Genomic DNA, 72,089 nt, shown 5'->3' with positions numbered 1-72,089 from the left:
GTTCTACAACCAGCTATTTGATGAACCAGCATCCGATTGAGCAGATTATTTGCTACAGTAAAACACTATTTGCTACAGTAACACTATTTGATGTCGACAAACTACCAAACAAAAACAGAAAAGGCGGCCATGCGATCGCATGGCAAAAACACTGAAAACTCATGCGATCGCATGAGCTACAGTAAACGGAAAAGTAATATAAATACGCCTGTTTTGCTCGACGAATTATCACATATTTTTTTCTTCAGTAATAAAAATTTATATTTAAATTATAATTATAATTTTAAATTTAAGTTTAATAATAATAAAGTATATTCGAGGGTGTTTTAATTCGGGTTTTAAACCACTTTAAGCTAAGGAAATATTGGGTATTGTTCGGGGTATTGTTCTTGAATCCAAGGCCAACCATACAGTCGTCTACCATCATTACGTCTACGCAATTTGCCTACAATATTGAGTCTCAATATTGAACTGTGAGTTTATAGTCTCCCTTTTTAAATACTTTAAATATTTTTGGGCTGAGAATATATGCAATTTATTTTAAACGTGATAAGACACAAGTACATACTAAATTCTACACTGAGTTAAACCGAAAATCCCTTAGCTTTGGTAACTAGTAGCTGCCAGTACATAGGATATGGACTGGTGGGCGCGAATAATTGTATATGGATCCATAGGGCTTGACATCCCCGTCCGAGCTAGAGCACTAGCCTTTTAACGGACGTATGTTATTTGAGTTTAAGACACGTTGGTTTGCGTGTATTAAAACGAATGGGGTAATTATCACTATAGCATTAAGTTTAGTTACCAGGGTGCTCTGTTACGTAGAATCTATTGATAAACTTTTGATGAAATCTTGTGGTCTATCTTTATATATGTTTATGACTCGAGCAATTAAACCTATAACTCACCAACATTCGTGTTGACTTTTTAGCATGTTTTATTCTCAGGTCCTTAGAATGCTTCCGCTGTGATGTGCTTGTTGCCTGCATGGAGTCTCTCATGCTTTGTACAAAGTTTATTGCATTCAAAATAAAACTGCGTTGTGTAATAAATAATTGGACTGTGATATCAACCTGTAAATTAAAGACTTATGTATTTCGGGATTTTGCTTATACCTAAGCACTCGCCCACATGTTTATAACTTTCTATGTTTAGAAAGTTACTTATTTTAATGAATGCAATATTTTATCAAAACGTATCATATAGAGGTCAAAACCTCACTGTGGAATCAATGATTAATGTGCCGCGTCAATAGCGATTTTGACGGGTCGTTACACACACACACACACACACACACACACACACACACACACATATATATATATATATATATATTTATTAGTTATATCCTTTATATATATATTTGTAGTTATTTAGGATTTATTCTAAATTTCATTAAAAACATATTCTTTATTTATGTAAATCATATCTTAAATTATATGTTATATATATTTATTTTATTTTTATATCATTACAATAATTAATATCTATACTTTTAGTTATCTTGATATCTATATATATTTATATACACATGTGTTTAGTATTATATTTAAAAATCGATATTGTATAAGTATTTTAAACGTTAGCCTATTTGATATATAGTTTTATGGAATATTATTTTAATTATAGTAAATGTAACAAGTATCTTTTATGAAATTAATATTTATTTGTTAAAAATGATAGTTTTGATAATAATAATAATAATAATAATAATAATAATAATAATAATAGTAACTTTATTAATAATGATAATACTAATAATAATAATAATAATAATAATAATAATAATAATAATAATAATAATAATAATAATAATAATAATAATAATAATAATAATAATAATAATAATAATAATAATAATAATAATAATAATAATAGCAATACTCTTAACTATAATCATAATGGTAATAATGATAACTAATGTTTAAATGTCAAAATTTATAATAATGAATACATTAATTATGTTAATAATAATAATAATGGTTATATTCTTATAATTATGTTTCTAGTGCTAATTATGATACTAATAATAATTATAATACTAGTTATACTAATAATAATAATAATAATAATAATAATAATATAATAATAATAATAATAATAATAATAATAATAATAATAATAATAATAATAACTATAATAATAACAATAATAATGATAATAATAATAATATTAAAAATGATAATAGTAATAATAATAATATAATGAAATGATAATAATCATAATAAGACTTATAATCATAATAATAACATTATTAAGTAATAATAATAATTATAACAATAATAACAATAATAATCATAATAATTAATATTTATAATGGTAATAGAATTAAAAGAAATGGTGTATACTCTTTCAACACTTTGTCTAAAAAGAATTGTCACAGGTGAGACTCGAACCCACAACCTCTCGTAAACCCAAACAAACACTTAACCATCCCTCTATTCTATCTTTTCTGGTTTATTCTACCCACAAACTAAATATAACCCGTACTTAGTTGCCTTTCTGTTTTCTTCTCCATCAATAACAAACGATCTAATCAATTCAGCAACCATCAATTCGATTTACCAGTTTAATTACGGTTTTTCAATAGAAACAAAAACATTTAAAACACGTTTAAATTATTTAGCAAACGAGAAAAGAAAGAAAAAAAATTCATAACAGCCTCTGCTGTTGTTAGTCGCAAGCCCCAAACAAAAAGAAAATTGATAGAGAGATTGAGAATGTTTTGATTAAAGGTTACAACACGAATTTCATTTAAAATCATCCCTAAAAACTACTGACATCGTCAATTTAATCCAAAACAAAGAAACGACTTGAATTTTGCTAGGATAAATCGTTTAACTTTTTGATATAAAATCTTTGACTTCGAAATTCGGATTTAATCGGATGAATTAAAGTCTGTAAATTTGCATATAGATTTAGTGAAGGATTCCTAACCTTCCTACATTAATAATTTTTGAAGAAAAGATCGAATTTAAGCTTTTGCTTAAAAGTTGCAGAGAGCAGAGGTATCGAGCTTCAAAAAAAAATCAGATAGTAGCAATCGGTTTGCAATGAATATTGATAATGGAATTTGAGTAGGTGTTTTACAATAATACAAACTGATCGATTTCTATACATTAAGTGGGTGTGTGTCGACACATCCTCAGGAGCATAACAGGGATTCTGAGAAAAAAAATAAAATAAAATAAGATCAGATAGATACTGATAATACGCGTGATAACCTATTATATATATATATATATATATATATATATATATATATATATATATAATTTAATATAAATAATTAATACTATATTAATGATAAAAAAATACTAATAATATAATAATAATAGAAATAATACTAATCTTAATGATAAAAATAATTAATAACATCAAATAATATTAATAATAATAATAATAATAATAATAATAATAATAATAATAATATTAATAATAATAAAGATAAAAGTAGAAATAATAATAATAATAAAAATAATAATTTTTAATAATAACAATAAATATAATTAATAATATTTAAGTCACAACTAAATTATAATTCCAATCATTCTTATAATAAAAAAATCTTATTTTGATAACTCCAAAATTATTAAAATTTTATTAATTATATTTATAACAGTAATAATAATAATAATATAAATAATACTAATATTGATATTAGTATCAATAATATTAATAATAATAATGAAAGTAATAATGACAATATAACAGCTATATTTTAACTTGCATTATATTTATTTAATTATGTACTATATATACTTATGTTTTAAATACAAACTCTATATATATATTAATTATATATATATTGGAGCAAATAAACCTAAAGTATAATATTATACATTTAATACATTGTTTAACATTGACATATCATGTTCGAAATCACTTATGTTCAACATACCCTAAATATTTAAAATAACAAGTTTTAGTTATTTTAAGTTATCTTAAATCCCATAATAGTTTATTAATATATTTAATTTATTGTTTCTAATTATTTACATATATAATTATCTATACATATATTTTCGTTTACAATTAGAGGTTCGTGAATCGTCGAAAATAATCAAAGGTTAAATGAATACATGAACATAGTTTTAAAATTATTGAGACTCAACATTACCGACTTTGCTTATCGTATCGAAATCATATTAAGATTTGGTTTAAATTTGGTAGGAAATTTTCGGGTCGTCACACCAATTAGCCATCATCAATTCTAGATGAATTGGGGATGGGTTCGTGGTCAACTTAATCAATGGAGGAAAGAAGAAGGCGATCCTTTCCACCAACCAAATTTACCTCTTAGCGAATAACCTGGTGAAAGGACCCGTTCATATACATTATAAACGATTCACAATAGTTGATTACATCGCGAGGTATTTGACCTCTATATGATACATTTTACAAACATTGCATTCGTTTCTAAAAGATAAACTTTCTTTACAACGAAAGTTGACGGCATGCATACCATATCATAATACATCCAACTATAATTGACTTAATAATAATCTTGATGAATTTCAACGACTCGAATGCAATGTCTTTCAAAATATGCCATGAATGACTCCAAGTAATATCTCTAAAATGAGCAAATGCACAGCGGAAGATTTCTTTAACACCTGAGAATAAACATGCTTTAAAGTGTTAACCAAAAGGTTGGTGAGTTCATTAGTTTATCATAATCATTCATTTCCATTATTTTAATAGACCACAAGAATTTCATTTCCAGTTCTCATAAATATACGTCCCATGCATAGAGACAAAAATCATTCATATGGTGAACACCTGGTAACCTACATTAACAAGATGCATATAAGAATATCCCCTATCATTCCAGGAAATCCTTCGGACATGATAAAAATGAATTCGAAGTACTAAAGCATCCGGTACTTTGGATGGGGTTCGTTAGGCCCAATAGATCTATCTTTAGGATTCGCGTCAATTAGTAGATCGGTTTACTAATTCTTAGGCTACCAAGCAAATGGGGCATATTCGGCTTCGATCATTCACCCATATAATGTAGTTTCAATTACTTGTGTCTATTTCGTAAAACATTTATAAAAATTGCGCATGTATTCTCAGCTAAAAAATATAAAGGGTAAAAAGGCAAATGAAACTCACCATACTGTATTTCGTAGTAAAAATACATATAACGTCATTGAACAAGTGCAGGGTTGGCCTCGGATTCATGAACCTAAATTAATTATATATAATAATATGTTGATCAATATTTGTCTAACAAATTAGGTCAAGTCATAGTGTATCACAACCCTAATGCTCAAGACTAATATGCAAAGGTCACAAAAATCAATTTGACTCAAAATGATTTCCAAAATTTATACATGATTATAATATAACTTGAATATCGTCGTTTATATATTTAATATTTTTAAAAGTCATTTGTTAATAAAATTTATATTTAAAATTTGTATATGATAAAAATATACTTTTATATATCTTAAGTAAATAAATTTATAAAGTTCATTTAATATCATAGAAATATAATAATAGGTATTATTTGTGTAATTATATTACGTGTAATAAAATATCTTTGTATTACATTTTTATTTGATAAAATAATATCGATAATAACAATAATAATTATAAGTTGTATTATTTTGTAATAATAGTTATTATTATTCTGCTAATAAAATATCTATATTTATATTTACTAAAAATGATATTAAAATGATAATTCTTATTAATAATAGTACTAAGCTGATAATAATAATAATGATATTTATAATAACAATGATATTTCTATTAAAATGATAATTTTAGTAAAAAAGATAGTTTTAATATTAATAATTCTTTTAATAATAAAAAAAATGATAAAAATAAATAGAACGATAATTTTATCTAATTCAATATCTTACAATATTTTAATTTCATCATGATACTCATACTCATTATTTCCTAATCAATTTGTAAAATATCTTTTAGTCGTCTTTTATATCACATTCATAATAATGATAATAATATTAGTCATAATAGTTAGATGATACTAATATCAATTTTTAATGATATTAATACTAATAATAATAATTATTATAATAACATTAATGATAATACTAATAATTATTTTAATGATGATAATAATAAAAATATTAATATTAATCATAATGATAATATTAATAATGAGAATAATATTAATAATAATAATAACAATAAAAATTCTTTTTCTAATTATACTTATATTAAAAATGATAATATTATTAATCATAATAATAATAATAATTAATAGATAAAAAATAGTAACGACGATAATAACGACGATAGTAATAATAATCATTTTAACAATAATACTAAAATTCAGTTGACTATAATTTCTAATCTGTTCATCGAAATCATTCGAGTTCTAAATGAAAAGTTCTTAATTTTTCGTTAGCTTTCCAGTGACATGCATATCTTATACCTTATCTCAACCGCATACGTAACTAATTCAGGATTCAACATATCCTATCTAATGGCAATATCAAAAGTACAAGCATGCATAATCCTATATTCTCGAGCACTAGTCAGGAATACACTAATAATATATAAAAGTTAAGGTATGAGTGCTCACGTATCAATATTGAGATTCAATATTGCAGGAAAGGTACGTAGACGCAACGGAGATGATAAACACTAGTTTGACTCACGAGCAATACTCCCGAACCATACCCATAACCTCCATAGCTATAACCCATAATTTCCTTAGCTCTATCCTGTTTGAAAAACAATTTCGAAATCACTCGGACAGCACTCCGTCGTAATATTTTATGTATACTAATAATATCTTGAAATAATACAGAGTAAATATGTATGTAAATCGATTGAGAGAGTTTAGAGAAAAATATTTTTAAGTTTCTATGAAATAATGAAACCTATTGAATTCTATTTATAATAAACTTTTGAATTATTAAAGTGAATTATTAAAGTATGAATTATTAAAGTGAATTATTAAAGTATGAATTATTAAAGTGAATTATTAAAGTATGAATTATTAAATTGAATTATTAAAGTATGAATTATTAAAGTGAATTATTAAAGTATGAATTATTAAAGTGAATTATTAAAGTTAAAGTAAAGTAAAAATAAAGTAAAGGTAAAGTTTAAGTATAGTAAAAGTAGAAAACTATGTACGTATAATACGCGTATAAATATATATAATATTAATTTAAATTGTTATATATATTTAATAAAATAAAATATAAATATCGTTATCTTTTATCATACTGGTTAAGTAATGAATTGTCAAAAGTGGTTCTAGATATTTATAAAAGTTATATACGTTTTAATAATAAAGTTATTTTTAAACTGAAAACGTTTTTGTACGTTTGAAACTAAATCAAATAAATATGATAATTTTGTTTTCCAAAACTAAATATATTTAAGAATCATTTTGTTTAAATGTTAAAATAATGGAAATCGTTATATCATAAAACGTTTTAGAAAAGTAGAATCATATATATTCATAATAGGTTTCAAGTTTTTTTAAATTACAGTCTGTTGGTGAAGTATGCGATAAAGTCCAAAGGTTAAATAAACGTATGAAATCATTTTAATGAAAAATGTCGAGTTACTTAACTTGTCGATATCCAACATCTAAGTTATTTACACTCCATGTTCTTACTTATAAATCACTTTACCATTTTCCGAATGTTGTCAAAAAGAATAGATTTCTTAAATCACAGTGGGCCTCATAACATGGACCCGTAATCATATCACAATGTATCTGATAAATCAATCATTTGATATTATCTTCTAACTCCATCGATAAACATATTGAAACAAATACATTCATGTAAAGTATTATACGTTTAAGACTTTATTAATATTCTCAAGTTATAATATATATATATATATATATATATATATATATATATATATATATATATATATATATATATATATATATATACATACATATTTATTTATATATAACGGTTCATGAATTGTCGGAATTTGGTCGAGGTTATAATGAATGTATGAACACAATTTAAAATTCTTGAGATTTAACTAAACAAACTTTGCTTATCGTGTCGGAATAATATAAAGATAAAGTTTAAATTTGGTTGGAAATTTCCGGGTTGTCACACCTGAAGCACTTACCGACAAACCAGTCCGAAACACCATTTTCACCCTCATTTCCAGGATATCTCGCAACGATTATATGATATCTAAAATTCTAAATTTTATTCACCTCCTCGTTCCAACCGCCAATCACCCAGAGTAATAGAAGAAGTCAACGAGCTCCGCGCTCAAGTAACAACTTTGGAGAATATTGTGCACAACTTACAAAACACCAGCAGCATCATCGGCATCAACACCAGTACCACCAACAACCCAAGTCTCAACAACATATGCCTCAACATCACATTCTATAACTCGAGCATAATATTCGTTCTACATATCGTTCTACATCGATTATCTTCGTTCTACATCTTGTTCTACATCAATTTTTTTTCCGTCCTACATCTTGTTCTACATCGATTATTTTCGTTCTACATATCGTTCTACATCATTATCTCTGTTCTTCATGGCGATTATGTAATCTCTAATGTTTTAGAGATTACGTATTCTAGTTTTAATGGTAAATCAAATGAGTTAAATATTATATTGACTCATTAAATCCATAATTACATCCGAAGAAAATATATATGTAGATACATTTTCATAAAGATTGTAATTAAAAGTTCTTTTGTACAAACTGTTAATGGTGAAAATATTTTAACGGGTAGGTAATACCCGAGGAATATTTAGATTTCAGATTAATAAGTTACATTGTACACTCTTCAGTTCTGATTCAGCGGTCATTAACAATACTGCCTAAATCCACACATATACGTATCCGTTCGCCAAAGAACAACTATTTTTATTCAAATTCAATTTCATATTCGGATTTTGACCGATCAGAATCCAAGTCAAGATTTGACAAGTGGCATAATGAAGAAAATAATGGACAAAATAAAAATTGATTAGTAACCAATTAATTAACTATGTAAAACTTTAAACCTATATTAACCTTGGACAATTAAAAAAAATATTAAAAGAGTAGAAAATATTAATTATAACACATATTGATTTAAAATATCGTTAATAAGTTACAACTACTACAGTTAAATATTTCCTCAAGTTTGCCACTTGATTTCATCTTAAACAATCATATATATATATATATATATATATATATATATATATATATATATATATATATATATATATATATATATATATATATATATATATATATATATATATATATATATATATATATATATATCCTGAAGATTACAATCTGCGTTCAAACCCTTCAGAATTCTTGAAAACACCTTGGATTGATAACCAATGATTCAGATATGAGAATACTGATGAAGCAGTATAAACGGCTGAATGTCTTAGAAGACAGAAGTTCGATAATAAAAGAATGGTACGTTAGAAAAGCTCGGAAAATGATCGAACCTTCTTTTCTCATTAGGAATATCTTCAGTATTTCCTTGATATCTTTATATCTTCCCTAGTTGCTAGTATCCTCAACATTCTGTAGATATCCTTATATCATTCATATTCGTAAATTATCTTCGCCTTCATTCAATCCTTAGTATATCATATCGGAAACTGCTTTGACTTCTAAATTCTAGTGAAACCCTAGAAGTTTTAAATCCTTGGATATTCTTGAGTAATATTGGAATGAAAGCATGAGTTAATGTAATATAATGACACTTGATCAACATGATTATATTACAGTAAGTCATGCGGATGTTCTAATGGAACGTGATGATGGTAATGCTTGATCAAACTTACCATCACCACGAACCGTGTTACTTGACTTATATTCATCATGAACCATGTTACGTGATTCGAATTCATCATGAAACCAAACTCGACCCAAGAAGGGCATTCATAAATCTATCTGCGTATCAATCTCGAAGAAATCGGTAATCTTATCATTTTCTTCTTCGATGAAACATTCTTAGACGATTCAAATCTTTCCTATTAAGAATCTAAGTTTAAATCTGGCACTAAAACATTTTCAATTTCAATTCCAACTGTCACCACTCAAATTTCGGGACGAAATTTCTTTAACGGGTAGGTACTGTGACGACCCGAAAAATTTCGACTAATTTTAAACCAAACTCTCGATACGATTTAATATTTTTGACACGATAAGAAAAGTCTGTTAGGTTGACTCTCGAAATTTTTGAACTGTTTTCTTGCATTCATTTAACTTCGACCATTTTCGACGATTCACGAACTGTTGTGTGTAAATAAATGTGTATATATGTAAGTGTATATATATATATATATATATATATATATATATATATATATATATATATGATGTCTATATAATTAATATTATATATATATATTGTAATATATATAAAATGTATGAATATTAAATATAATTAGTAAATGTTACATAATTAATAAATTGTAATATTAACATATGTAATTACAAATATAGTTATTACTTTCATTATTGTTATCAATATTAATATTAATATTAAAATCAGTATATATTTTTTATATATATTATTATTTTCAATATATAACATATTGATATGAAGTTGATATATAAACTGTTATAGTATTATTATTACTAATATTTTTATTATCATTAATAATATTAGTATTATTATAATTAATATTATATTATTAATATTAATAATATTATTTTTATAAATTCTATAGTTATTATTATCATATTCATTAATAATAATATTATTATGATTACTAGTATATTAATATAAATTTTTAAGTGTATTATTATTACAGTTATATTTATTAATTAATAAGATTAATCATAATATGTAAATACAAATATATACATATAGATATATAAATACAGATATATATACAGATATGTAAAATCAGATATATATATATATATATATATATATATATATATATATATATATATATATATATATATATATACAGATACAACATACAAATCAGTATTTTTGTGTTAATATTATAATTATTAAATTTAGATTGAATACGAATTAAAACACAGAATCAAATCTGTTTCACGTTCCTTTCATCTTTATCCAATTTTTGTTTCATGTCTTTGAAAGAGTTAAACAACCAAATCGATCGTACCATTCTGTTAGAAATCACAATCGACTTTTACAAAAATTTTTCATCTTCTGCTCATGATTTGTACTATATCTGATTCGTATCGATCTCCATTCGCAAATACAAAACAAGAATTTTGTTACATATCGTTATCAAACAATCAAATTTTATTCAACTTGTATATATATATTTTTTTATGTGTACCCGATTGATTCTTTTGTCGACCCAATCAAAGCTACAAGACAATTTGTAATCGAATCTTGTGTTGTATATATCGTACGAATCTGTTACACATCACTTTCTACATTCTATTTTTCTTCTTGAGTGATTCTTCTGGTCGATTGCTTCCAAGCTATATAACAAAATCTGTTAGAAATAAATATCTAATAAGCATACGAATCTGTTGCAAGTCTCATTCTACTTTTATTTTTCTTGTTTTCTTCTTCCTGGCTCGAATACTTCTGTCGACAACGATCACCACCTTTCTCCTTATATATAGATATTCATACACGTTACATTACAGGGAGGGAGAGAGAGAGAGAGATATATATATATATATATATATATATATATATATATATATATATATATATATATATATATATATATCATCACGGACTACTACAACTTCATCCATCACTACCATCTTCTTCACCACATTCACCACTAAAACACTTTCGAAAACTATTTCATGTTTCTGTTTACAAACCAACCGTAACCCAGATCACCTTGATTAATAACCACAGTAATTCGCGTATGTTTTCTTGTTTCCTGTCATATAACCCACCATGAACACCCTTGCTACAACCACCTTTTGTAGCCACCACCACATCGAACCCAAACAACCACAATCACATGCTCGATATATTTTTCTTCTTCCTGTTTCGATTCAACAAGAAACCCATCAGTTGCTACGGTTCACTGTAAACACCGTCTTGAAACCGTTGTGTTCCATCACCATTAAAACATCAAACCATCTTACCCTACATAACCACACCCTTGTTTTATTATAACTCACCACCACCTTTTAGTACTTTAATTCTTCCTGCTGCTGCACGCTGGCATTTTTTTTTTATTTGCTACTCAACAATCTGCTGATTTGATATATGTAGTGACCCGAACTTTTCCATGTTTATATACATTAAATGAAATTGATATTTACATGATTAAATGTTTCCAACATGTTAAGCAATCAAACTTGTTAAGACTTGATTATTTGAAATGAGCTTTATATAGACAATTGACCACCCAAGTTGACCGGCTATTCACGAACGTTAAAACTTGTAAAAACTATATGATGATATATATGGATATGTATATAGCTAACATAATATTATGAAAAGTAAGTATTTCACTAGGTATATTAACAATGAGTTATATACATAAAATGAGACTATTGACTTATGAAACTCGAAACGATATATATAACGATTATCGTTATAGCAACGTCTTACTAAATACATATGTATCATATTAAGATATTGTTATACTATATTGAACATGATAAAATGATAATTATATATATCATTAAGTGTGTTAACAATGAACTACATATGTAAAAACAAGATTACTAAATTAAGAATTTTGAAACGAGACATACATGTAACGATTATCGTTGTAACGACATTTTAATGTATATATATCGTATTAAGATATATTCATTGTTGGTAATTTGTGTCACCAATATGATTTAAGTGTAACGGGATTAATTTGTTAACCAAAATAACCTTGATAAATATCGAACAAGTATGGGAAAGTGTGGAGTGCACACTTGTTTGAACTTATCTTGATTATTACGGGGGTTCGGGGGCAGCGCCCCCGATAGCAGGGTCCAAGGGGTGGCAACCCCTGGCGGGGTCCAAGGGGCAGAGCCCCTGGCTGGGGTCGAGCTGCCAGGTCAGCTTGGAATCGTGTTAAAAATGTGTTAAAATTTGATTTAAAGCTTTCAACAACACTAAATGAGATCGTTAACTTAAAGCTTTCAAAAACAACACTTACATGTAACGACTAACGATGACTTAACGACTCAGTTAAAACGAATATACATGTAGTGTATTAAGATGTATTAGTACACTTTTGAAAGACTTCAAGACACATATCAAGGTACTTCTACTTAACAAAAATGCTTACAATTACGTTCTCATTCATTTTCATCAACAATTCTACTCGTATGCACCCGTATTCATACTCATATAATACACAGCTTCTAGGTGTACTTACTATTGATACATACACTCAATAATCTGATCTTAGCAGCCCTAAATTACTCATCATCCATTATAGAAATGTGTAGGGATTAACCTTTGTCATTTACCATGAATGGTTAAGCTAAATAACAAAACTAGAAAAGCCTTTGTTGACTAACTAAAAACAAACGTGGGATTAGCTTGGATATATACATCCATTTCATGCTAGATTACTACATCATATTACTCTCTAAACACACACACTTCCACCTCTTCTAACTCTCATCATATTCAGCAAGTTTTGTACTCATAATCAAAGCTTAGATCACCATAAAAAGAATCATTCAAGAACACATCAAGAACACTTCAAGAAACCTTTCAAGATTTCAAGATTACTTTCAATCTTTCTAATCCATTCAAAGTAATCATCTAAGATCAAGAAACCTTTGTTATTTGCAGTAGGTTAACTTTCTAAATCAAGGTAATACTCATATTCAAACTTTGATTCAATTTCTATAACTATAAACTATCTTAATTCGAGTAAAAATCTTACTTGAACTTGTTTTCGTGTCATGATTCTACTTCAAGAACTTTCAAGCCATCCAAGATCCTTTGAAGCTAGATCATTTCTTGTCACTTTTAGTAGGTTTACCTACTAAATTTGAGGTAGTACTGATGTTCATAACATCATTCGATTCATATATATATAACTATCTTATTCGAAGATCTAAACTTGTAATCACTAGAACATAGTTTAGTTAATTCTAAACTTGTTCGCAAACAAAGTTAATCTTTCTAACTTGACTTTTAAAATCAACTAAACACATGTTCTATATCTATATGATATACTAACTTAATGATTTAAAACTTGGAAACACGAAGAACACCGTAAAACCGGACATACGCCGTCGTAGTGAAACCGGGGGCTGTTTTGGGTTAGATAATTAAAAACTATGATAAACTTTGATTTAAAAGTTGTTCTTCTGGGGAAATAATTTTTCTTATGAACATGAAACTATATCCAAAAATTATGGTTAAACTCAAAGTGGAAGTATGTTTTTCAAAATGGTCATCAAGACGTCGTTCTTTCGACTGAAATGACTACTTTACAAAATTGACTTGTAACCTGTATTTCTGACTATAAACTTATACTTTTTCTGTTTAGTTTCATAAATTTCAGTTCATTATGAAACCATAGCAACTTGAATCACTCAAAACGGATTTAAAATGAAGAAGTTATGGGTAAAACAAAATTGGATATTTTTGCTTGTTGTAGCTACGTGAAATCTGTAACAAATCTATTCTAACCATAACTTAACTAACTTATATTGTATTATACATATACTCTAACATATTATGTAACCTTGATAGACCATAGACACGTATACAATATTTTGACATATCATATCGACGTCATCTATATATATTATTTGGAACAACCATAGACACTCTATATACTGTAATGCTAGAGTTCGCTATACAGGGTTGAGGTTGAATCCAAAAATATATATACTTTGAGTTGTGATCTAGCCTGAGACTTGTATACACTGGGTCATGGATTGATTCGAGATAATATATATTGATTTATTTCTGTACTATTAACTGTGGACAATTAGTTGTAGATTACTAACAATGGACTGCTAACTTAACAAACTTAAATCATTAAAATGTAATAAAAATGTTGTGAATATATTTCGATCATATTTTGATATATATGTATATATTTATAGGTTCGTGAATCGACCAGTGGCCAAGTATTATTTTTCGACGAAGAGATAATCTGTGAAAGTGAGTTATAGTCCCATTTTTGCTATAGAATATTTTTGGGATGAGAATACATGCAGTTTTATAAATGTTTTACAAAATAGACACAACTACTTGAAACTACATTCTATGGTTGGATTATTAAACCGAATATCACCCTTTTTAGTCTGGTAATCTAAGAATTAGGGAACAGAAACCCTAATTGACGCGAATCCTAAAGATAGATCTATTGGGCCTTGCAAACCCCATCCGAGTTACGAATGCTTTAGTACTTCGATTTTATCATGTTCGATGAGAGTCCCGGAATGATGGGGATATTCTAGATGCATTTTTGTTAATGTCGGTTACCGGGTGTTCTCCATATGAATGATTTTTAATTCGCGGGTTACGCGTATTATTTTGTACACGGGTTACGTGTGCGGTTATAATTGAAATCTTGTGGCCTATTATTATTATGATTTAAGATAAAGATTAAACCTATAACTCACCAACATTTTTGGTGACGTTTAAAGCATGTTTATTCTCAGGTGATTATTAAGAGCTTCCGCTGTTGCATGCTAAATAAAGACAGGATTGGAGTCTGCATGCTTATATAATATTGTTTAAAAACTGAATTCGAAGACTTATATTGTTGTGTAATATTATTGTAAACCATTATGTAATGGTCGTGTAAAAACGCTATATTTTAGATTATCATTATTTGATAATTTTCATAATATTTTAAACCTTTATCGACAAAATAAAGGTTATGATTTGTTTTAAAAATCGAATGCAGTCTTTGAAAAACATCTCATATAGAGGTCAAAACCTCGCAACAAAATCAATTAATATGAAACGTTTATAATCATTATGAACGAGACATTTCAATATATTTTCAATTGATGAGAAATTTAAACAAAATGAAGGGGACAGGATAGGCTCACGTTTATAAACGTCAAAATGGGGATAAAGTATATAATTAGTGCGTTATCAATTACTAGTGGAACAAAAACAACTTTACTTGATGGCCGACAAATTTTTTTTTTGCTGTTTGATTATTTCATCTTCGTGATGGGACAAAGGAAAACCCACTAAGTTTCTAATCAATTAAGTGCCGCATATTCTTTTCTATTTGTTCTTGCCGAGTTCTGGAGAGAACAAGACCGTCCACGAATCTTTTTAATTGGGTTTATGAAATTCCTAAATGGACTGAAGTATTATTGGTGCTCTTGTCTAGCTAGTTTGGTGTTGGTACTTGACCACACCTTCGGTTTTTTACTTTCTATTCGGTATTGTTAACAGGTTGTTCAATTGGGCCAGTTTAGGTGGGTTAGTACTTGTTGTTAGGCCGGATTAATATTAGATATCATAGGTGATGAATAGAGCTTATTAAGGTTTTCATCAAGTTTCCATCATCCATTCCATTCTACATCAAGGATTTGAAGATTGAATCAAGATCTAAAACTTGTTCTTCATCTTCTTCATCTAGTCACTTTTGTAATTTCATAAGTTTGATACAATTTACTCTTATTTATTGCTTAATCATGTTTAGATTAACTTTAATATCTTGTATTGATTTAGTTCTAGCCATGATTGGCTAGAATTTATTATGCCCACTTGTTTATGAAACTTGAATGCTATGGGTTGTTCATATTGATGATTATTGATTGTATTTAGATGAATTTGTAGTTGATGATTGTGATTTGTCATTAGAATTAGTCACAAGATCCTTTGTTATGATTGTTTTGGACTTGACTTTGATTATATAGGTTGTGTAGCATTCAAAGGGATTTGATTAGTGAATCAACTTATACTTCAACAAGTAGGTGATCTAGACAATCAAATTAGGACTTTCAAGGGATTGGGGTTCTAGTTTGGGTTGGTAATCTATTGGTCCTTAGTCAACATAGTGAAGTTGGTTTTATTAAGGGATTTTGATCACCAAGAGGTTTTAGGGGACTTTAACCTAGGCTAAGTACTTGTGATAATTTCATGATTCAATTAAGATCAATTGGTATAAGCTTATGGGAATTTGCAAGTATTAATTTGATCACAATAACATCTAGTAGGGATACTAGTCCAAAGTTTGAACACAATAAGACCTTAAGTGAACAAGGAACAAGTCAAATGCTTCAAGTGGATTAAACGAGTGTACATGCTTTTAATATTGATATTTACTCAATCACTTTAGTTCTTAGTTTAAATTGAATTAGTTATCTTAATATCTTAACCTCAAAACCCCCCAATCAACACAACTTAGGATGATTATGAGTTTACATAGATTCAACTAGCAACTGCCGCTCTCTTGGGACGAACTTTAAATGGAACACTTACTAATTACAACTACCAAGTCATAGTTTCTCGTTACTTTGTTTCATAGTCGAGTCAAAGTTTAATTCAATTGAAAATTTAAAGAGAGTAGAAGTATGTGCATGAAACGAAGCCCATCAGCGGCTCTCCGACGAATCATTCGTTGTGTTCAAGGCACTATTGATCTCGGATTACATTTGTATAGCTCATCCACCACCTCATTAGTTGCATATTCAGACGCCGATTGGGCTGGTTGCCCATCGACCCGACGATCCACTTCTGGTTACTGTGTATTTTTGAGTAATAATCTTCTCTCATGGTCCTCCAAGCGGCAACATACTCCATCACGTTCCAGTGTCGAGGCTGAGTATCGAGGCGTTGCCAATCGTGGCTGAAACATGTTGGATTCGTAATCTTCTTTGTGAACTCCATTGTCCGCTATCCTCGGGTACCCTCGTTTACTGCGACAATGTCAGCATAGTCTACATGTCCGGTAACCCTGTCCAGCACCAGCGCACCAAGCATATAGAGATAGACATTCACTTCGTTCGAGACCTTGTACTTAAAGGTCATGTTCGCGTTCTACATGTTCTATCTCGTTACCAGTTTGCTGATATCTTCACCAAAGGTCTACAGACTGCACTTTTCGACGAGTTTCAATCCAGTTTAAGCGTTCGCGCCACTCCCGCTCCAACTGTGGGGGGTGTTAGATGGACCCGACTTAGTTAGGCTGCAGGTATCATTATCCGCTATTGACCCGTGTTCTATAAGAGCCCATTTACTCATATTTAGCCCATTAGGTTTTGTAGGTGTTGCACTAATGCCTATTTATGTATCTAGATCACATAGCATTTATCGTTCAATAACAATAACACGTACTGAGCTGTATACCGATTAACAAGGATACCATAGAACAAACCTGCAATGATTATCACAACACCAAAATAAACTATCACAACACAACACCACTTGCTTTAACAAATCAAATTATTATTGTTAATTAGATTTGTAAGATTCTACTCAGAAAATCCATGAAGTATTAACAAATTAATTTTAATTAATTAATAATAATATTATACAAAATTAAATAAATAGTTCTTTCTTTACATTATTTATTTTATGTTTTTGTCTATATCTTCTTGGTCCTCTTTGTCTTCATCTACTTTAGAAATTGCTTCCCTCTTGGAATTTTCTTGTTGAATAATCAACGACTCTAATTTATCTTCAGCTTCTTCTACCTGAGCCACCATTCCGGCCAACATATATTTATATTAATTAATAATAATTAACTGCAAAAATATATATGTAATTATAGATTTAAAAAGAGAGAAAGAGGTTTAAGCTAACCTTAATGATGAAATCATCTGCAACATGAGCAGTTTTGGCAACTCCTTCGACTAATTCATCGGCACGTTCCAATGCTTTCTTGAGTTTGCTATCATTCGGAAGATCATCGGTTATGCTATCGATCACTTTATCAACTTTTTCCGCAACCTTTCCTATGGATTTCACTACCTCTTCAGTTGTCTCAATGTTTTTTTCGACTTTAGCTGCATAATTAATTGTTAGATCGACTCAAAGTTTATTAAGTACCTGATATATTCTAGGGTCATTTGAAATTCAAAATGTAGCATTCAATGTTACCAAATTATATTATGTTTGACAGATTAGCATATTTCTTATACCAGTGTTGAGTCTGAGAATATGTTTATGCTATATACGGAGTATGGAGTATACTTTTGGGTAAACATTCTATGCTGATAAAGTTAATATGGTATTTGTAATTATGTTTAAGTGTTTTGTGAGAAAATAAAATTTGAACTATCCAGACTTTCATTGTGTATGTGTTTTATAAACTTTTAATTTGTTGTTATATGTTGGTACTCTAATGACATTTGATACGATTATTACTAAGACTACAATAAATTTATTATCTGTGTTAAAATATGTGTAAACAAATGATAAATCTACTGTAGTGACATACGGAATACATAAGTTAGGGTACCATAAATTAGATATAAATAAATAAATAATAACAATATATTAATGTTTATCATATCACACAAGTTAGAATTACAAATACTATACATATATTTTTCAAAAAAAGGCTCCAAATAAAAGTTGTAAAGTTATGTCTCCACTAGAAATTTTCAAACTCCAATCACTAGGAACTAATTAATTCGATATACACATTTAGATGCATGCTAGTTTGATACATTCTCGTTAATTTATTAACCATTGTATTACTCAATTCATGTCTGTTTCACAAAAGTTGACTGATAAAAATTTTTAATAAAGATATTAGCATTGGTACGATATTTCTATTTGTTTTTCTTATCTTTCACTTGGCCTGTGATAGTCTACCACGATATGACACAAAATTATATAATATATATAATAAATATATAAATTTTGGTATTTAATATTATTGACATGCATTAGACAAATATTGATCAAAATATATACTAACAATAACTACTTTAACATATTATTTCCTTACTTTTAAGTAGAAGCAATGACCCCCATTTATGAGTGAAAAAAGGCAAAATGAATGTTAATGCTATTCCCACAATCCAATTTCTCCTGTAAAAAATTATAAATGAATCACAAGAAGAAGTTAGCCAATTAAACCTATTATTATAATATATATTACTAATTACTAATTACCACTTAATTACTTAATAGTATATAATATGTTTACGAAAAAAGGTTATATACTTACAAGGAACCAGAACCAGAAGGGGATCCAGATGGAATAGGAGGTTCAGGTGGCGGATTAACGCTGCTTTGTCTTACAAACGTCGTCGTTTGCAGATTCCAGCTTTTAGCATGAAATTTCCATAAAAAATTCTTCATTGAAATATGTGTTTTCGATATAGGATTGAAGAGGAGAACTTGTCCATTTGGTTTCAGATATAACGAAGGATCAGCTACGATGAATCTAGTGATCGTTGAAGACATGTCTAGCTAGTCTTGTTTTCGCTTTTTGTAGATTAGAAGGCTTTGAATATAATGTGTTTATTCGTGTGCTTAATTTAAGGATTGGATTATGGAAAGTTGTTAATGGAGTTGTTGAAGTTAATAGTTACGTAAGTGTGAGTTTGTTATGTTTTTTATATGCAAAATGAAGTGTTAGCTGGCTTTAATAGAAGAAGACTTTTCGTTATGTGTAAGATCAAAGTCAAACATTTGGAAACTTCATGTTAGGCGGATGATTAGCCTTGGTGCAAAAGTTTACTCCATAATTATAATAATTATTCTTTAAATTTGACACTAATAAAACCTTCTTAAAGTCATCAACTAGGGCTGTAAATTTCAAATTGTAATCCTTAATGCAAAAACATCAAGGTAACCATGCATGTCTAAAAGTTTCGACATTGTTACATATATCAAATACTTTAACCTTCGACTAATCGTGTTTGTTGATGCTTCAAAGTTTAGAAGTCCACTAAAATTCGTCAACATTGCTTACAAAAAGTGTCTATTATTTTTTTAATGAACGAGTTGCTTAATAAATATAAACTCGAAATAGATAAATATATGCAAGGACTAGGTAATCCTTGTACCTATAAGAAAAACAAAACAAAATATTACAATTAGAATTAGAATATATCTAATATTATATCGGTAATTGAATAATCCTAACGGACCCAGGTATACAATTGGACTTGGCGAACTATATTTCTATATCTATATTCTATATATTAATACAAAACACACACAAAATAAGATATGTTTTTAACTATTCTAAAGTAAAAAAGAAGGAAAGAAAGGCGAACAATTGATAACACAAAGTAGACTGGTTTAGGAAGAAGCTACTGATTGGGCCCTAAAACCCAAAACTACACAATGGGCTAATTATAATTTCTTAAGTTTAAGTCGGCTGATTTACTACCATGTATTACCATTTCTTTACAATGACCAAGGTTGTCAAACTCGCGACTTGAGGAGAACTCAGCAGGAGGTTTTTGAGGAGTTCTCGACGACTCGGGGAGAACTCGGATGTTGACTTTCGTTGACTTTTTTATATAAATATATATATATATTGATAATATATAAATAACATGGACTGTTATTGTCATTTTGTTAAAGGTTCAAGAGTGATTATCAAATTTGTTCTTGTTATTAAAGTTTGTTAAAAGTTGAGGGGTTGTTATTGTCATTTAATAAAAGAAAAAGAAAGTATTAATATATAAAAAATATACTCTTGTTATAATTCAGTAGTTTATAACTACATTTAGTGGCCTATTAACTACTTAAATATGTAACAATATATAAGAACAAAGAGAGAAGAAATATTGATATTTCAAGAGAAATGGTACACCATTAAATGGCTACCATACATTTCTATTTATAGTGTAAAATATTACTATGCAAGCTATACAAAGTTGACTATAAAATTTATCATCCATATCTCCATATGACTTTTTGTACGTTCATATTATAACACTACCCCTTGGATGATCAATTTTATTAGAGTGCAACTAGTACTGTCTCGTTAAAAACCTTGCTAAAGAAAAAACTCAGTGGGATAAAAACTTTAGTCAAGGAAAAAAGAGTGCAGTATAGAGTTGACTCCCCCTCAAGTAGACATCGCTGAGTCGTCACATCTTTTGAAGTTGCTTCATGCCAATATTGTGAACGTGTGTTCTGAAAACAGCGGTTGACAGTGCTTTGGTATAAAGATCAGCAGAGTTGTTGATTGAACGTATCTCATTTTAATCTAGTTGTCTTTTACGAGATCTTGAGTATATGAGAAGAATCTGAGGTTTTCATCTGAAACTGTATCATCTAGATCTTTTATGTACAAGTTTAGCCCCTGTGATTTGTCTACAGTCTCCTTCTTGGTTTGCTCAAACCCTTGTTTCAATTCCTATTCCCTTTTAGTCTTTTCTGAGCCTTACTAACATACCATTCTTTTCCATCAAACTTATGACCGTTAAGACCGTCTATGGCGTTGTCGCCTCGTCAACATTTATATTTGTTCTGTCACTTTTGATACTCTTCTTTCATTTGTATTATGCAAGCTGCATTATCTTCATATATAGTTGTTGGTGAAGATAGTTGTTGGTCTTTTATAGCGTTCTAGTCCACAAGAATCAATAATGATTTGTGTCATTGATCTCAACCAAACATATTTTCGAGTAGTTTCATATAATGCAATCACTTCATCATGATTTGATGATGTTGCAACAAGTGTTTGTTTTAAGAACGCCATGATTTTGTGGTGCCTCCATTTAGGAATACATATCGAGTTTGAGATTTATCTTTATGAGGATTTGATGAATGACCTGCATATACATAATCAACCAAATCTTGTTTTGAAGCGTTAGAATAAAATAATTTTAAATCAGCAGTTCCTCAAGGGTATCAAAAATCTGCTTGATCCTATTTCAATATCTTTTTGTAGGGGTTGAGCTGAACCTTGTCAACAAATTAACTGCAAAAGAAATGTCAGGTCTTGTACAATTTGTAAAATACATAATAACCCCAATTGCACTAAGATATGGAACTTCTGATCCGTAAAAATCTTCATGATCTTCACAGGGATGAAATGGATCAGTGTCAATATTGAGTGATATATCAACCAATGGTTTTGTCTTTAAAAATGTTTTTTAAATCTTTTCGGTATAGTTTGTTTGATGTACAAGTAAACCATTAGGCATATGCTCAATTTGCAATCCAAGGCAATACTTGTTTTTTTTTTTTTTCAATATCTTTCATTTAAAAATTTTTTAGAAGTTGAATGATTTCATGGATCTCTTTATTTGTTCATATGATGTTATGATCATTGACATAAAAAACTTACAATCACATATCTAAACATTGTTTTCTTAATGAAAACACATGGGTAAATAAGATTATTTGTATACCCTTTGGTTATCAAGTAATCACTTAATCGGGTATACCACATGCGACCCGATTGTTTCAACCGATACAAAAATATTTGTGATTCAATGGAATACATTTCTTTGGGTTTTGCATTAGATGTTTCTGATACCTTAAACCCTTCATGGATATTCATGTATATATCACTATCAAGTGATTCATTTAAATAAGTAGTAATAACATCCATGATATGCATTTCTAAATTTTTTAGAAACTGTTAGGCTGATTAAGTATCTAAAATTAATTGCATCCATAGGAGAATAAGTTTCATCAAAATCAAATCCCGGTCTTTGAGAAAAACCTTGAGCTACAAGTCTAGCTTTATACCTTGTAACTTCATTTTTCTCATTTCTTTTTCGCATAAAAATCCATCTATACCCCACAGGTTTCACATCCTTAGGTGTGAGAACGATAGATCCGAAAACTTTTCTTTTATTGAGCGATTCAAATTTAGCTCGTATTGCTCCTATCCACTGAGTCCAATCATGTCTATTTTGACATGCAATGACAGATTTTGGTTCCAGATCATCATCTTTATTCATGATGTCATTGTAAGATTATATGAAAAATTAATATTTGTCATTTTGTTTCAGTTCCATAATATTGCATAATTTATTGCAATTTATATATTTACATCGTCAATATCCTCTGCAGAAGGAATATTGATTTGTGGTTCTTCTTGAATACTCTTTTTTTTACCTCATTATCAGCTGATTTTCCTTTTCTAGGATTTTTATCTTTGGAATTAATTTGTCATCCATGTTTTAGACGTGACAAAAGACTCATGAGTGAAATTATTGCCAGCTTTTGGAATTTCAATTCGAGTTGGAGCATTTGCTGCTGGTATATATGATTTAGTCACTCTTTTTGTATCTGTAAATGCATCGGCAATTTATTCGCAAGTTATTGCATATGCATTATTTTTTTTTAACATCGATCTCGCATTCTTTTGTGCTAAGATCAAGATACATTAATTGAGGTTCACACCATGAACCATCATTTTCTTTATTTTTATTTCTCCCCCTAATCTAGAGAACAATGTTTCATTAATGTGACAATCAGCAAAACGTACTGTAAAAACATCACCCGTCATGGATTCAATATATCTTATGATTGAAGATGTTTCATATTCAACATATATTTTAATCCTTCTTTGAGGAACTATTTGTTGTGGTGGTGCAATTAAAAATACACTGCACAACCAAATGTTCTAAGATGAAAAATATTTGGCTCTCGACCAAAATTAAGTTGGTAATGGAGAATATTTATGACTTGCACTTGGTTTAATGCGAATTAATGTCGCATCATGTAAATTTACATGTCCCCATATAAATATTGAGAGTTTTGTACTCATTACCAATTGTCTAGTTATTAGCTGCAAGCGTTTATCTATTGATTCAGCTAAACCAATTTTGTGTATGCACATGAGCAACTGGATGTTCAACAACAATCCCTGTAGACATATAATAATCATTAAATGCTTGAGATGTTAACTCACCAGCATTATCAAGTCTCATCCTTTTAATGGTGTAACCAGAATAATGTGTTCTCAATTTAATAATTTGTGCAAGAAACTTTGCAAATGTCATATTACGGCTTGATAACACACAAACATGAGACCATCCGCTAGATGCGTCTATTAGAACCATGAAATATCAAAATGGTCCACATGATGGATGAATTGGTCCATATATATAACCTTAAATTTTTTCAAGAAATATTGGTGATTCTTTCTCAATATTCTTTTCATTAATCACCATATGTGCTTTTCATTAATCATCATATGTGCTTTTCTTTAATCACCATATGTGCTTTTTCATTAATCACCATATGCGCTTTTAATCATATGCGCAGAGCTTTTCATCATATGCGCTTTTCATCATATGCGCTTTTAATCATATGCGCTGCGCTTTTCATCATATGATCTTTTAATCATATGCGCTGCCCTTTTAATCATATGCGCTGCACTTTTCATCATATGCGCTTTTCATCATATGCGCTTTTTATCATATGTGCTTTTAATCATATGCGCTGCGCTTTTCATCATATGCGCTGCGCTTTTCATCATATGCGCTGCGCTTTTCATCATATGCGCTTTTCATCATATGCGCTTTTTATCATATGCGCTTTTAATCATATCCATTATGATATATATATTAGAGAAACTTAACAAATTTCTCTTTGATTTGGGAGAAAGCAAAGCATTGTTTATCAGAAAATCCGTACCATTTGGTAATATGAATTTTTTCCTTTTCCGTTCCTTATATCAAGTTTGCAAAACCTGCTATAGTATTTATAATTCCTTCATTTGGTTTAAATCAATGAAATATTTCTTAGATTTGATCATAGTGTGTATGTTACCACTATCTGTAATACATAGGTCTTTACCATTTAATTGATGTTGTATTTCAGCAGGATTCATACTAAAACTTTAAATAAGATAAGCAAATAATGAGTTATATTTCAGCAAGATAATCAAATTAAGTTACAATCTAAAGTACATAAAAGATAACACTTAATAAACATATGCGTTATGGTCTAAAACCATTTATTTATGAGTGATACATAACAAGCTAGGCATCTTAGAAAATTTAAACCATTCAAGTCTCAAGGTAGCTCAAGGTTTATTTAATCAAGATTTTTCAACAGATTCACTCTCGTTTTCTTTTCTTTTAGGACTTATTTGTAGTGATAAACAAGATGTTCATGTATTTAAAAAATACTAGACTGATGATCCACGTTACCAGATCATTAATAAGAATCTTCGGGATTCTTATAATAGCGTCTCCTAACATCTTCAATTTTATTCTTTCATGGATCACCGTTATATCATGATAATTAATATCGTATCTATATTTGAGTCTTTTCCATAATACACTTGGATCTTCGATCATATAATATGTAGATTCTAAGGACTCGTCAATATATTTGCTAAGAAAAATACTTGCTATTGCTTTCTCTTGTTCTGAACAATTGTTATTTTCATTCAGGGTTTCTAAAATACCGATTGATTCGAGATGTTTTTCTACATTCATAACCCATGTTAGTAGTTGTTCTCACTTGATTCTAAAGGAGCAAATTTAAGCCTTTTCAAATTCGACATTTTCTATTATCAAAAAGATGAACAACATAAATCATAATCATAATTAATTTCTAACAACATGAAATTAGAATCATTTTAAATTCATAAGTAGCAAATAACAGAATAATGGTATGATTACAAATAATAAAACCACAAGGGCAGGATAGAATATAGGTTCACCCGGTGGTATATTAGCAACAATGATGATAGTTAGTATGACCAATACAATAGAAAAAATCATCCTTGTGTGAATCATCTTTACAAAAACTTTTTGAGAGTGGTAATATGAGAAAATGAAGATTGATTTATGAAAATGTGAAAACGGAGATGTTTATTTATATTTGAAAAATATAGTCGTTGTAACGTCGTCAGTTGACGTTAACAACCGTTATATATATATGACCGTTGTAACATCGTTAGTTGACGTAACGACTGTTATGTACTCGTTGTATTAATAATAATTTTAATAAAAGAATTTTATTAGTATAAATACGATTACTATAAATACATTTAGTATAAATACATTTAGTATAAATACGAAGATTAAGAGAATAAACATATTATGCATAAATAATAAATTTAAGAATAAACATTAGTATGCATGAAATAAATAATGATTAATTGCATAAGTAATCATAAATGTTAGATAACATAAATATAAATGTTAGTGAAGTTAATAAGAGTTATATTACAGAAATATAATTCAGGCGGTATAATCGACCATATATAACTTAAATAACATAAATATAAATGTTAGTGAAGTTAATAAAAGTTAGATTACAGAAATATAATTCAGGCGGTATAACCGACCATATATAACTTAAATAACATAAATATAAATGTTAGTGAAGTTAATAAAAGTTAGATTACATAATTATAATTCAGGCGGTATAACCGACCATATATAACTTAAATAACATAAATATAAATGTTAGTGAAATTAATAAAGTTAGATTACAGAAATATAATTTTAATTATGATGATAATAATATTTACCTTACTAATAAATAATAGAAGATATCGTTAAAGAATTTCTTACCTTAATTAGTGACTTGTGCTTGCTTCGATAAACCTTGATTATACGGAGCACTTCGTACTGATAACGTGTTATAATTCAGTATTTATAACTACCTTTAGTGGCCTATTAACTACTTAAATATGTAACAATATATAAGAACAAAGAGAGAAGAAATATTGATATTGATATTTCAAGAGAAATGGTACACCATTAAATGGCTACCATACATGTCTATTTATAATGTAAAATATTACTATGCAAGCTATACAAAGTTGACTATAAAATTTATCATTCATATCTCCATATGACTTTTTGTACGTTCATATTATAACAACTCTTTTTTTTTTAAATACTCTTTATAAAGTCTGTACCAGACTACCAAATCTATATTCACGATAGCTATCCACCACAAACCCTAAAAGTTTCCAGCTGTAAATCTCGTATCTGTGCAACAAGCATTAGTTACAATTAAGCATGACATCGTTCTTGATGTGCGAAATCATACCTTGACAACATTATCAAGTCCTCTTGATACTACCAATCGACCATCGGGACTATATATGATGGTAGTAATTGCCCGTTTGTGTCCTTTATATGTATCAACGATAGGTTTCACTTGCTTCATTTCTTCTCTCCTCTTCTTTTTCTTTTTTCTTGTTCTCCTTCCTTCTCTTTAAATATTTCAGGCAAGATCTGAGTTTTCTGACGTCGTTGACCACCGTTGACCAGCGTTGGCCGAGTAATTGAGCGAGTTAGACACCGATTTTTCGTTTGAAATTTTTTCCGAGTTATCGTCGATAATTCGGCCGAGTCATCCGAGTTTTGCAACCATGACAATGACACAATGGTTTGACATTTTTATTGATATTTAACCATCTCACAACACATCTTTATTTATATACTGATCAATTTAATATAATATAATATAATATAATATAATATAATATAATATATATATATATGTGTGTGTGTGTGTGTGTGTGTGTGTGTGTGTGTGTGTGTGTGTGTTATGTTATAAAAATTATGTCTTATATACGGGTGTAAAATATGCTTGCGTGTTGTTGAGAAAAATGGCTTCAACTAGTTTTCTCACACTCAAATCAAAGAAAAAGAGTAAACAAATTATTAAACAAGATTTAATGTGGAAACTTTAAAACCGTAGAAAAATCAAATGCCTAAGAGAGAACTTCACCATATGAGAAATTATTATAATTACATTGACTACATAGACTATACTACACTATATTTTCTTCTAAACTTTCTCCTCACTTGCTCACTATATTTTTTTCACACTTTCTCTTAGTAATAGTGGCTAATATTTATAGCCCAACTCCAACTTAGTCACCAAATTCACATTAGTCTCTAAATTCACTTTGGTATCCAAGTTTACATTGGTCACTAAGTTCACCTTAACCACCAAATATAGTACATAGAAGACTTATGCAATTTAGTGAAATTAATATCCAACAAATCACCCATTAATTCAAATTTCTTAAATCCCAGTATTACCGAAGCACGTGTTTCCCCAACAGTAACTTCATGATCATCAACTCCATGTTGATGACATTATCTCTAACTTAGTACAAGAGATAATAATGTTTCTACGTCGGACATTGTCTGAACCGATAATCATTATCAAAACAAGCAATCATAATTCTAAACGAATTATCATATTCCACCATAAAGAGTATAACCACTTAGAATTATAACGACCCGTCCTAATCCATCTGGACGAATACATTACATTTGGTTACATCGCGAGGTACTTGACCTCTATTTGATACATTTTGCAAACATTACATTCGTTTTTAAAAGACAGACTTTCATTACATCGAAAGTTGACGGCATACATACCATTTCATAATATATCCAACTATAATTGACTTAATAATAATCTTGATGAACTCGACGACTCGAATGCAACGTCTTTTGAAATATGTCATGAATGACTCCAAGTAATATCTCTAATATGAGCAAATGCACAGCAGAAGATTTCTTTCAAACCTGATAATAAACATGCTTTCAAGTGTCAACCAAAAAGTTGGTGAGTTCATTAGTTTATCATAAACATTCGTTTCCATCTTTTTAATAGACCACAAGATTTCATATATTGTCACGCGTAAACCGCGAATTAAAATTCATTCATATGGTGAACACCTGGTAAACGACCTTAACAGATGCATATAGAATATCTCCATCATTCCGGGACTCACATCGGACATGATAAATTGAAGTACTAAAGCAGTTCAAATTCTCTTACTGGGGCTTGTTAGTGCCCATAGATCTATCTTTAGGATTCGCGTCAATTGGTGGCAATTATCATAAACACCAATTCTTAGGCTACCAAGCTAAAAAGGGGCATATTCGGTTTGATAATTCAACCATAGAATGTAGTTTCGATCACTTGTGTCTATTTCGTAAAGCATTTATAAAAGCAGCGCATTTATTCACAGTCCCAAAAATATATATTGCAAAAACATTTAAAAGGGGAGCAAATGAAACTCACAATACTGTATTTTGTAGAAAAAATACATATGACGACATAGAAAAATGCAGGGTTGGCCTCAAATTTCACGAACCTATATCATTTATATATATTAACACATATAATTGTAATCGAACAATATATATATTATTATTAGTGATATATTTTGTTATTTCAATGATTTATGTTTTCCATTGATAACTTAAATATATTTATTTTATATATCTTACTTATAAAAATAATAATAATAGAGTTAGGTTATAGGTATTAGATATATTTTTATGTAATTAATATTTATTTGGTTAAAATAATACTGATAAATGAAAAGTCGATATATCTTTATAATAATATCAGTAGTTATAATAATAATTATTATTATTATACTCATTTTAAAAATAATGATAATAATATTAATGATTCTATTAATGATAATAATAATAATAATAGTTTTAATAGTAAAGGTAATCTTATTAAAATTGATAATTTTAATACAAATGATAATTTTAATACTTTTAATAATAGAAATGATAATAATAATAATAATAATAATAATAATAATAGTAATAATAATAATAACTATAATATCTATAATAATAATACTTTTACTAATAGGTATAATAATAATGATATTAATATTAGTAATAATAATAATGATAATAATAATCCTACTTGTAATTATAATTTTGATAATAATACTAAAAGGGTAACTACTACTTTTATTATTAAAAATATTAATACTAATAACTAATATACTAGTAATAATAAAAATAGCTAATAATAACAATAACATTAACAATAATACTAATAATAATTAAAAATGATAATAATAATAATAACGAAAATGAACTACCTCATAGAGTTTTTTATTAAAAAAAAAAAAAAAAACAGCCCTTGCAGGGGCTCGAACCCGTGACCTCTCGCATACCCGCAACACCCATGACCATCCAGCTATTCTAGCTTTTCTGACTAAACTCTCACCCATTTTTAATAAACCTGTTTTTTGTTATCCTATTTCTACTTCATCTTCTCAAACCATTCGACGGAGATGTATCAATCATCAAAACAGAAATTTAAGTACTTCAACATAATACTAATTAATAAAAATCAATTGTTCATATTAATTGTAAACAAAAAAATAATATAAACAAAAGAAAACAGCATCGCTGTTGCTGTAGCTCACGGTTTAGGAAAAAAAAATTGATTGTGAGTTTGAGAATGTTTTAGCCAAAGCTTGCAACACCAAATAGGTTTCAAATCGTTCCTAAAATCTTCCTCAATCGACAATTTAACTGGAAACATCACCTTGAACTCAAATTTAATTGAAGAACGATGTTTGACTTTTTAAGATCAAAACTTTGACTCCAAAATTCTTACTTGATAGATAAAATTGGGTTTTGAACTTTTGCAGGTAGTTTGAATTGGAGATTTCAAGCACAATGGCATTTTTACATTTTAGAAATTTATTCAAAATCGAGTTTTGGCCGAAAAGTTAGAATAACAGAGGTTACGAGTCTGTTTGTTTAATTGATCATATAAAAATTTGATAGTAATGGTAATTAATAAAGTAAGGTCGAATGGTACCCTTTAGCACTGAATTGCATCATTTAACAAGCCTAGTTGGTCGACAGGAATTGTTCATCAAGGACAGAAATATAAAAAAAAATTAAAAGTGAAAGGGATGCTAAACTGTTTTTGGAATTACACTTGTGTTTAAACACAGATTCATACGTCCAATTAAACAAAGAAAACCAATCACCTACAGTCTAGAAAATGACTTGAAACAGAATACATATTTTTCTGTATTTAAATATATAATTACGGTTTTTATTTATTTATATATATGTATATGTATTTTTTTATATATATTTATATATCACTTATATTTTTATATATGTATATGAATTTTTATATATATCTGAATTTGTATAGTTATATATATTAAATATATGTATATATATACATATGTATATTTGTATATTAATTTATAAAGAAGCATAATTATATAACTATTAATATCTAATATTAACAAATATTAATAATACTAATAGAAATAATAATGGTAATAATATCAATAACTTTAATGATAAAGATAAATTGTATTAATTTCTAATAACTATAGTAATTATAATGATAATAGTTTATAAAAGTAATTCTTAATATTAATATCTAATAATAATACTAAAAATAATAATACTAATATTAATATTATTAGTAATAATAAAAGTACTAAAAACTTTATTATAATAACTATATTTTAACTTATAATTACATTTAATAAATTAATAAATTAATATTATTAATCATGTGATATTTAATTATAATGTATAATAACATATATTTAGTATTTAATATTTATACATTTTAATATAATACATTATACATATAATAATCAATTATGTACTGTAATCATATATATAATATTGTTTTAAATATTAAGTGTTGTTAGTTAGATAAATATGTTAATTATTTATTTTGAAACAAGTAATTCAAGGTATACATTTAATCGTTGACAAATCATATTCGGAATCATTTATAGTCAATATACTCTACATATTCAAATAACAAGTTTTGATTATTTTAAGTTATCATGTAATAGTTCAGTAATATATTTAATTTATTATCTATAATTATTTACTTGTATAATCATTTATATATACATTAAAGGTTCGTGAATCGTCGAGAATAATCAAAGGGTAAATGCACAATTGAAAACACTTCAAAATTTTTGAGATTCAACATTACAGACTTTGCTTATCATGTCGAAAACATATAAAGATTAAGTTTAAATTTGGTTAGAAATTTCCGGGTCGTCACAGTACCTACCCGTTAAAGAAATTTCGTCCCCGAAATTTGATCGAGATCATCATGGCTAACAATAAGAATGTTTTCCTGACGAATATGAGCTGATAAATAGAGTTTTATTACTGTTGAGTAATATGGATAATATAATTCGATTACTCGAAGTGCCGAGTGAAGTTATCACAAAAGAGTGAAATAAAGAAGTAAAGATTTGTCTTAGCTTTTGACGTAGTCAGGTTGAATTCCGGAATTCAAAGGATTTAGAGAAAATCTTCGTAATAAGATTTGATTCTTCGAAAATTAAAGAAATTAGGATCCTCTTTGGTTAAATGCGATAATCTGTTTCGATTGCTCTGTCGGATATTTCACTATAAATCCACCCTATTCATTTCCTTTATATTTTAGAGTTTCATCCTCTTGTTTTCTCTTCCCGACTTTAAGTCAAGCAATTAATGGTTCAGAATTTGTAAGTATGGAGTTTTGAATGAATATGAATAATGTTCTAAGAGAGAAAGAATGTAATTGCACGATTTGATTTGTCAAATTACCAGAATCACTGAGAAAAGATAGAACTATCAAGATATTATGTTCCTAATAGGTTTGGAGATTAGGTAGAATGTAAGAGTCGTGTAACATGGCACATGATGACGTTATAATCTGTGAATCATCACGTTCCATTAGAAAGTCTTACTATAATATACTCACGTTGATCAAGTGTCATTATATTATACTAACTCATGCATCAATTTCCAACACTACTTCAAAAACATTCATAATTTAAATTTGTATTTTTCAGAATTTAGAAATTACAATAGTTTCCTTTCTGATGTAACACCGATAGTGCGAAGAGATAAATGATTTCAGATAAGAATAGTTATGAAAATATCGAGGATATTTATAATGAAAGATACGATGTTATTTTAGAATTTCTAATATCGATGGATGATGATGAAGATTTGTCCATAGAAGTGTAGAGTCAGGAGCAAGGTATTCGTTAATGACTTCAGCAGATACTGAATCATTTGGATTCTTTGAAAGCAAGTTTAGAATTTCTGATTTGTCCACAGTCTCCTTCATAGTTTGCTCAATTCGTTTTTCATTTCCAACTTTTCTGAGCTTTACCAACATACTATTCTTTATCATCATTTTCGACTGTTAAGGTCATTTACAGCTTTTGTTGCTTCATTCAATTTTTTTTCAAAATTCAGAGTATTGATTCATAGACTGGGTGCTTTTCAGAATTTCAGAATGGAAGATCATAATTCTAAGAGATAAATGTTATATGTATACACATAACTGTTGATGTAGAAACGTTGCGAGATTTAAAATAATGATTGATGATCTCCGATAGTTGGTATGGAAATTATTGTTACAAGATGTAGATGACCACATGATAGGGTTTCGATAAAGATAATGACCTTTCGGAAGGTCAAGGATCAATGAAGTTGTTGGTAAGTTTACTGCTAATGTGGTGGGATATAAATGGTCATCCGGTAATGATGATGAAGGGCAAACTTATATAACAAGGTTATAATATGGTTTATTCGAATGAAAGTCGAAGTTGACTTATTGGAGCTGTGACAAAATTGGCTATTTTGAAAAGAAATTGCATTGTTATTTTCAGAAATAACAATATCAAAGGAGCTAGCACAGATACGTGTTAAACGTTTACTCAGGTTCCGAGTATTTTTATGTGCATAACTATATGCATCAATCTTTCCTTCCGTAGATGAAGTGTGGTTGGTTCATCCTCTCGATTGAGGTATTTTCAAGAATCATGAAAGGTTTGAACGCAGATTGGAATCGTCAAGATACAAATGAGGTTTAAGATGAAATTAAGTGGCAAACTTGAAGAATTGTTTAGTTTCATATGTTATAATCAATATTTTAATTCATTTTAATTGTCCAATGTTGACAGTCCACAGTTAGCAGTCCACAATTAGTAATTCAATAATTCATATATAGTTTAATATATAATATTCGAATTAATTAATACGTATCGTGACCCATTGTATACATGTCTCAGACTCGATCACAACTCAAAGTATATATATTATTATAGAATCAACCTCAACCCTGTATAGCTAACTCAAGCATTACTGCATATAGAGTGTCTATGGTTATTCCAAATAATATATATAGATGCGTCGATAGGATATGTCAAAACCTTGTATACGTGTCCCGATATTTAAAGTGCGTAAAATAAATAACAGAAATTAAATGACGATAAATAAAATTGCGAGAATATAAATTGCGATAATTAAATTGCGATAAATAAAATGTAATCTGTTAGCTAGGAACAGTTAGCTAGGAACAGTTAGCGTGGATTCTTAACAAAATTTCTCATAGTTAATTTGTTTGTTTCTAACAAATTTTATTTTGTCCAATGTTTTCTTCATTATGTCACTTGTTGGATTCTGGTAAATCAAAATCCAAATATGAAATTGGATGAAAATGGTTATTCTGAGGTGAACGGATACATATATCAGTGGTTGTAAGTAGGATAGTAATTGATTGTTGAATCAGATTCGAAGAATGTACAGTGTAACTTATTAATGTGAAATCTAAATATTCCTCAAGTATTACCTACCCGTTAAAATATTTTCACCGTTAACAGTTTGTACAAAAGAATTCTTAATTACAATCTTTATGAAAACATATATACATATATATTTTCTTCAGATGTAATCATAGATTTAATGAGTCAATAAGATATTAATCTTATTTGATTAACCGTTTGAACTAGAATACATAACCTCTAAAACATTAGAGATTACATAATCACCATGAAGAACGAAGATAATTGATGTAGAACGATACGTAGAACGATGATTATACTCGAGGTACAGAATGAGATGTTGAGGCATGTGTTGTTGATGGTACGGGTGCTGTTGCTGGTGCTTGTAACCTTTGGACCATATTCTCCAAAGCCACTACTCGAGTTCGGAGCTCGTTAACTTCTTCGATTACTCCAGGATAATTGTTGGTTCGGATGAGCGGATGAATAAGATCTAAAATTCGAGATAGTATATAATCATGACGGGATACTCTGGAAATGAGAGAGAAAATAGTATTACGAACAGGTTCGCAAGTAAGTGCTTCAGGTTCTTCGCCAAGAGTGCAGGTTGGTGGGTGAAGGAATCGCCTTCTTCTCGTCTCCATTGGTTAAGCAGACTATGAACCCATCAGATGAATTGGGGATGGCTGATTGATTGATTTATTCTGGTGACGCTGCTTCCGGAGTTTAGGTGAACATCCATGTTGGAGTAGCTGTCGAAATCCGAGGGACTTGAACTGGTGGCGAGTTCCATTTCGTACGATTGAGTAAAGGGTTTTTCAATATAAAATGATTTTCGGATATCAGATGATATTCTAATTACATAGAATACATATACATCGTACAAAAGATCTCGTAGATTACGGAGGGAATTACAGGAACGTGTCAGATAAAGTCTACAGTAACAGATACGCTAAGATATGGATTAGCAGATACGCTAAGATATGAATTTTTCTATACACTATTCATGCAATCAATGCAGTAAGATGTGTCTAGACTAAGAATGATAAGCAGATAATTTTCTAAGGATGATAAGCAGATGATTTCTGACTAGAAATGATAAGCAAAACTTTTGACATGCAGACACGGTCGAAGTCCAGACTCACTAATGCATCTAAGCAAATATCAGTTAGACACACTAATGCAAGACCTGGTTCGCTAAGACCACCGCTCTGATACCACCTATAACGACCCGTCCTAATCCATCTGTACGAATACATTACATTTGGTTACATCGCGAGGTACTTGTCCTCTATATGATACATTTTGCAAACATTGCATTCGTTTTTAAAAGACAGACTTTCATTACATCGAAAGTTGACAGCATGCATACCATTTCATAATATATCCAACTATAATTGACTTAATAATAATCTTGATGAACTCGACGACTCGAATGCAACGTCTTTTGAAATATGTCATGAATGACTCCAAGTAATATCTCTAATATGAGCAAATACACAGCGGAAGATTTCTTTCAAACCTGAGAATAAACATGCTTTCAAGTGTCAACCAAAAGGTTGGTGAGTTCATTAGTTTATCATAAACATTCGTTTCCATCATTTTAATAGACCACAAGATTTCATATATTGTCACGCGTAACCCGCGAATTAAAATTCATTCATATGGTGAACACCTGGTAACCGACTGTGATGACCCGAAAATTTCTGACTAAATTTTAACTTAATCTTTAACGTTTCCGACACGATAAGCAAAGTCTATGAAGTTGAATCCTAAAATTCTTGAACTATTCAAATACCCTTCGATTGTTCTCAACGATTCGCGAAAAAATATATGTAAATAGATACATATATATACTATAACTTGAAAATGTAACAAAGTGTTATGAAAACGATACTGTGCATTAACCTTATTGGTTTGATTATCTGATTGATATATTTAACTACGGAGTTAAAAGATTATGCCAAACGATTGAATTAAAAGATATTTATTGAGTCCCTTAAAGATTATAATATTATTACGAGTCTCTGTTGTGAGGTCCACGTTGATTTGGGAAATCGTTCATTTTTAACGATATTCGAAATAAATGGTAAAGTGTTTGTTTAAATAACTTAATTTGGAGACATACAATAATAAGGAATATTAACTGTTGGAATTAGATATATGAATAACTTGTGATATGTATTTTAAAACGTATATATTAATATTGAAAATATATAAAATATAATATTAAACTGGTCATAAAACGAATTGTTATTATATATATATTAACAAATAGCGAGACAATGATTTATAGAAGTAAATGACCAAAACACTCGAAAGTTTAATATATACTTTGAGTGGTATAGTTTAGGGATAATTTAAGGCTATATTTTGACAAATGTACGTGACACGAAACGTAAAATGCAAGTTTTCCAAACGTACGAAAATGCGTTCGAGAAACCGAAACCGGGGCATAAGTCGAGTGACAACGTACGAGACATCGGAACGAAAATTTCAAGTCAACTATGCACGAGAATATAATATAATATATAATTAATTAATATAAATTATATATATTATATATTAATAAATAAATATGTCAACAAACAAGAAAACAAAAGTTTGTGAGCTGGATCAGAGGGCCATGCGATCGCATGGCCTTGATGCCTAAAAACCATGCGATCGCATGGGGTGCTTTTTCAGGAAAAGTTCTATAAAGTGATCGAGTTCTGGCTTAATTCACACACACACACATATTTATCAATATTACTCCGTATTATATTTATTATTATTTATTATTATTATTATTATTATTAAGATTAATATTATTATTATTAATCTTATTATTAATATTATTAATTAGTATTATACATAAAATACTACGACGAGGTTGTGAGCGTGTCACTTTTAAAATGGTTTTCAAGCGAGATAGAGCTAAGGAAATTATAGGTTATTGCCAAGAAGGTTATGGATAATGCTCGGGGGTATATTTGTGAATCAAACCTAGTGTTTATCATCTCCGTTACATCTACGTACTTTCCTACAATATTGAATCTCAATACTGATACGTAAGCACTCATATTTTATATTTTATATATTAATTGTGTGTCCATGTCTAGTGCTCGAGTATATATATTTATACATGCTTGTATGCTAAATTTCGTAGCTAAACAGTTTATAATGAATCACGAATTAAATACATATATTACTGGTAAAAGGTATATGATATACATGTTTTTGGAAAGCTGGCGAAAAATCAATGACTTTTCATTTAGACATCGAATAGTTTCGATGAACGGATTAAAAGATATGATCAACTGAATTATAATTGACGTTAATTGGAATTGCGTATGAATTTGTAATTAAGATTTAAACAACTTGTTTACAAGATTGATAAAATGGATTTTTAAATATTATCAGCCGAGTAAATGAATCCTTATATAAGGTACGTCTCGTTTGTTGAACTATTGTCAAAATTGACTTTCTGAAATAACATTGGATAACTTTTGTATGTCGATATCGAGCATTAGGATTGTGATACACTATGACCTGACCTAGCTTGATAGACATTTATTGACCAACATATGTTCTCTAGGTTGAGATCTACGATTATTTGATATTCCGAGTTTCGGTCACATTACGATGAACAACTTTATGTGCTGCTAAGGTGAGTTTCATTTGTTCCCTTTTTAATTGCTTTTGCAATCTATATTTTTGGGCTGAGAATACATGCACTTTATTTTAAACGAAATGGATACAAGTACATACTAAATTCTACACCGAGTTTGAACCGAAAATCCCTTAGCTTTGGTAACTAGTAACTGCCGGTTATAAGAACTGGTGGGCGCGAGTAGTTATATATGGATCCATAGGGCTTGATATCCCCATCCGAGCTAGAGCACTAGCCTTTTAACGGACGTATGCTATTTGAGAAGTGTACACGTTGGTTTGCGTGTATTATTAAGATGATTATACAAAGGGTATAAATTATATATACGTTAAGTTTAGTTAACAGGGTGCTCAATCTTGTAGAATATTTTGATAAACGTTTCTGGATGAAACAACTGAAATCTTGTGATCCACCTTTATATACAGATTATATGAAACTATAAAACTATGAACTTACCAACCTTTGTGTTGACACTTGTTATCATGTTTATTCTCAGGTTTCCTAGAAGTCTTCCGCTGTTTGCTTATGTGTTAGACAAGCTATGTGCATGGAGTCTTACATGACATATTTTTCAAGGAAACGTTGCATTCACCAAATCATCACCATGTATCTTATTTTGACTGCATTGTCAACGGAAGTATTATTGTAAACTATTATTTACGGTGATTGTCTATATGTAGAAATCATCAGATGTCGAAAACCTTTGATTTAAATATTCATTTATGGTGTGCCTTTTTAAAAGAATGCAATGTTTACAAAACGTATCATATAGAGGTCAAATACCTTGCAATGAAATCGATGAATGACGTGTTCCTCCATATGGATTTGGAGCGATCGTCACACCGACCTTAACAGGATGCATATAGAATATCCCCATCATTCCGGGACTCACATCGGACATGATAAATCGAAGTACTAAAGCAGTTCAAATTCTATGACTGGGGCTTGTTGGTGCCCATAGATCTATCTTTAGGATTCGCTTCAATTGGTGGCAATTATCATAAACACCAATTCTTAGGCTACCAAGCTAAAAAGGGGCATATTCAGTTTGATAATTCAACCATAGAATGTTGTTTCGATCACTTGTGTCTATTTCATAAAGCATTTATAAAAGCAGCGCATGTATTCTCAGTCCCAAAAATATATATTGCAAAAGCATTTAAAAAGGGAACAAATAAAATTCATAGCATCTATACAGAATTTATAAATTTAGAGGTAATAATCAGGCCGGCGTAATATAAATTTCAGGCGAGACGCGTGGACGAATTCCGGCTGTCGAAAATTGATGAAAATTTCAGGGTTTGTTCGAAAAAGCTAGACGACTCTTGTGGATTTGCTGTTGTTACGTGATTTTTGGAAAAATTGAGAAGATCTGAAAAGTTAGAGGAGCATTGCTTGTTCCCATGGGGAAAAACTCGGGAGGGAATAGGAAAAATAAACTTCCGGTAATAGCAAGTAAGGTTCTGAGAAATTGAATGATATGCGGTGATGTCTCTGATAATGTTCACAACACGAATGACCAAGTACTCTCATCGATGGAGTCTGATGAGGATCAAACGTCAAAGATGAACGATCCTCCCATGAAAGAAGATCATGTAGCTGATTATAGCGAAATTCTTGGTCAATCTAATGCTCAAGAAACTAAGACGGTAGATGACCATGTTAGTGTTCATTCGGCTAATTTATCATCATCTGATGATGAAGATCACAACAGGTCGCTGGGATCTGGCAAAAAATTCAATGAAGAAAATAAGGATACACAAGGGCAACGTATTGGAGAATCAGATAATAAATCTTGTAGTAATGTTAAACCAATTCAGATGACTTATTTGGATGTTGCTGGTGGACAGAAGGCTACTCATAAGGTTAATTTTTGTACTATTGAGCAAACTAATTCTGATGCTGAATATGAAGTTATTTTGCCAATAGAATCTGTTAAAGAAGCCAATAGCAGGTACAAAAATACATTATATGGTTATTTTTTGGGTAGTCGAGTAGCTTATCCTGTGGTTCATCACTATGTATTTAATGTTTGGAAAAAGTATGGCATTGAAAAGGTGATGATGAATTCCAAAGGTTTAATTCAATTCGGGAGAAGGGCTCGTGTCAGTTCTAGAAAATGGACCATGGATGATTCGTAATGTGCTTATAATTTTGAATAAATGGTCGTCTGATGTGTCATTGACAAAGGAGGATTTGACGAAAGTTCCAGTTTGGGTTAAGTTCTATGACATCCCGTTATCTGGGTTCACTGAAGATGGGCTAAGTGTAATTGCGACTAAGTTTGGTAAACCAATGAGGTTGGATACGTATACTAGTACCATGTGTAAAGAGGCATGGGGTCGTCTGAACTTTGCCCGTGCTATGATTGAAGTGAACGCTGAATGTGATCTAAGGGAAACTTGGAAAGTGGCCACACCAAGTTTGGAAGGTACATGTAACGTTATTGATGTGGTCAAAGCCGAATTCGAATGGAAACCACCTAGATGTGCTACTTGTTATGTTTTTGGTCATTTGGAGTCTCAATGTCCAAAACAAAATAAGGTGGAGATTTCCAAGGAAAAAGTGAATGAAGATGGGTTCCAAACTATCATTAACCACAAAACCAAGGTGAATGCTACTAAAACATTTAATCAAGGAGGCGTGGTTATTGGGAAAAATAAATCAAAGTATGTATATAGGCCAAAACAGAATGTGGGGCAACCAAGTGTTTCTAAGAAATGGATTGGTGAACCTAGTAGGGTGTCAGGTCAGAAGGGGAATTCATTTTGAATTCTTAATGAATTAGATGATGATAATGATCAGGGGAATGCTTTCAAAATTCAGGATGAACCTAGTGATGTTGAAATCAATGACGATGAAACATCTAAATTTATGGCGGATGTGAATACAAATTCTGAGGGGGCAAGCACTCCCGTTCTTGACGATTTACAATGATTAGTCTTGCCTCTTGGAATATTCGGGGCCTTAACCTCACCCCTAAACAAAACGAGGTATTAGATGTTGTTAAAAGCAATCAGTTGTGCATATTTGCGGTTCTTGAATCTCATGTTGCATTCTCTAAACTTAATAATGTGGCTAACTCTGTATTTCCGAGTTGGGTGTGGTCCTCTAACATTGCGGCTTGTAAAACAGGTACAAGGATTCTTGTTGGTTGGGATCCGGGTATAGTGAACGTGATGATTCTTGCTATGTCTGATCAAGCTGTTCATTGTCAAGTCTCATCCGTTTTGGGTGATTGTCATTTTTTTGTCTCATTTATATATGCTGCTAATAAATATATTAAAAGGAGACCTCTTTGGCATGAGTTTTCTAAGCATAAAGTCTTTGTTGGTATTCGTCCTTGGGTGATAATGGGTGATTTTAATGCCTCTATTAACATTGATGAGTCCTCGACTGGTTCGTCAAAGACTACTATTGCCATGCGTGAATTCAAAGAGTGCGTTGATGCTCTATGTATGTCTGATATTAATCATTCGGGTCTTCAATATACCTGGAACCAACGTCCTCATTCTAATGATGGTATTTTGAAGAAAATTGACAGGGTTATGGCAAATGATGTCTTTATTGAACAATATACTAATGCTTTTGCAATATTCCAACCTTACCGTATCTCTAATCACTCTCCAGCTGTTTTAAAAATCCTGAGTACTATGGTTCGGAAGCATAATCCTTTCAGGTTTAGCAACTATATTACTAACCATAAGATGTTTTGTGACACTGTTACTAAAGGCTGGATGTATAATGTTGAGGGTCACGCAATGTTTAAAGTTGTAACGAAACTTCGTAGTCTTAAAAAGCCGTTGAGAAAACTAATGTGGATGAAAGGAAACTTACATGAGTGAGTTAAACTATGTCGTCAGGTGCTGGATCAGTCACAGATTGATCTTGATGCTGATCCATCTTCTTTCATAGCTCGAGAAAATGTTAAGAATGCGTTGATTGAGTTTAATGAAGCCGTTCTTGAAGAGGAAAGTTTTTTAAAACAAAAATCTAAAATAGAATGGCTTCGGGTACGTGATAATAACTCGAGTTACTTTCACAAAGTGGTTAAGGGGCGTACCAACAGGAGTAGAATTCAGTCGGTGTTTGATGCTAATGGCGGGTTCATTGAAGGGCAGGCGGTTCATAAATTATTCGTTGATCATTACCAAGAATTTCTTGGTAAACCTGTGGTTTGTGATGAAATTGATACACCGGCCAGCTTATTTTGCAGGACCGTGAGTACTCCTAAAGCAATTGCAATGACTCGTCCAGTGTCAGCTCAAGAGATTAAAGACGCCATTTTTGATATTGGAGACTCCAAGTCCCCGGGTCCAGATGGGTTCACTGCAGCTTTCTTTAAAACATCTTGGGAGATTATCGGGCCAGATGTGATTCATGGGGTTCAAGAATTTTTCGTGACCGGCCAAGTGTTAAAGGAAATAAATTGTACGATTATTTCTCTTCTTCTGAAAGTTCAGTTGCCTAGTAAGGTTACGGATTATAGGCCAATAGCTTGTTGTAATGTTCTGTACAAATGCATTAGCAAGGTGATAGTTTCCCGTATCAAATCGACTTTAGATGATCTCGTTAATATTAATCAATCGGCTTTTGTTTTGGGTCGAAAGATTGCGGATAATATCCTGCTTACTTAAGAATTAATGAGGAACTATCATCTTGAGAGAGGTACTCCTAGATGTGCGTTTAAAGTTGACATTCAGAAGGCATATGACACTGTTGACTGGGAGTTCCTTCATGTTATTCTTATTTGCTTTGGTTTTCCTGTAAAGATGGTGGATTGGATTATGAAGTGTGTCTCGACACCTTCGTATTCAATTAACATTAATGTAGAACTTCATGGTTTCTTTCAACTGAAACAGGGATTACGGCAAGGGGATCCTTTGTCTCCGTATTTATTCACTCTTATCATGGAATTTCTCACTTTGATGCTCCAAAGAAACGTTCGGCGGTCGAAGGGGTTCAGGTATAATCCAAAGTATGATAAACTTAAGATTATTAATCTTTGTTTTGCAGATGATCTATTCTTGTTCACACATGCTAATATTGCTTCGGTGTCGGTTATTCGTGATTCCTTGGAAGAGTTTAAGAGATGCTCTGGTTTAACCCCGAGTCTTCCAAAAAGTACAGCGTTTTTTGCTAATGTGTCTAATATGATGAAAGCGCATATTTTGGAAATTCTTCCATTTGAAGAGGGAAAATTACCGATAAGATATCTTGGTGTTCCGCTTGTCTCTTCGCGTCTTATGTATCGGGATTGTAAGGTTTTGGTTCAAAGAGTAAAGCACAAAGTGGAAGATTGGAAAAATAAATTTCTCTCATTTGCGGGTAGATTACAACTTATTATATTCGTCCTAACTTCCATGCAAATATATTGGTGTTCCGTGTTCATTCTTCCTGATGCGACTATAAAAGAGATTGAAAAGATTCTTAGGGGCTTTTTATGGTGCCAAGGCGAGATGAAAAGAGGCAAGGCTAAAGTTAAATGGGATGATCTTTGTAAACCAAAAGATGAAGGAGGGTTGGGGATAAAGAGATTAAAATATTGGAACATTGCTCTTATGACTTCGCATATATGGCGTATCCTTTCTCACAAACAAACTCTTTGGGTTAAATGGATTCACACGTATCGCTTAGCAAATCATCATTTTTGGGAAGTCCCTATTTCCGCTAATGCTAGTTGGAGTTGGAGAAAATTGTTGCGTATCCGTCCGGTTATAGAACAGTTTTTCGTTCATAATATTGGTAATGGAAATCTCACCTCGGCTTGGTTTGACTCATGGAGTGATTTGGGCAGGCTTCATATTTTTTTGTCTACTGATGATATTCACGAAATGGGTAAAAATAAGAGGGTCCATGATTTAGTGAATGGGTCAGCATGGTTGTGGCCTCCAGCTTGGCTAATTAAATATCCTCAATTGTTGCATCTGCAAGTGCCTATTTTTTCTATGCAGCCTGATGTTATTGGTTGGCATGGTTTTGACAATATTACTCATCAATTTTCGGTCCACTAGGTATGGGAGTCTATTCGCCCATGTTCTAACCCTGTTAATTGGTTTCGGACCGTGTGGTTTTCACAGTGTATCCCCAGACATGCTTTTCTTCTTTGGTTACTAATGGATGAAAGGTTAAAAACGCAAGATAAACTTAAAAGTTGGGAGATTCATAATGGTATGCAATTGATATGCCCGCTTTGTAAGTTTTGTTCCGATACTCATGATCATTTGTTCTTTGAGTGCATGTATTCAAGTCAAGTGTGGAGAAAGATAACCGCGTTAACATGGTTGCCCCAACTGTCGAATTGGAGGGCTGTTTGTAATTGTTTATCTACTGCAGCTTCTAGGAATACTTCGACTAGTGTGGTTGCCAAGCTAGTGTTTGGTGCTGCGGTTTACTTCATCTGGCAGGAGCGGAACAACAGGTTGTTTAAAAACTCTCACCGTTCGGAAGTGAAGTTGTTTGATGATATTTACAACACGGTTCGTCTAAAATTGATGTCCATCAGGTTCAAAAGCTCGGCTAAAGTGGAGAGAATGAAGACAACTTGGCAAATCCTCTGATTTTGCTTGGTCTCGGTTTTGTTCGCTATTAGTAGGTGTTTTTTTTTACTTGTAGCTGGTTGTTTAGTAGTTGCAGGGCTTTCCTGTGACTCCTGTTTTGGTTGACTCTATTTTTTATTTTTTATTTTTATTTTTATTATTTAATAAAATTTACCGGGGTAAACCCTTTACTCAAAAAAATGGAGCAAATGAAACTCACAATACTGTATTTTGTAGTAAAAATACATATGACGACATGGAAAAATGAAGGGTTGGCCTCGAATTTCACGAACCTATATCATTTATATATATATTAACAAATATAATTGTAATCGAACAATATATATATTATTATTAGTGATATATTTTGTTATTTCAATGATTTATGTTTTCCATTGATAACTTAAATATATTTATTTTATATATCTTACTTATAAAAATAATAATAATAGAGTTAGGTTATAGGTATTAGATATATTTTTATGTAATTAATATTTATTTGGTTAAAATAATACTGATAAATGAAAAGTCGATATATCTTTATAATAATATCAGTAGTTATAATAATAATAATAATAATTATACTCATTTTAAAAATAATGATAATAATATTAATGATTCTATTAATGATAATAATAATAATAGTTTTAATAGTAAAGGTAATCTTATTAAAATTGATAATTTTAATACAAATGATAATTTTAATACTTTAACAATAGAAATGATAATAATAGTAATAGTAATAATAATAACTATAATATCTATAATAATAACACTTTTACTAATATGTATAATAATAATGATATTAATATTAGTAATAATAATAATGATAACAATAATCCTACATGTAATTATAATTTTGATAATAATACTAAAAGGGTAACTACTACTTTTATTATTAAAAATATTAATACTAATAACTAATATACTAGTAATAATAACAATAGCTAATAATAACAATAACATTAACAATAATTCTAATAATAATTAAAAATGATAATAATAATAATGAAAATGAACTACCTCATAGAGTTTTTTAAAAAAAACAGCCCTTGCAGGGGCTCGAACCCGTGACCTCTCGCATACCCGCAACACCCATGACCATCCAGCTATTCTAGCTTTTCTGACTAAACTCTCACCCATTTTTAATAAACCTATTTTCTGTTATCCTATTTCTACTTCATCTTCTCAAACCATTCGACAGAGATGTATCAATCATCAAAACAGAAATTTAAGTACTTCAACATAATACTAATTAATAAAAATCAATTGTTCATATTAATTGTAAACAAAATAAAAATAAAAAAAATAAAACAGCATCGCTGTTGCTGTAGCTCACGGTTTAGGAAAAAAAAATTGATTGTGAGTTTGAGAATGTTTTAGCCAAAGCTTGCAACACCAAATAGGTTTCAAATCGTTCCTAAAATTTTCCTCAATCGACAATTTAACTGGAAACATCACCTTGAACTCAAATTTAATTGAAGAACGATGTTTGACTTTTTAAGATCAAAACTTTGACTCCAAAATTCTTACTTGATAGATAAAATTGGGTTTTGAACTTTTGCAGGTAGTTTGAATTGGAGATTTCAAGCACAATGGCATTTTTACATTTTAGAAGTTTATTCAAAATTGAGTTTTGGCCGAAAAGTTAGAATAACAGAGGTTACGAGTCTGTTCGTTTAATTGATCATATAAAAATTTGATAGTAATGGTAATTGATAAAGTAAGGTCGACTGGTACCCTTTAGCACTGAATTGCATCATTTAACAAGCCTAGTTGGTCGACAGGAATTGTTCATCAAGGACAGAAATATAAAAAAAAAGTGAAAGGGATGCTAAACTGTTTTTGGAATTACACTTGTGTTTAAACACAGGTTCGTACGTCCAATTAAACATAGAAAACCAATCACCTACAGTCTAGAAAACGACTTGAAACAGAATACAGATTTTTCTGTATTTAAATATATAAATACGATTTTTAATTTATTTATATATATGTATATGTATTTATTTATTTATATATATTTATATATCACTTATTTTTTATATATGTATATGAATTTGTATATATATCTGAATTTGTATAGTTATATATATTAAATATATGTATATATATACATATATATATATATATATATTTGTATATTAATATTTAAAGAAGCATAATTATATAACTATTAATATCTAATATTAACAAATATTAATAATACTAATAGAAATAATAATGGTAATAATATTAATAACTTTAATGATAATGATAAATTGTATTAATTTCTAATAACTATAGTAATTATAATGATAATAGTTTATAAAAGTAATTCTTAATATTAATATCTAATAATAATACTAAAAATAATAATACTAATATTAATATTATTAGTAATAATAAAAGTACTAAAAAATTTTATTATAATAACTATATTTTAACTTATAATTACATTTAATAAATTAATAAATTAATATTATTAATCATGTGATATTTAATTATAATGTATAATAACATATATTTAATATTTAATATTTATACATTTTAATATAATACATTATACATATAATCATCAATTATGTATTGTAATCATATATATAATATTGTTTTAAATATTAAGTGTTGTTACTTAGATAAATATGTTAATTATTTATTTTAAAACAAGTAATTCAAGGTATACATTTAATCGTTGATAAATCATATTCGAAATCATTTATAGTCAATATACTCTACATATTCAAATAACAAGTTTTGATTATTTTAAGTTATCATGTAATAGTTCAGTAATATATTTAATTTATTATCTATAATTATTTACCTGTATAATCATTTATATATACATTAAAGGTTCGTGAATCGTCGAGAATAATCAAAGGGTAAATGCACAATTGAAAACACTTCAAAATTTTTGAGATTCAACATTACAGACTTTGCTTATCATGTCGAAAACATATAAAGATTAAGTTTAAATTTGGTCGGAAATTTCCGGGTCGTCACAAGAATATCCCATTCTAGGAATTTCACCTCGAAAAATGTTGAAAAGTTGTTGAAATTTTATGGTGCAACTTTCCCTATATAGTTTTCTCGTTCGTCAACCATCAACATCATTTCCAACACACAACTTGAATTGAGGCAAACCAATATCCATGTGTAAAACCTGTTAAACCCGCTAATGAACAACCTTTTTCCAAAATTTTATAGGAATTCATCACTCTCCGTAACAACAGAGACATCATTAGCACTGTAAGAACCTTTTGCCGAATCCACTCCACCTGGACAATTTACCCTAACATGTGCTGACTTCCTGCACCTTCAACATATCAAATTCTTACCAAAGTATTTATTCTTCCAATATCCATACACTCGTACCAATTTTTCTAATGATTTGAACGATATCTAACTAGGAAGTATCATGTTCTCAGGTGAGAAACGGAAATAGACGACTTAGTAAAATTAGACCTCTGAGTTCTTGCTGGTAAGTGAGTAGGAATATCCTTATGGATATTATTATAGGGTAGCGAGTGTAGTTACTATCTGCTGGTATGACTTGTTATGAATTGGTGTTGAGACTATATGTACACCGTTCGTTGTACTAATCCATGCGGGGTGGGACGGAAGAGGTCAACCATGAGGGGTTGGGGTTGGCTCAATTGCTATTGTAATGGACTGTATAGAATCGAATGATGTATGTGTTGTGTCAGGAGGACTATATTGTGTGTCAATAGCAAGAGCTATCGGTACAGATCTAGTCCGATCTACTAGGGTTGTAGACCTCGAAGGGTCACCGATCCTCTTACGATAATTGGATTATTCGTTTATATGTTGGATTTAACTAGACTTGAACTGTATGGTATTATTTGTTGGGATTCTCACTTACTTAGTTTAGTTTTAATCTCCCACATCTTCTTTCCTGCAGGTTAGATTAATTGCATTATCCGATCAGGAGAAGTTTTGTCTTGAGATGGCTATGTTTGATACTCTGATAATGACGAGCATGATGTACTATTTTAAGTAACACTAGATATATTTTATAACTATACTTTGAATGTATAATATAATAATATAATATATAATATAGGATTACATTTATTTTAAATATATTAACGACTTATGCTGATATATATATATATATATATATATATATATATATATATATATATATATATATATATATATATATATATATATATATATAGTGAAAGGATCCCTAGAGAACTAGAGTATGTAGAGAACCCATAGAACTCATAGATTGAACTTCAATCTATGTGGAGATTGAGCTTCAATCTATGAAAAAAAAATACAATCTGGAAAAAAAAACTGCAAAAAAAAACAGCGAATCTGCACAGAAAAAAAGTGAATCTGCAAAAAAAAAAAAAAAAAAAAAAAAAAAAAAAAAAAAAAAAAAACTGCAAAAAAACGTCAATCTGCACACAAAAAAAAGTCAAATCTGCACAGAAAAAAGTCGATCTGCAAAAAAAAAAAAAACTGCAAAAAAAAAAACGCAGATTAACTCAATCTGCATAAAAAAAACTGAAAAAAAGTCGATCTGTAAAAAAAAAATCTGAAAAAAATCGTCAATCTGCACGCAGATTGACTGAATCTGCAAAAAAAAAAAAAAAAAAAAAAAAAAAATTATGTGAATCTGTACGCAGATTTAGTGAATCTGCACGAGTTCCATGAGTTCTCTACTATCATGAGTTCTCCATGGATCCTCACCCTATATATATATATATATATATATATATATATATATATATATATATATATATATATATATATATATATATATATATATATATATATATATATATATATATATGAATAATAAAAACTACTATATATAAACGGCAATAAATAAATCGAACTTAAGTTTGTATAATGTTAAAAATGTCGTGCCGAACTTGTATGATGTCAAATGAGCCATGCTTTGAATAAGTATATTATACTTGAAATGAGCCAAACTTAAGCTCGAATTAGCACTCAAACTCTTTGAATTTTAAACGAGTCAACAAAAGTCTAGTGTGATGGTGCATATCGTTATGTTTATTACCTTTATTATGTAATTTGACATTCGTATGTATATGGACATTGGTATTTTGTATTTGATTGACTTGGTGGTTTAATTTGTTTATTATAGTGTTAGTTGATCACACGTATGCTCGTAAATGTTTAAATTCAAAGTTCGTATTGATCCATACGGATGAGTATACCATACATACGGATCAGTCCAGGTTGAACGGATGAGTGACACATCCATATAGACCAGAAACTCGCCCGTACGGATGGAAGTCGAACCCTATAAATATAGAGGGTTTAATATTCCATTTAAGGGTTACTCACTTTTTGCAATCCCTAACCGTATTGTATGTGTTCTTTTCGTTCCCAATCGTCTAACAACTTTGTTCATCGATTGCAAACCTTAAAAGTTCATATTCATGTGCAAATCGATTAAGGTTTTAATGTGTTTTTGATAGAAAATTTAATATTGAGGATTCCACAGATCAATGATTGATATCATTCGTTAGATCGATCCTACAAATCCAGCTCGGATTTTACTTGCTCTTTTATAGCCCAAGTGATTGAACTCACCCCAAAAGTATTTTAACTTTCTCAGAATAATGCTTCAAGTGTAGTCACAATATTGAACTAAAGTTGCTTACTTATATGTCTACTTGAATCTTGAAATATTGACAATAATGACCCATCGACCCTTAATAGCAAACTATAACATGAGTAGACATGTATATTACCTTTGACATTATAAGTCTTACCAACACATGACAACGACTTAAATTTGTCAAAAGATACCAAAAACCCAACTAAACTGTTCTAAAAATGGACGGTTTTTAAACTTTAGCCTTTTATTTTTGTGGCCCAATGTTGCCTATTATAGAAGATATGCTTAACTAGTTCATAATATTTTCAAGTGTTGCTACTAACTTAGACACAAATTAAGAATCATAATGAAGTGACAATAACACATTATCTACAACAACACAAACTACAAATCCTATATGATTGATCCTTCTCACCAATTAACTCACCTAAAATTCTTCATTTTAATCCTTCCCAAAACCTACCATTTTCAACCACCACAAACTACATCACAATGACAATAATTAACCACCGGAAATTTAAACAAAATTCAACATGTTCCGATTGTGGTCCAACTTGTCCATACAAATGTAGCTACCCCGAATTCTATTGGCCGCCACAACCACCACCGTTACCACCACAAACCACCACCATCCACATATCACCTTATGTTGTAATCATTGTAGCTTTACTTGGTAGCGCTTTCCTTTTTATAAGCTACTACTTCATCATGGTAAAATGTTGTACGCGTTTTAGACGGTCCCACAATACACGAATCGAAAACCAAGATGAACAACTTTTCGATCAAGATCATTCGTTTGAAGTTGATCATCCCATTTGGTACATCACTACCATCGGTCTGCAACCATCCGTAATCAACTCGATTAACATTATCAAGTACAAAAAAGACGATTACTTGATAGATGGGACGGATTGTTCGGTTTGTTTAAGTGAGTTTCAAGATAATGAAATGTTACGATTGTTGCCGAAATGTAACCATGCGTTTCATATTCCGTGTATTGATACGTGGTTACGGTGTCATACAAATTGTCCCCTTTGTCGTGCGGGCATTTTATCAAACAGTTGGAGTGCAGTGATGAGTTCGGGTGATATGAGTTTTTCGCGAAGGATTGGATCAAATCGACGTTCACAGATCGAGAATTCGGAGAATGATAATGATGAGAATCGGGTAGCAGAGAGCGAAAATGCTGAAGATATTGAAGATTCAAAAACTGAGTATGAGTCAATTTCTATGGATTCGGTTGCAGTTGCAGAGATTATTGTTGGAGGATATGAACATGATGAATGATTACATAATACTATGGTGTAATATACTTTTGAATTCGCAAAGTTATATACTCTGTATATTACTTTTCTATTTCTATGTGAAAAACCTAGGAAATTATTATTATTTTGTGGTTCATAATAACCAAAGAATTTTTTTGGTTCATAATTATAAAAGACAAATAGGAACCATATAACTACGAGTACTTGCAATTTTGTTAAATTGATGTTACGGAGTACATTAAATATTAGGTGTTTTGTTATCCGAGGGTCGAAAATTTTGTATTTGTGCAAACAAACTATGCAAAGGTCATTGTTGGGGTTGGTACGTACACTCTTCCAAGTTTCGGGTTACCGGGGTTAAGAAGCTTGACTCGAAGGGTAATTTGAAGATGAAAGGTAAAGCTAAGGATAAGAGTGTAAAAGGTGGAGGTCTTTGTTTGCTTGGTTCTAGCGACGAAGATGATACTGGGGAGGCAAAAGGTGATCATACTTTCGTGAGTGTAAAGGGGAAGCGCATTGGAGCGGGAGCGGGAGAAAAGCTTGAGGGCGTTGGTTTCTTTGACGAATTTAGGAATGGAGGTTTCAATTCGGACAGGGTTAGAATCAAGGCTACCTTCACGTTCAAGGCAAATGTGGTAGATGGCACCAACAATTCTAACGTTGGCTCTTGATTAGGATATTGCTTGTTCTCTGTTTGGTTTAATTTATTTCTAGTTTCGTTTTTTGTTTGTGTTTTTCTTTGTATTGGTTAGGCCAAGACAAGTCTCGGTTTTAATTAAAGTTGTATCGGTTAGGTTTGTTTTTTGCCTTGTTTTTTGCCATCGTCTCTATGTTGTGGTGTTCCTTTTGTAACTCGGTTTTCTTGTCTCCTTTTTGGAGATTAAGATGTTTATAAAGTTATTGTTATTTTGCAAAAAAAATAAAAAAAAAAAAAAATATATATATATATATATATATATATATATATATATATATATATATATATATATATATATATATATATATATGGCAGGATCAATGGGGAAGTAACCAATCGGGGGGAAGCGGGGGGAAACAAAAAAAAAATTTCGTTTTTTTTTGAAATTTTTTTTCCCGGCATCAAGATCACACGAAAATATGAACATTTAGAAGAGACACTTCGTGATGAATGTTATTATTTAGGTGGGAAAACGATCGACAAAAATAACATTCAAGATAATATTGTTCGTGAAGAATATGAACGTTTTTTTTCCATGTTTTGTGAAGTAAAATTTAGCCCGATTTAGAGTTTAGGGTTTAGGGTTTTGGGTTTAGGGTTTGGTGTTTTGGGTTTATTCCATAAACCCAAAACACCAAACCCTAAACCCTAAACCCTAAACTCTAAACCGTTCGTGTTAAAAACTCAATCTAAATCCTAAATCTAAACCCTAAATCTAAACCCTAAATCCTAAATTTCTAAACCCTAATATCTAAACCCTATAAACCCTAATATCTAAACCCAATAGCTAAAACCTCAAAATATGCTCGAAAAACACGATAATTGTTATATATTACTTCTTCGAGCGTTTTTCCGCCAAAATAAAAACATTTATCACAAAGTGTCTCTACTAAATGTTCATATTTTCATCTCATCTATAATGTTCGTGAACAAAGTTTTTTCAAAAAACGAAAAAAAAAAAAAGTTTTTGCTTCCCCCCGCTTCCCCCCGAATAGTTACTTCCCTCTTGATCCTACCTATATATATATATATATATATATATATATATATATATATATATATATATATATATATATATATATATATAACTTAGCCGAGAAGTCATCTAAACCATAATTCACAATTATAAATATGAGGCCAAACATGCATCAAGTACACATCTCCAATGCATACACCGTCGAATTATCACTTTCCTCCATGATCGTCTCTACGATCGGAACACTAGGATTTTTACTTACAAATCTTGTAGTTTTCTCCCTTTCGCCGCCGATCGATTCCGTTCATTAGCCGATGGCAATTCGTTAACCACCCTCCCGAGATCATCATCTTGAGTACGGGTTATCACGGTAACCGGACTGGAGGTTAATGATGTTGACGCCTAAAATAACTCCTCTCATATTGTAGTTCGTGGATATGTTTTCTCTCGAAAAATATATGCATGCACAAATGGTGCTAGAGAACATGAAGTCTCGTACTCTCGCAATCACATGGGTATTGAAGGTTTTCTTTTTCTTATCGAGCTTTTTAATTCGTTATATGTGGTTTAAGTAAAAGTATCTTTCGCGCGAAGATGTTCGCACGCTTGCGAAACTGTTCGCGTGCTTTCTTGCCAGTTTTCTCACGCTTTACACACATTTGTTCGCGTGGTTATGGCTTGCAACTGTCTGCGATTTTACGCACACACTTCATGCGATTTTATGCGTGGTTGTTCGTGCGATTTCTACGCGCACCCTACATGCGGTTTTGCGCGCATCTGTCTGCGGGTTTGCGCAAAGTTGTTAGCACAGGCTCCTGTAAACTTGTTTTCCAGCATAATGAGAAGTTCGATACGATACTTGACAAAAATATCATACCGAACTTGGGGACTTGATGACGTAGGGTTTACCGAATCAGGGCCCATATGATTGACTTAGCCCACAAGTCATCTAAACCCTAATTCACATATATAAATACGTGGCCAAACCTACAACTACACATCCCCATTGCATACAACTTACGACAACACGCAAGGCTTCCATCGTCGAATTACCCCTTTCCTTCTTGATCGTCTCTACGATCGGAACACTAGGGTTTTTATATACGAATATCGTTGGGTTTCCTCCCTTTTGCTGCCAATCGATTCCGTTCATCGGTCGACGGGAAATTCGTTAACCACCCTCCCAAGATCATCATCTCAGGTACAAGTTATCATGATAATCGGACCGGAGATTAAAGACGTAGAGTCTAAAAAACCCTCTCATATTGTTGTTCGTGGATATGTGTTCTCTCGAAAAATATATGCGTGAACATCTATAATTAGAGAAAATTAATAATTAAAAGGTGTAAGGTTTTCTTTGTTCGGCTACCCGGAAGAGCGAGTAATCTAATCTCATACTCTAGTGTACTCAGCCCATCGGGAATACTCATTGGCTGTTTCCAATTTTTCTCAGACCACCCCAATATTCAAACCTGAGACCTCTTACAAGGATATCAGCGGTCCCAACTTAATATATATGTACAAGACAAGTATCTAATGCATACATGATATGATTGAACTTATTAAATCCATAAAAGAAAATAGTACTACCTATATATGTTTAATAATACGGTAAAAACCCTAGTAACTATTCTTGGCCGTAAGAGATTTATATTCATATTCCTTAGGTCATTCCTAATTGTAGCCTTTTTAGCTAAATTTCTCTCTATTACATCAGTGTCACACGTTAGGACAAACCTTTTAGCATTTGTTTCACTAACCCTTCACTAAATCCTCTCCATCTTTTACCAAATAATACCTACGAATACACCCCTAAAATATAAAATGTACAACTTATTATACATAACTTCAGATCCACTTTTTTAGTGTGTTTAACGTTTAGCCACTAACTAACGCAAAAGTTGACGGGCCAGTGCTAATCTACGTCAAGAGTTAGAGTTGTGTTACTCAGTTCATTGAGATAGTTTAAATTGTAAATATGTGTTGTATATTCTTGGGCTGCTTCACATACTGCATGTTTGACATAAAATATTGTATCAATTGTATATTTATAGTTTAATCAATAAAATATTTTTTTTTTTTAAGAAAAAAACTATAAACTTTTTTATATATAAGGTTTAATTTGGTTTAACCACAAAACCAATCCATGTAAACTGATTTCTTATTTGTTTTAATTAGTTTGTTTTTGTCTAATTTAAGTCGGTTTTGATTGTCAAAAATATTCTTAAAAATCGAATAAACTACGTAAGATCGTAAATCAACCGAACGAATACTCCTATATACGGAGGCATATGTTAATGCTTTTCTTTGAATGCCTTTTATGAAAATCACAAAATAATATTATTTGGAGCCTTTAGCTTAGAACAAAACAGATTCTTGTACACAGTGATATAGAACAGAACAACTAATTGAGGGAGATCCCAAGAATCTTGTGATGAAACAAAACAATATTCTAGGCTATTTTAACCAATCAAAATTCAAATTCTTGATATCCTAATCATAAACAACTAGTATGTAACTTAAACTTGAGTGGATAAAGTTTTTCTACTTAAGCTACTGGTAAACAACGACTGACTATTTATGTTCAAGTGTATGCGGTCTAACATCAAGTAATCAAGTGGACACGGTCTAATCTGATTATTATGTAACCTCTAAAGTCTAAACAACTATGTAACTTACCGTTTGAATATTCCTCGTGATATTATAAATTCCGTAATTAATAATAGAAAAAACTATTTATAAAAAAGAAAAAAATTGATTCTATGTTTAACATATGCACTAACCACACGAATTAGCTTTTCTCATCTATGTAAACGGCAATATTCCAAGCTTTTGTCCGATCTACTTCAATAACCGAGAATCATTGCAACCAATCATTATTGAGAGTTAATTTCTTCAAGCCGGATTTAAATATGACGGAAATAGTAAGAGATGAATTATTAATTATTAATTATTAATTGCTCGTATATATATTTATAAAAATAAAGTCATACACTTAAACATACACTTTAACTAGTGAAACCTGAAACTATATATGAAAAGGAGCGAAAATAAAAAAAGTACATATGTTAAAATATAAAAGTCTAAAGTTATTGTATTTATCTACGTTTTTTTTTTTTTTTTTTTTTTTTTTTTTTTTTTTTTTAACGGCCAAACAATCAATAATATAAATAAAACGATCCCTAGCAAGGCGCTAAGGGATAATTACAACGGCATAGATAACCATAAGTTCCAATTGGAAACTATATGGCTTCTATTATTAATCCAACGAAAAGACAATAAACGGATTACATCAAATAAGTTACTCCTACTACAAAAAGAATTATTAAAAACAACTCCGTTCCGAAACCGCCAAATGGCCCATAGAAGAGTAAGGATGACCGCAACGATCCGATCTTTGAAGATAGCTTGTATTTATCTATGTTATTTGTCTTATTTATTCTAAACTTTAATACAACAACAACAACAACAATAACGACAACAAAACTCAATATTACATAAGTGGTGGTCTCCTAAACTTTAATATACACGTTAATACTTCAATACTCAATTTTTAGGGGCAAAAATCTCTCACTTTGTTCCGCTTTAGACTACATCAGAAAGTAATCACGACCGAAATAAATACACGATTTAAACTAAGCATGAAATGAAATATATATCTGATTAGTAAATCCAAAACATCTATCTAGATTAGATTCATAATGAATATGTTTTCTCGTTAAAATCCAAGTATAAATGAAATTAATTAATATTAAATATTATTCGTCCGATTCTTTGTGTGGTAGTCGCCCTATTAAAAAAATGTAGAATCTCTTTTAACATTTAAGAATAAACATAAATAAAAAATAGTGCCTCAATCTTAGATACCCTATTAGAATCCTGTTTGTCAAAATCATTGATCATAAAATACTAAACAAAAGTTTAATCAAAGCTATGTTATAAATAACACATACCACACTTTCTCAATATATCGAACCAAATCCATTGAGTCGACGTACATTCAACTATTGAAATGACCAAATCTATCAATGAAATCAAATGGATGGTTGTAATTATTATGTTAAAAACAATCAGTTGTTCTGCCGCCAATGAAACCGCCAACGAACCATCGTCTGCTGCCGTGTCACTTGCCCGGAAAACAGGGATGAAGATGACCCTGCCGGTGACAATTGTGTTGTCCTGCATGTTAGTTGCCCTCTTATTTATATGCTTCTTTTACTTCTACTTTTGCCATTGTGTTGAACGTCAGCTCGCACTTGCGTCCAGGGTTCAACACAACTTCGGAATGGGCCACGGGAAGATAGCAACAACACGTGGGCTTGACCCTTCCATAATTGCCACATTCACAACTTTTACGTACTCAGCGGTGAAACATATAAAAATTGGTCAACAAGTGTTGGAATGTGCGGTTTGCCTAAATGAATTTCGCGATGATGAGGCCCTGAGACTACTACCGGAATGTAGCCACGTGTTTCATCGTGATTGTATAGATGAATGGTTGGATATCCACGTCACTTGCCCTGTTTGCCGGGCAAATCTTGTTCCAAAACCAGGTCAGCTCCCTCATGAGACAGGGTCATGTTTTGGCCTAAGAGGGTCAGTAGAATGTTGTGTTTCAATTCAAGATGAATTGAAACACGAAATTCATCCTGCAAGAAAAGTAATCCGCTCTTACTCAGTGGGAGATTCATTTGCAGGACGACAAAACATTGAAAAATATAAGTTAAGGTTACCAAAGGAAGTACACGACTATCTCAATGATTCTGTTGCCAATTCCTCCACAAACACCGATTCAAAACGAAGTCTTAAGAGTGCAAGTGCAAATTTCGTTAGTGGATCTAGTTATTTTGATTATCAGAGGTTTATTCACGAAAGACGATTGGGTGAATTGAACAAGGTGTTTGTGTAAGTGGGTCGTCTTATTCTGGTGATGATACAATGACGACCTCACAACGGTTTATGACCACTGTTAGATCGCCATTGAATCGTATGTTTGAAATATCAAATGACAATGATATTGAAATTATGAAAATGTTGGATCAATCTCTTTATTTTATTATTTTTATTTCTTTTTAAACTTTTTCCTACTTAAAGGTCGGAGGTCCTCTCGGAAGCAATCTCTTTATCCGTCGAATAGAGGGAGGGATGACTTTCTCTACTTTTGAGAGTGTTTCACTCTGGGTGAAGAAATGACTTGTCTTTATTCTCGGATAGGGGAAGGATTGTCTACATCTCACCTCACCCATACACCACTTATGTGGTATTGGGTTTTGTTGTTGTTGTTGTTGAAAATGTTGGATCATACTATAGTTTATATAGAGTGATAGCTAGCGAATATCATTATTTTTTTTTAGAGAATGTAATCTAATATCTAAACCTTGTAATGTAATGTAGTAATTAGTAACTCACATAAGATTTAAATTAATATATAAAAAATCTCTGTATTCATTTTGCAATAATGACTTTATCACACCATATTCATTGTTTATTTAAAATTTTATGTGAAAGCGAAGGAGCGGTTGCATATTCAGAGGAAGTAGTGGAAACCGATTGTAGCTATGATGAACGAAACAGATTTGTGACATTGCATTTTACGTGTACACTACATTCTACGTAAATACGATCTTGATTGCATGTCTCGTCTATCTCACCCGATAGAGCTGCCACCAGGGGCGATTTTATGAAGGGGCAAGCGGTGGCGACGCCCCCGGTGACTTTGCAATTTTCAGTGTAAAAATTTTGGAGTTTTCGACTTTGCTCTCGGTGGATTTTTTTTTGCCCCAAAAACTACAAATTTTGCCCCAAAACCTTCAAATTTTGCCCAAAAATCTCCAAATTTTACCTCAAAACCTTCAAATTTTGCTTTCAAACCTTCAAATTTTGACCCAAACCTCCATAATTTAGCTGAAAACCTCCATTTTTTTGTCCCAAAACCTCCATATTTTGCCCAAAAATTTTGATACGGTTTTAAATTATTTTTTTTCCCCGGTGAAAAAAAATCCTGATACCGCCACTGGCTGCCACTATTAAACCGTATATCCAGGGGCGAAACTAGCATGGGGCAGGGGGCAGATGCCCCCAGTGGATTTTTTTCTATATTTTTTCGAAAATTTTTTTTTTATGTATTTTTATGGATGACAATGGAGGAAGATGTACTAGCTTATAGTTTGGAGAAGATGTATCAGGTGGAAGATAAAACTGATGAAATAGAAATATATGTAATAAATGCCCACCTAATACTGTTATTTCTCATTTACCATATGGAGATCTATTATCATCATCAAAAAAATGTCTCAACCACCTGCTCCCCAAACTTTTCAACCTTCAAACCCTAATTTTAAACCTACCTTTCCTAATTCAATCCCACTAAAAATTCAATCCCATTCAGCTCACAATCATAACAATATTCATGTCTTCCCCCCAAAATCTACTCTGTTTTTGGGCGGGTTATCAAGATTCACCAATCAAGAAACCATTAACTATGTCTTTGGCAATTTTGGGCTAATTGAAGGTGTAGCTTGGAAACAGAATCGTAACTTTGCTTTTGTAAAGTTTCATTCTTTACTTCAAGCTAAAAGGGCTATGAATGAGATGAATAGCAAGTCTGTTAATGGCCGGGTTATGTTCATAGGGTATGCCAGAAAAGAACTCAACACTAAATTCTTTCCAAAAGCTGCTTTTAACCAACCTCCAAAGGTTGCTCAACAGCCTGCAATTCTGAAAACTCCCAAGCCGTCGTTTCCTGTGATCAATTTATCGGCCAATCAAGAAGTTACAGATCGACTTGACTTGACTGCGTTAATTGTGGATAAGGTTCCAATTAAGGTGTTAAAATTGTTCGAATGGTTAAAGAGTAGATCCATAGCTATTGTGTCGGTTTCAACTTGGGGTTCATACGGCTATATTGTATGTTGTGCTGATAAGGATAGTTTCAAAAGAATGACAAGAGGCCCTACTCCAAACAAATCTGAATTCGGTGAGGTGATTCCAATGATTAATTATAAAAATAAATTTTCTAGAATTGCAAAAATTGCTATCAAAGGGATCCCCTATAATTGTAGTTCGTCCAATTGTGCCATTGAAGCTGCAAGTGTTTTTGGTAGAGTCATTCACATCGATTCTATGTCTCATAACCTCCAACGGGCAGACATTCTGCAAGCTCTTATAGAGTGTGTTGATCCGAACCCCATTAATCAACTTTTACAGGCTAAAATCAATAACACTGATATTGGTAAAGTTTGGGTGGAGGAGGTACTTGAAGATGAGTTCATGGAATTGGTAAGTGATACTATTATCGCAGAGTATAATCAGGTGTTACAAGAAGATATTAAGGAGTCTACTGCTCAAAAGTTCGGGTTTAATAAGGTGGCTCCGGTGCCGGATGTAATGCCGGTTAGTGTTTATGGGCAGTTGGAAGAAGGTGAGATAGCCGTTACCGGTTTTAATTTGAATTTCCAATCTCCTCAAAAGTCAAGGGTCCCACATTGGGTAAACATGCCAAAGGGTATCCACAATTCTTTGGAAAAAGTGTTTAAAGCTGTGAATGTATAAAAGGAAAAGCTAGATGATATCAGAAAAGCGGAGGAGGAAATAAAGGGGTCCCTTTTCAAGTCAAAAAGGTATGGGCCTTCATAGTGAGAGGGTGGTCAAACCTGACAACTCATTTTCACTCCCCAATTCACCTTTACAGCGTGCCAATTTTAATCTCAATCTTAATGATTATCCTTCCCTTTCATCTATCTCCCCTAACAAGTCTGCCCCTTCCAATTCCCATGTTCTTATCTCGTCTGATAATGAACTTTCTTTTGCTTCTAAATTAAAAGTTTCCAGCCCAATTAGGAGTGATCAATGCAATAATCTTGGCTGTAAAGAGTCGTGTGAAATGATCAAGAAAAGATGTGTTGTAACGACCCTGGATTTTCCAACGTTTATTTATTAATAATTATTATTATTAATACTTGAGATTAAACGAATGTATGTTATTACATTTACATGTTGCCATGATTGCCCGTACTTGACTTTAATTGCCCGAAACGTCTTTGTGACACACAAAACTTTCACGAATAATATTTTTAGAATATTATTTACATTCATGATTAAGTTTATTAATCATTTTGATTAACTATGGTTACTAGTTAATTACTTGGGCTTTAATTGAATTTATTTGTTAAACTACTTGAACTTGGGCTTGATTAATATTATGGACTCTTGAACATGGGCTTATAAGCCCACCCTACCCATTTAATTGGATTAACTAGCCCACTAAGACATGTAAGTATTATTTAGATCATGAAACTAGTTAGTTAAGGCATTAGGAATCTAGTTTGCACATGATCCCCATGCATGACCATCAAATAACCACACTTGTTCAAGCTTTACATTCTAGTGACCATTGAACTTAACCCTCCCCCCCTGGAGAAGCAAAGCCGTCGGCTTTGGGGTAGTAATAGGGTGGTTTGGTTTCATTTTTTGGTATTACATTTTACTTGCATTTTGCTCTCTTTTTCTCACACACAAAACACTCTCATACTTGCAACTATTTTACTCTCTTTTTCTCTCTATACTTAGTAAGTAACTTGAGTTTTTCTCTTCTTCTTTTCTTGATTAAAACCGAACCATACATCTCATCTCATCATCATCTTTGTTTGATTGTTGTTTACTTCTTTGTTGTTACTTTGTTAATTGTATTTGTTAGTTGTTACATACTTGTACAAGAATCAAACTTTTTAGTTAGATTCTTCATAATATCTTGTAATTTCAAGAACATAAACTTACTAGTTTATGATTCTACATTTATTGTTTCAAAAGATTAGAGTTCATGTGTTGCAAATCATACTTGTAAGTCATGTTAGTAAACTTTAAAGTTTACTTTCTAAAGATCAAACTTTGGTTTGAATCTTTAAAGTATGAACAACCCATGAATTTGTTTCTTGTTCATTTAGTTTACTACTTCATTTACTTGCACTTTAATTTCATGTTTGTTGGTTGTTATTGGTCAAATGTTACTAGTTAACTTTGATCTCATTAATCTTGAACTAAAATTAACTTTAAAAGTTCAAGAACATGTAAGTAAGTTTCTTTAATTATAACTTGGTACACTTATGCTAGATCTAGACTTTTGAGTCTTGGATCTTCAAGATCAAACTAAAGAACTATGTTCTACAACTCAAGATTTTGATTTCATGAGTTTACTTTCAAGTTTGTAACTTATTATTAGTTTTAAAGTTCATGTATGTGTTAGATCTAAGACTTTGATGTAACTTTGGTTCATCAAACTTCATACAACTCTTAAGTGAGTTGTGTTACATGTCTTAGACCTACACTTGTGTCATAATAGTCAAAACTTGGTTAATATTACTTTTACATTTCATGTAGGTGTTGAATCTAAGTCTTTGATGTAACTTTGGTTCATCAAAACACTTGCAACCCTTAAGTGAGTTGTGCTTCATGTCTTAGACTTACACTTGGGTTATTATGGTCAAACCTTAGTGAAAATGATGCAAACACATCAACGAGTTGTACACTTGAAGCTATATGCATCAAGGATGAGAACCGTGATAAGCATCGAGCACCAAGACCACCGGAACCCACTATTTTTCTGTTTACTGTCTTCTGCCTACTGTTTTCTGGGTTCTGTAACAGAACATTACACCTAGGCTACTGTAACCATGATTTTCAGATAGATCTTTTCGAGTAGATAATTTTTCATATAGGACTCGTCTTAATCCGAGTTACGGTTTAGGATTTATGGCCCTCCGATCGTCACTATGTCCTTTTAACGTTGTGCAGAAATTTCTGACCTACTCGCACTTAGACCGTCGCCACAGTCAAACGAAGACGAGTTTGCTTCTGTAAATTTTACCATACTTAAAGGACTCATATACGGAGCCATGGCCACTGGTCTCACCTTAATTCAGTAAGGGTAGAGGCCGTGGTGACTGATCGAAGTCAGCCTTTGTTTTAAACTACTTTCATAAACGAAACTTACTTTACACCTTTTGTTTGATGATGAATGATGATGACCTTTAAGACCTTATTTACATACTTTTAAACCTTTTCGGACGATTTACTGACTTAGTACTATTTGACTTAGGTTGAGGACCCTTTTGGACAACCTTCATTACTTGCTTACTTTCCGAGTCATACTTTACCGCTACATTATCATTGTGAGTTATAGCATTCCCTTTTTACTTTAACTTATTTTGGGAACTGAGAATACATGCGCATTTTATGTTTTACATACTAGGCACGAGTACTTAAACTTTATATATGTGTGGGTTATACAACGGCATAAACATTCCCTTTAGCTCGGTAACGTTTAATCATTGGTTTTTGAACCGTGAACGCGAATCTTAGATATGGATCCATAGGGTTTAACATCCCCACTCGGGCTAGTAGCGCTATCATTTAATGAGTGTTTAATACTTTGTAGACATACGCACTTGCCAAGTGTACTTTCAGGGGGTATAAACATTAAGTTAGTTACCAAGTGCCCACGGTTAACATATACTTTATCATACTATTTTGAAACGCTCTTTGTAGCACTGAAATCTCGTGGCCTACCTTACATACTGTTATACTTAAACTATAGCTCACCAACCTTTGTGTTGACGTTTTTAAGCATGTTTTTCTCAGGTGCTTAAGGTTATTTGCTTCCGCTGTCGTGCTAGTCTTGCTGTAGACACCAGCTGCTCTAGTGTTATCACCGCATGAACTGTTTATCTTGCATTCAAACTTTAATACTTTTGAACTATGTTTTGTAACGACCTAAGGGTCACATACATTTATTCATGCTTGCTATTCGTAGAAGCATACTGTTGGTGTAAAACAATTGACGTCGGTTATGATGTCATCTTTTTATCGTGAATGCAACTTCTTTTATTACAGCATGTAGTACTTAACCTTGTAATGATCCTGTTGTTGATGAATCGTACATGATGGTTTTGTACGGGGCATTACATTTGGTATCAGAGCATTGGTTGTAGGGAATTAGGTTGCATTAGTGAGTCTAAGACCGACCCGAGTAGGATTCACTAATAGGACTAATCTACAACTTGCTAGTTTACTTGTTTCCGCTGAACTTACTGCATGTTGCTGCTTACTTTTACTGCTATATGCCGTATGCTACTACATGTTGTCACTACCGTATGATATTACTTGCTTTCGATTGCATGCTACTTCTGTACGATTCGTTATTATTGCCATGCTACTTATTGTTATACATGATTTAAACTGTTGGCCTAATACGTGCTTGCTTTATGACTTACTGACATGGAAAAATTTATTTTTCCTTGTTCAGATGTCGGATACTCCACCTGCTATAGTTTTGGGTAGTCCAGACTCGTCAGCCACCCCACCTGCTGCTGCTGCCGACACACCGATCCCGATACGCACCAGTGACCCCGGCGCTTCGTCTTCCGGAGCTAGTAGTAGTGCGTCGGCATCAGTGGCTACTATTAACGGACACGTGGACCCTACGGAGATTCCAGCTCCGTCTGCTCCCGGACCCTCGGAGCCACAGCCCCGCATCGGTGGTGTTGTGATTCCCGCGGAGTTCGGGGAAGGGCCATTCCGTAACCATATGCGCATGCCGTGCCGACGCGCTCCTAATGGACGTTTAGTGCCGATTCCGCCAGGCAGATACAGACAGATGATGGCCGCCCACGGACTGCCAGTTCAGCCACCAGTGCTACCACCACATGATTTGGATGACTCCTCATCCGCCGACTCTTCATCAGATGACTCTTCCTTAGACGACTCCAGTGATGATGAGGACCCTGCAGATGTACCTATCCAGCCACCCTCCACCCCGCCGAAGAAGCGGTATCGCTTCGACGGTACCATCATTCCGGGGATCAACGGAGGACGAGCCTTCACTGACGCATTTGGTCGGCGTCGTAGGGTTACTGCTCGTAAGCAGCTTATGCCGTACCCTGCCGACCCACAAGTGCGTAAGACACCCCGTTACGTACTGACTATTTCTGGAGCCGGAACGTCTGCACCCCATTTCGTGCGGTCTGCACCACCCGCACCACCGACACCACCCGCACCACCTGCACCGCCTGCCCTACCATCTCCCTCTAACGAGGAACTGAGGAGGGAGGTGAGAATCCTCCGAGCTCGGGTTACTGAGCTCGAGGAGCAGTTGGCTCAGGTTTTAGACATCCTACACCCACCTTCACCGTAGGACCTTTTGTATTAGATTTCATGATGTAATCTAGTTGTAGTTTCATATTTCACTTATGTATTGTACGAATCTATCATGATGTATGAAACTTATTATTAATGAATGGAAACTTTGTGATGTTACTTTTTGCACAAGTGTTCTATTCACGTTACTGTATGGTGTTTTGCGGTACTTGTATCAACTTGCGTTACTTAATTAACATGTGTTGTGCTGTTTACATGTTGGTTGTTATATACTATATTATCATATATTGAATGCCGGATTTTGACTTGAGTCAAAATGTTTGTATAGAACACCATGGCTAACGGTCGATCCACACCTACTGCTGCTCAAATTGAAGAGATGATCCAAGAACGTGTAGCCGTAGCCATTGCGGAAATGCAACCCAAGCTCCACCGCCACTACCACCACCACCGGTTATTCAACCCGTTCGAAATGGGTGTACTTACAAGGAATTTCAGAGCTGTAAACCACATAACTTCAGCAGCACTGAGGGACCGGTTGGTCTCACAAGATGGTTCGAGAAACTTGAATCAGTATTCCGAGTTAGCAACTGTTCGGAGGATAACAAAACCAAATTTGCTTCTTGCACGCTGACTGACGGCGCGCTCACGTGGTGGAACACAATGGCACAGGTACAAGGCATTGATGAGGCGTATGCTACGCCATAGGAGGAATTTAAGTGTGCCATGATTGAGGAGTATTGTCCGAGAACCGAAATCTAAAAGATGGAAATGGAATTCATGCAGTTAAAGGCCGTTGGGAACGATCTTGATGGTTACAACAGGAGATTTTTGGAACTAGCCCAGATGTGTCCGACAATGGTCACCCCAGAATTCAAACGAATGGAGAGGTACTTCTGGGGACTTCCTAAGAGCATTAAGGGAAATGTTACCTCGTCCAAACCACCAAATGTTCCCGAAGCGATGCGCATGACGCATACTTTAATGAATCAAATAACCATCGATGAACCGGAGAAAACTAAATCTGAAGTGGGTACTAGTGAGAAGCGCAAATGGGATAACCACAACAACAACAACAACAAAAGGGGAAGGAACTATGATCAAAACCCGGCGAAACGACATGAGGGTTTCAGAGGAAACAACAACGGTGGAAACCCTAACAACAAAACCAACTCCAACCCGAACTACAAGGGAACCCTACCTCAATGCAAGAGGTGTTACAAACACCACACTGGGTATTGTAATGTTGTCTGCGAGAAGTGCCAACGGTCTGGGCATGTTGGAAAGGACTGCAAGGTCACCACTTTGAATGGGAAGTCGAACCCCACAGGGCCAAGGAAGTGTTACGAATGCGGGCAGACAGGCCATTTCAGAAATGCGTGTCCAAATAAGCGAAAAGATGGCGGACCACCGTGCGCTAGAGCTTTCAATGTTAATGCAAGGGACGCACGCAAAAACCCCGACTTGGTGACAGGTATATTCAAAATCAACAATCTTTTAGCTTCTATCTTGTTTGATACTGGCGCGGATAGAAGTTATGTATGTAGACATTTTTGCGATAAGATTAATTGGTCATTAGTCCCGTTAAAAGAGAGTATGTTTGTCGAGGTTGCCAATGGAAAACTTGAGAAAGTTGACCATATTAGTCGAGGAGCTATTATCAACATAGCTGGTACAGATTTCGAAATTGATTTGATACCTATCAAATTGGGAAGTTTTGACGTGATCGTCGGTATGGATTGGTTGAGTAAGATAAGGGCCGATATTATCTGTGGAGATAAAGCACTTCGCATACCACAAGGAGATGGCGAACCACTAGTTATCTATGGAGAGAGATGTACCTTGAAGTTGAACCTCATTAGTTGCGTGAAAGCGCAAAAGATCATGAAGAAGGGACGTTTTGCTATCCTAGCACATGTGAAAGCGGTAGAAACTGAGGTGAAGAGCGTGAACGACGTTCGAATTGTGAACGAATTTTCCGATGTCTTCCCAGAGGAATTGCCTGGATTGCCGCCGCAGAAAGCAGTAGAGTTTCAGATTGATTTAGTGCCAGGAGCTGCACCTGTAGCTCGCGCACCTTATAGACTCGCACCTTCCGAGATGCAAGAATTACAGAGCCAACTACAAGTGCTGTTAGACCGTGGATTTATCCAACCAAGTTTCTCACCTTGGGGCACACCTGTGTTGTTTGTGAAGAAGAAGGATGAATCCTTCTGTATGTGTATCGACTACCGTGAACTCAACAAATTGACTATCAAGAATCGGTATCCTCTTCCACGAATTGATGATCTTTTTGATCAACTACAAGGATCGAGCGTTTACTCAAAGATCGATTTACGATCCGGTTATCACCAGTTGAGGGTGAAGGAAAGTGACGTGATGAAAACTGCATTTAGAACTCGTTATGGTAATTATGAGTTTCTCGTGATGCCATTCGGATTAACCAATGCACCTGCCGTGTTCATGGATCTCATGAATCGTGTCTGCAAGCCGTACTTGGATAAGTTTGTTATCGTCTTCATAGATGATATCCTCATCTACTCTAAGAGTGAAGAAGAGCATGAACAACACCTCCGACTAGTACTTGAACTCTTGAGATAAGAGCAACTTTACGTCAAATTCTCCAAGTGTGAATTTTGGTTGAAGGAAGTCCAGTTTCTGGGTCATGTTGTGAGCGACCAGGGTATCAAAGTTGATCCCGCCAAGATTGAAGCTATCAGCAAGTGGGAGACCCCCGCTACTCCGACGCATATTCGCCAATTTTTAGGTCTCGCCGGTTACTACCGAAGGTTCATTGAAGGATTTTCTCTAATTGCGCGTCCTTTGACCGCGCTGACTCACAAGGGCAAGAAGTACATTTGGGAACCCGCGCATGAATCAGCATTTCAGACTTTGAAGAAGAAGTTAACCACCGCACCTATCCTATCGCTTCCTGAGGGCAGTGACGACTTTGTTGTTTATTGTGATGCATCGAAGAGTGGTTTTGGTTGTGTACTGATGCAACGATCAAAGGTCATCGCTTACGCCTCCCGTCAATTGAAGATACACGAGCGGAACTACACTACCCACGATCTTGAACTTGGAGCCGTTGTCTTTGCGCTTAAATTGTGGAGACATTATTTGTATGGAACTAAGAGCACTATCTTCACCGATCACAAGAGTCTCCAGTACATCTTTGATCAGAAGCAAATGAATATGAGATGTAGTGACCCGAACTTTACCATGTTTATATATATATTAAATGAAATTGTTATTTACATGATTAAGTGTTTCCAACATGTTAAGCAATCAAACTTGTTAAGACTTGATTAATTGAAATAGGTTTCATATAGACAATTGACCACCCAAGTTGACCGGTGATTCACGAACATTAAAAAATTGTAAACACTATACGATGACATATATATGGTTATATATATAGTTAACATGATTTTATTATAAGTATGTATCTCATTAGGTATTTTAACAATGAGTTATATACATAAAAATGAGACTATTAATTTAAGAAACTCGAAAACGATATATATAACGATTATCGTTATAACAACGTCTTACTAGGTACATATGAATCATATTAAGATATTGATACACTTGGTTAATTATGTTAAATTATAAGTAAATATATTATTAAGTGTATTAACAATGAAATACATATGTAAAAATAAGACTACTAACTTAATGATTTCGAAACGAGACATATATGTAACGATTATCGTTGTAACGACATTTAACTGTATATATATCATACTAAGATATATTATATATCATAATATCATGATAATATAACAATTTAACATCTCATTTATTATAATAAATAATGGGTTAACAACATTCAACAAGATCGTTAACCTAAAGGTTTCAAAACAACATTTACATGTAACGACTAACGAAGACTTAACGACTCAGTTAAAATGTATATACATGTAGCGTTTTAATATGTATTCATACACTTTTGAAAGACTTCAAGACACTTATCAAAATACTCCTACTTAACAAAAATGCTTACAATTACATCCTCGTTCAGTTTCATCAACAATTCTACTCGTATGCACCCGTATTCGTACTCGTACAATACACAGCTTTTAGATGTATGTACTATTGGTATATACACTCCAATGATCAGCTCTTAGCAGCCCATGTGATTCACCTAACACATGTGGGAACCATCATTTGGCAACTAGCATAAAATATCTTATAAAATTACAAAAATATGAGTAATCATTCATGACTTATTTACATGAAAACAAAATTACATATCCTTTATATCTAATCCATACACCAACGACCAAAAACACCTACAAACACTTTCATTCTTCAATTTTCTTCATCTAATTGATCTCTCTCAAGTTCTATCTTCAAGTTCTAAGTGTTCTTCATAAATTCCAAAAGTTCTAGTTTCATAAAATCAAGAATACTTCCAAGATTGCAAGTTTACTTCCAAGTTTTCTAAATCCATTCCAAGTAATCATCCAAGATCAAGAAACCTTTGTTACTTACAGTAGGTTATCTTTCTAATACAAGGTAATAATCATATTCAAACTTTAATTCAATTTCTATAACTATAACAATCTTATTTCGAGTGGAAATCTTACTTGAAATTGTTTTCGTGTCATGATTCTGCTTCAAGAACTTTCAAGCCATCCAAGGATCCTTTGAAGCTAGATCTATTTTTCTCATTTCCAGTAGGTTTATCCAAGGAACTTGAGGTAGTAATGATGTTCATAACATCATTCTATTCATACATATAAAGCTATCTTATTCGAAGGTTTAAACTTGTAATCACTAGAACATAGTTTAGTTAATTCTAAACTTGTTCGCAAATAAAAGTTAATCCTTCTAACTTGACTTTTAAAATCAACTAAACACATGTTCTATATCTATATGATATGCTAACTTAATGATTTAAAACCTGGAAACACGAAAAACACCGTAAAACCGGATTTACGCCGTCGTAGTAACACCGCGGGCTGTTTTGGGTTAGTTAATTAAAAACTATGATAAACTTTGATTTAAAAATTGTTATTCTGGGAAAATTATTTTTATTATGAATATGAAACTATATCCAAAAATTATGGTTAAACTCAAAGTGGAAGTATGTTTTCTAAAATGGTCATCTAGACGTCGTTCTTTCGACTGAAATGACTACCTTTACAAAAACGACTTGTAACTTATTTTTCCGACTATAAACCTATACTTTTTCTGTTTAGATTCATAAAATAGAGTTCAATATGAAACCATAGCAATTTGATTCACTCAAAACGGATTTAAAATGAAGAAGTTATGGGTAAAACAAGATTGGATAATTTTTCTCATTTTAGCTACGTGAAAATTGGTAACAAATCTATTTCAACCATAACTTAATCAACTTGTATTGTATATTATGTAATCTTGAGATACCATAGACACGTATACAATGTTTCGACCTATCATGTCGACACATCTATATATATTTCGGAACAACCATAGACACTCTATATGTGAATGTTGGAGTTAGCTATACGGGGTTGAGGTTGATTCCAAAATATATATAGTTTGAGTTGTGATCAATACTGAGATACGTATACACTGGGTCGTGGATTGATTCAAGATAATATTTATCGATTTATTTCTGTACATCTAACTGTGGACAACTAGTTGTAGGTTACTAACGAGGACAGCTGATTTAATAAACTTAAAACATCAAAATATATTAAAAGTATTGTAAATATATTTTGAACATACTTTGATATATATGTATATATTGTTATGGGTTCGTGAATCAACCAGTGGCCAAGTCTTACTTCCCGACGAAGCAAAAATCTGTGAAAGTGAGTTATAGTCCCACTTTTAAAATCTAATATTTTTGGGATGAGAATACATGCAGGTTTTATAAATGATTTACAAAATTGACACAAGTACGTAAAACTACATTCTATGGTTGAATTATCGAAAACGAATATGCCCCTTTTTATTAAGTCTGGTAATCTAAGAATTAGGGAACAGACACCCTAATTGACGCGAATCCTAAAGATAGATCTATTGGGCCTAACAAACCCCATCCAAAGTACCGGATGCTTTAGTACTTCGAAATTTATATCATATCTGAAGGGTGTCCCGGAATGATGGGGATATTCT

The 72,089-nt window shown here is 31.7% G+C and overlaps 2 protein-coding genes and 1 pseudogene across 2 annotated transcripts; 2 read left to right on the top strand and 1 right to left on the bottom strand.

The window, feature by feature from the left end:
- Nucleotides 1-18,403: 18,403 nt before the first annotated feature.
- On the bottom strand, nt 18,404-20,375 carry LOC139870208 (uncharacterized). The gene is made up of 4 exons (XM_071858045.1): nt 20,026-20,375; nt 19,804-19,886; nt 18,651-18,853; nt 18,404-18,541 (listed from the first exon to the last, which is right to left on the bottom strand). The coding sequence occupies exons 1-4, from the start codon at nt 20,262-20,264 to the stop codon at nt 18,416-18,418; spliced, it is 651 nt and encodes a 216-aa protein (XP_071714146.1). The 5' UTR covers nt 20,265-20,375; the 3' UTR covers nt 18,404-18,415.
- Nucleotides 20,376-44,862: 24,487 nt separating this feature from the next.
- On the top strand, nt 44,863-45,306 carry LOC139870310 (uncharacterized). Its single transcript, XM_071858139.1, has one exon. It carries the CDS (start codon nt 44,863-44,865, stop codon nt 45,304-45,306), a length of 444 nt encoding a protein of 147 aa, XP_071714240.1.
- Nucleotides 45,307-51,284: 5,978 nt separating this feature from the next.
- LOC139870309 (putative RING-H2 finger protein ATL53) lies at nt 51,285-52,174 on the top strand (annotated as a pseudogene).
- The last annotated feature ends 19,915 nt before the right edge of the window (nt 52,175-72,089 follow it).

Source organism: Rutidosis leptorrhynchoides, chromosome 10, assembly GCF_046630445.1.
Source record: "Rutidosis leptorrhynchoides isolate AG116_Rl617_1_P2 chromosome 10, CSIRO_AGI_Rlap_v1, whole genome shotgun sequence".
In the NCBI taxonomy this organism is placed as follows: Eukaryota; Viridiplantae; Streptophyta; class Magnoliopsida; order Asterales; family Asteraceae; genus Rutidosis; species Rutidosis leptorrhynchoides.
This window is presented reverse-complemented; position numbering and strand designations above follow the sequence as displayed.

What these genes read in the sequence shown, in the direction of transcription:
- LOC139870208 (XM_071858045.1), bottom strand. Translation starts at nt 20,264, where the DNA reads ATGTCTTCAACGATCACTAGATTCATCGTAGCTGATCCTTCGTTATAT. An exon ending in CCTTCTGGTTCTGGTTCCTT is followed by an intron (nt 19,887 to 20,025) that starts GTAAGTATATAA and finishes AATTTTTTACAG; the next exon opens with GAGAAATTGGATTGTGGGAA. An exon ending in CAGATGATTTCATCATTAAG is followed by an intron (nt 18,542 to 18,650) that starts GTTAGCTTAAAC and finishes ATGGTGGCTCAG; the next exon opens with GTAGAAGAAGCTGAAGATAA.
- LOC139870310 (XM_071858139.1), top strand. Translation starts at nt 44,863, where the DNA reads ATGGATGAAAGGTTAAAAACGCAAGATAAACTTAAAAGTTGGGAGATT.